The 66614-nt window shown below is 33.1% G+C and overlaps 2 protein-coding genes and 1 pseudogene across 2 annotated transcripts; 1 reads left to right on the top strand and 2 right to left on the bottom strand.

Annotated features, from left to right (window-relative positions):
- The first annotated feature begins 9967 nt into the window (after positions 1-9967).
- LOC141459099 (uncharacterized) lies at positions 9968-17439 on the top strand. Its single transcript, XM_074137690.1, has one exon. The coding sequence runs from the start codon at positions 10979-10981 to the stop codon at positions 11771-11773; it is 795 nt and encodes a 264-aa protein (XP_073993791.1). The 5' UTR covers positions 9968-10978; the 3' UTR covers positions 11774-17439.
- On the bottom strand, positions 14344-65616 carry lobo (coiled-coil domain-containing protein lost boys). Its single transcript, XM_074138421.1, has 12 exons — positions 64474-65616; positions 60340-60527; positions 57999-58653; positions 56979-57081; positions 56402-56541; positions 54372-54544; positions 49679-49902; positions 46263-46653; positions 43448-43666; positions 38829-38973; positions 20083-20208; positions 14344-14379 (listed from the first exon to the last, which is right to left on the bottom strand). The coding sequence occupies exons 1-12, from the start codon at positions 65161-65163 to the stop codon at positions 14344-14346; spliced, it is 3090 nt and encodes a 1029-aa protein (XP_073994522.1). The 5' UTR covers positions 65164-65616.
- Positions 55090-55253, bottom strand: LOC141459599 (U2 spliceosomal RNA; annotated as a pseudogene).
- Positions 65617-66614: the final 998 nt, after the last annotated feature.

The following is a 66614-nucleotide window of genomic DNA, read 5'->3' as shown; positions in this document are numbered from 1 at the left end:
TTATATCTCCTTCAAAAATACAGATAGAAAGCGGGAATTGTGCACAATCGAAGATGTAAATGAGTACTATAATTGCCTGTATTTGCGCATAATTTACACCAATAGGATAGGAGATACAGCAATTCGAAATATGAAGGAGATGTAAAACTCACAAACATTATCACCTTATATCTCCTTCTAAAATAAAGATAGAAAGCTGGAATTGTGCACAATTGTAGAGGTAGATGAGTTCTATATTTGCCTGTATTTGCGCATAGTTTACACCAATAGGATAGGAGATACAGCAATTCGAAATATGAAGGAGATGTAAAACTCACAAACATTATCACCTTATATCTCCTTCAAAAATACAGATAGAAAGCTGAAATTGTGCACAATTGTAGAGGTAGATGAGTACTATAATTGCCTGTATTTGCGCATAGTTTACACCAATGGGATAGGAGATACAGCAATTCGAAATATGAAGGAGATATAAAACTCACAAACATTATCACCTTATATCTCCTTCTAAAATACAGATAGAAAGCGGGAATTGTGCACAATTGTAGAGATAGATGAGTACTATAATCGCCCATATTTGCGCATAGTTGACTCCAATACGATAGGAGATACAGCAATTCGAAATATGAAGGAGATGTAAAACTCACAAACATTATCACCTTATATCTCCTTCTAAAATACAGATAGAAAGCGGGAATTGTGCACAATTGTAGAGATAGATGAGTACTATAATTGCCCATATTTGCGCATAGTTGACTCCAATAGGATAGGAGATACAGCAATTCGAAATATGGAGGAAATGTAGAACTCCCAAACTTTATCACCTTATATCGCCTTCTAAAATACAGATAGAAAGCTGGAATTGTGCACAATTGTAGAGGTAGATAAGTACTATAACTGCCCATGTTTTCGTAGAGATTACATCAATAGGACAGGAGATACAGCAATTAGAAATATGGGGGAAATGTAAAACTCCCAAACTTTATCACCTTATATCTCCTTCTAAAATACAGATAGAAAGCGGGAATTGTGCACAATTGTAGAGATAAACTAGTACTATAATTGGCTATATTTTTGCAAAGATATATGACGTTGGTATTATTGTAAGAATCTATTATTGATTCTGATGTTTCAAAAAATTTGTTTTTAGTTCATTATTACATCGTAAGTCAATCAGAACCATTTAGGAGATAATAAACAAATTTTGTAAAATTAAGATGAATATCACAGGCTATAAAATTATACTAGACGGCAGGTTGCGGCTTGGCCACCCTTGTATTTAGACCTTTATAAAAGAAAAATCGCAATTTAATCAAGACAATGCCGTTTACGTTATTAATGACATAGGGTTTTTGTGATTTTACTGAAGTGTTCTATTATAGAAAACTGTAAGCTATCTATTTTTCCTAAGATTCCTTTTAATAGGATTGATTTGGAATAATCAATTCAAATGTAAAGTTGTAGGTTGGGATTAAGAATAGATAGTTTAATTGAAATGAAGCTATTTTTAAGAAAACCTCAAAGAAGTAATTAATCTTTCTAATAAATTGGTTATTTCTTGTGAGATTCTCATCAATTTCGGATTTTGGCAACATAAATTTAATCCTACATTAAACCTTAGAAAGAAAGCCTACCCATTTCTCTAGCCTAGAACTTGCCTTAATCGAATTTTTTGTTTAAATAAAATTTGTGGGCCAGTATAATAATTGTGTTTACATAATGTATAGAAAATCGTTGCAAAGAATTGTGATGATTAGGTTGCAGTCAAGACTTTTTGTACAGTGACATCTTTTAGCGTGTTTAAAAACATGATTATTTTTTTCCAAATGCAAGTGACCTCAAAATGTCTATTTTTTTGGGGTAAAAACTTGAAATTCAAAAAAGAAAAACGAATAGATTAAGCACGTTCTACTTTAATTACTTATATACTTGGGGAATGGTGTAGCCCCTCCAAAACATTTCAAAGCCACAATAGCCTCGTATAGCTTTAGTTTGTTACAGTGTATATGTGTTAGGGTATGTTTTTAGGGTGCATATATGTTACTGTGAAATAAGGGTGAGATGATGATGTAGCTCATCTGTGGGTTTGCTAAATTCAAATAGTTGAACTGTCAACTATCGCTGCTGGCTCTTTTATACTGGGTAGTATGTCAGTAATGGAAGTTTGTTAGTAGGTGTTGTTTTATGTTATTAGACGGAGATGCCCGTAGGGACCCAGTTCTTTGATGAAGAGGCTAGTTCACTGCCCTTTACTTGAGAAGGTAAAAGAAAGTACAAAATGGTAAATATATATCACGGTTCGCCTAGAACGATTTTAATTGAAAAGTTCACCAACATGAAAAAGTTTTCTTTCTCCTTATTATTTGGGTCAAAACTAACCAAAATCCACTGAAAACCAAATCGGTTTACGTTGCGGATTTTTTTTTTTTTTAATTTTTCAGGTCAACAACGGCTTTTTTTGCATTGTTAGGCCTAATAAATGGAAAAACAATACAGTTTTTTTGCAAAACCAATGCATGCATTTTGAAGCTAAAGGAATTTCCGACAGATTGATGTATTTTATAAATGATAAAAATGAAATTTCGACATTCAAAATCAATAAAAAAGACATTTTTGAGCAAAATAAGGCAAAAACAAGGGTTTCTCGCATTTCAAAGCTTACTTAACAATCATAGTTTTTTTTGTGGAAGGGAATGAGACTTTTCCAAGTCAAATTCATTTAATGAAACTTTTTGGATTACTAAGCCCTGTAATGCGATAAAAAATTATTTGGGCTCTTAAAAAGTTTTATTTATTTGTTAAGTAAGCTTTGAAATGAGAGAAACCCTTGTTTTTGCCTTATTTTGCTCAAAAATGTCTTTTTTATTGATTTTGAATGTAAAAATTTCATTTTTATCATTTATAAAATACATCAATCTGTCGGAAATTCCTTCCAACAGAATCTTTATTTTTGTACAGGGTGTTTCAGTGTCCTAACTGAAAATATGAATATTAGGACCTCAAAATAAGAAAAAAAATTCCTATGAAGGTATGCCCGTTAACGCTTTGTTTATGAGATATTCACGTCTAAGATGAATTATTATTAGTTAGGTTATAATAAAAAAAAATTAATAGTGCCTTCCAACTACTTTATTAATAGAAAATAATGACAATTAAATGTAAATAAATAAATAATAAAGAAAATGAGGAATCGGTATCTCTCTTCCACAGCAGCAATAGCCGAACGGCACTGGATTGCTGTTATTGATTCAATTACACTCATCTTCTTAAAGAATGAAGATCATTGACCGGCATTTCATAGACTTTGCCTTTAATGGCACCCCAAGCAAAAAAAAAAAAAAAATCCGTTGGGGTCAGATCTGGAGAGCGTGCAGGCGATGCCGCACGGCCAATCCATCGATTGGGATAATGTTGATTTAGCCACTGTGGAGGGACCTCTGCCGTAATGTGCTGGACAACCATCTAATTGAAACCATAAGTTTCTTCTCAGTTGTAGCGGAATATCTTCAATCAAAATGTAATAATCATTACTAAGGAACTGCAGAAATGTGTCCACATTGAGCCTAGGTGGTAAGAAATGCGGACCAAATTAAAATATTGTCTAATGTCACCGAAACTCACGCTGAAAATGGTGCTCACGAAAAGTGCACGAGGATTTTCGAGCATCCAGAGATGATAATTTTTTTTGGTTGAACATTTCTTGTGAGTAGGTATAGCTTCATCCCTTCAGAGAATATGACGCGAAAATTGAGGCTTAAGATCAACTTGATTTAAATACTAATCGGAAAAAATTCTTCTTTGACAAAAATCTTGAGGCAATAAATGTCGTACCCGATATGATAATGCTATGGTTGAGTGTCCATCTGCAGAGAAAGTTCTCCTTACTCTTCTTAGAGAGTTGCCGTAATATGTAATTCAGCTGCAGCTTTTCGTACACTGGCAGACGGATTTTCATCAAAATATTGTAATATTGTCGCACTCCTTTCATTTCATTAAGAGACTAGAGCTCCATCAGCACATGGCATTTAAGCAAATATGCCAGTTACTCTAAGACGTTAAAATGTGGACCTAAAGATAGTCTTGTATGGTAATCATTTATTCGGAAATCGCACGGAATATTCACGACGGGCAGCATTGCAAAAACCATACACAAATACCATATATTCACTATTAGAATAAATGCGATGCATAAATGATGTAAAAGTGTCAAACTGATAAATGTTATTTAGAAAGAGTTATTATTATTTAGAAAGTCCACAGTGCAAATTCCAGATGGTATTATTCCGTAAAATTGGTATGTGCAGTTAGAGACACAAGGTGAATTTTAGCTGTTATACGTACAATCAATTTATCATTCGTTCTAAAATCTTTAGACGTAAATATCTCACAAACAAAGCGTTAATGGGCATACCTTCAAAGGAAATTTTTTCTTGTTTTGAGGTCCTAATATTCATATTTTCAGTTAGGACGCTTAACCCTGAAACACCCTGTACTTATGTATTTATTTATTTTGTAATCAGGTAAGCACTGTTTTTTTTTTTTTTGAAAAAATTAGCAACAAACTTGCTCTGAAGTTAAAATAGAGAAAGGTTTTTGGGGGGAGGCTAATTCTAAAGTGAACAAGAGAGAGGCGCCGAATAAAATTAGTATTACAATGCCTCACACCCTGCCACAGACAATGAACTAACTTGAGATAAGGTGGCCCATTTTATTTAGCCTATCTCGACGCTTTTATTAAAAATCATTTTAACTCATTATCTAGCTTTTACTGTTTAATTATTACCATTATTGCGATTAATTATTTTTATTGCTGTTTTAATTTCTTTAGTTGTTGTTTGTTCACAGCGCGTGTTGCGTATTCTCAGGTTACTTGATTAGAAGTAAGAGAGGTACCGCTGTAATAATTTATTAGATACTTTTGCAACACTAAGTTTTGTACTATACGAGGGTCGTTAGAAAAGTCCGTGCAAAAATAAAAACTACTTAATTTTTTGGGGTAAACCTTTTTTATTTTTCAACATAGTCTCCTTTTAGGCTTATACACTTCGTCCAACGCTGCTCTAGTTTGTTGATCCCTTCCGAATAATAGGATTTGTCCAAGTCTGAAAAATAGCCATTCGTTTCTGCAATCACCTCCTCGTTTGAATAAAATCTTTTTCCCGCCAGCCATTTCTTCATATTGGGGAACAAATAGTAGTCCGAGGGAGCCAAGTCTGGAGAATAGGGGGGATGTGAAACGAGTTGGAACCCTATTTCCATTAATTTTGCGACCACAACTGCTGAAGTGTGAGCTGGTGCGTTGTCGTGATGGAAAAGGACTTTTTTATGGGCCAATCGTGGGCGTTTTTCTTGCAGCTCGGTTTTTAAACGGTCCAATAACGATGAATAATATGCACCTGTAATAGTTTTACCATTTTCCAGATAGTCGATGAGGATTATTCCTTGCGAATCCCAAAAGACAGTCGCCATAATCTTTCCGGCCGAAGGAACGGTCTTCGCCTTTTTTTTTGGCGCAGATTCCCCCCTTGGTAACCCATTGTTTAGATTGTTCTTTGGTCTCAGGAGTGTAGTGATGTATCCATGTTTCATCCACAATGACGAAACGACGCTTAAAGTCCTGCGGATTCTTCTGGAACAGCTGCAAACCGTCCTTGCAACACTTCACACGATTTCGTTTTTGGTCAAGCGTGAGCAATCGCGGCACCCATCTTGCGTATAGCTTTGTCATGTCCAAATGTTGATGCAAAATTTTAATGTACCCGTTCATTCGAGATGCCCTCAGCACTAGCAATCTCACGCACCTTCACTCTTCTGTCATCCATCACCATATCATGGATTTTATCAATGATTTCTGGAGTAGTAACCTCAATAGGGCGTCCAGAACATTCAGCGTCACTTGTGCCCATATGGCCACTCCGAAAATTTTGAAACCACTTATAAACTGTTCTAATCGAAGGTGCAGAGTCACCATAATGTTTATCAAGCTTCTCTTTAGTCTCCTGAGGCGTTTTGCCTTTCATAAAGTAGTGTTTAATCAACACACGAAATTCTTTTTCGTCCATTTTTTTGAAAATCACTCGACTTCCTCGATTCAAACGAATGCCAAACACAAAGAAATAGACCGATCTGGCTGAAACTTGGTGTGTGTTCTTCCAAGAGATGCTACTAACTAAACATAACCTCGATACGCGCCAGTAGTGCTATCTCTCTGACTTTGCACGGACTTTTCAAACGACCCTCGTAATAACAGAATTTGTAAAAATGTATCTCATTTTTTGTTGCTGCAACTAGCTGGGGGGGTGCAGTTTGTTAATCACTTTCCCAATTACTTTCGTTTTTGTACGAAATTGATTATGAATATTTACTTACTTTGGTGGTGATTCTTATCGATTCTCTACATGGAGGAATAGTATTTCTCTTACATTGTACTCTATCAGGACCAATCTTCAAACCATACTTTAAGTAGTTTACCCTCAGAAGTCCGTAGCACTTCAGTAATTATATTGCCAACAAATTTTGCTTCTTCATTGATATCGTTGGAAGTAATTTCTTTAATTCATCCGCAAGATCTAAAATAGCGTAGTTTATTACCTAATAATGGAAGCAACAAATTTTATATTTTTGTTGACCATCTAAGAAGAGTCTACAGTCTTTAAAAACAAAGACGGTACTGATCTGTTCCAAACCTAGGTCTTATATTTTCATATTCAGTTCATTGATCATCTCCCGATACAGTTTTTTTTTTTTTCTGACAAAAACTTAGGGAGATGAAAGATGATCAGCATCTTTAGAAGTGACTTGATGCTCAAATAAGGGTTCATTTTTTTTCCCTCTCAAAACTTTGAATAAGTTCTTACTTGCCCAAAATACCCACCAAGTGCTCGTCTTCTTCCTAATTCTTTTTTTTTTTTGTTTTTTACCCCAAATTTGTTTTTACGAGTGTCTAGCTTTATGGGTGGCCTCTTTGGGGTACTTAAAGGCAAACTATAGGCGTTTCTTGAATTGTTTCTCTACAATTTTCCATCATACTTAGCGTTAAACTGGTTATATCCAGAATCCCATTGTTTAATACTTATCTTTCGAATTTCTTATTCCATGCTTACACCATTACGAAGATCTTCTATATTATTCATTTTATTCATGATCTCCTTTCTCAGTTTCAAAACACGCCTCTATTATCTCTTTTAACTCCAGCTTGCCATTTTTATATCCGTTGGAATTATTTTTGAAATAATGTTATATTTCACGGTTTTTTGAATTTAAATTACAATTATTCACCTTTGTATTATTCTTTGTTTTATTTATTGCAATTTTGTATCTGTTTAATGAATAAGTAATTAGCTTTTAAGTACTTAATTTTTGTTAAGCAGAATAGGCTATTATTTTTTAACTTGGGTATTATTCATATGTGACATTACTTACAGAATGGAGTGATTTTTTTGAATGAAGTGAATTGAATAGTGTAAATTTCGATGAGACCGATTTTTGTAATTGTTAAGTTTGCTGGTAGCACACCTAAACGAAAATAAATTATGCATTTTCTGTTATTTTTGAGTTACGGCGGATATTTAAACACCATGCGCATAAAAAAAAAAAAAATTATTGGTAATTTTTGGGCCCAATAAATGAGAACTACCGCTAAATCTTAAAAATTCGAGAAGTTATGATTGTAGTAAGTCATTTTATGTGAATTGTAATAAGAACGAGAAAAGTTAATGCTAAGTTTCTTCGAACGAAAAGTGAAAGGTCCTCGGTTTAAACTTTGAAATACAGGAAACATTTTCAGTTACCCATAAGGAAGCTAATGGCGTACAGAAATTGATTTTTGGGAGCACTTACTTATGGGTGGGGCGAAAGTGTGGTCCCAGAGCGGAATATCTTTTTCCAACCATTAGAACGTTTTTGTGCCGAAGTTGAAATCTTTTCTCTTGATAAAGGTGCACACGTTTAAAAGTCTCGACCAATCACTAATATTCTAACAAACCAATAGGACAGTTTTAGGTTGATCGACTGCGCCTAAGAGTGTAATTCTTGAAAAACATTCCACTTTGACAATTTTTTTTTTCTCTTTTCCTATAAAAAATACAACCCCCAAATTTTCTGTAAAATAGAGAGTATATCCTATTTTATTAGTGCAATTTCTTGCAATAACGCTGAGTTACTAGTTTTCGAGAAAAACGCTTTATTGTTGCTCATCTACTTCTTCTTATTTTGAGAAATTATTAATTTATAATACAAATAATAAAAATAATAAAATGAATTAATAATAATGATTTTGAAGAAACTCCTCTTCTAGAAGACTGTACAAGGAACTGAGCTATGATTTAGGAGAAAATAAGTCGTATGAACAATGAATACTCTCTAGATCAGATCTCCTGGATTATGAAAGCGAGAGGCAAACTTATGTACCTTAATTATAGATTTCGTGACCGTAAATTGTTAAACTTAGGATGGAAGATTTGCGAGGAATCGGTCAAATAAAACAACTCGTCTCTTTGCCAACGTTTCGACTAATAAATTGTCCTCTTCAGGGCCTGGATATTACAAATACAAAACAATTTACAGAATCAGTAACATAGAAAATCAGTAATACAAAATTTTACTGTTTATTTTTGTATTACTGATTTTCTATGTTACTGACTCTGTAAATTGTTTTGTATTTGTAATATCCAGGCCCTGAAGAGGACAATTTATTTGTCGAAACGTTGGCAAAAAGACGTGTTTGTTTTTTATTTGACCGATTTCTCGCCAATCTTCAATCCTAAGCTTAATTATAGAGTTTTTTTTAGAGATGATGAAGGTTCCCGCTGTTCTTTGTGCGATATGTCCTTGCCCAGAGAATACTTATCATTTTCTCGCTGAGTGTTCGGCTCTTAAAGAGTTTCCGCATTTGATTTTTTTTTGAAAAAGTAGAGTCTCACAAAAGAGCAGCTAATAAACATATCTAAATGGTTACCGTAAATGGAAACCAATTATAAATTTTTTGTAAATTTGCTCGGAATTTCCGTCATAATTATCTAATTCAAACAAAATTCTAATAAATAATGGTATAATACAATATATTCTGTAATATTCTTGTGATTTTTAAATTATAATTAAAGTTAAAAGTAATTTTTGCGATGTTTTAAGTATATTATTGTCGTCAACAATTCCACGGATGGTCTTTTGGACTCAGAGTATGTCTTTTATTTATTATGTTCAAGAATGAAATTACTTTTGTATTTATTGTTTTTTTTTAAAATAAAAGGCTTTATTTTGAGAAAATTATTAATATGAAATAATATTGTTTAAACGGTGGTCAATAATTCTTATTTTTCTCTTAATTTGAGATTCACTAAGAGCTAAAAATATAAAAAATTTATTGCTTTGTATTATTCTCTCTCTTAAATTGGGTCTTTTTTTCCAAGCTGAGGATTTTAATTTGCTGCAACTATCTGAAACAACTTTTAAGTAATACGGTTCACTTGTTTTACTTTTTTTTTTATAACAGTAAGAATTTATTTTTTTGAAGCCGTTAGTAGGCGAAAATATTCATTCAATAATGCTTCTATTTCTAGTTTATTATTATTTTTTTTTGGACCATATGGTTTAATGTGGTTTAAAATACATGTTTTGTGATTCCCTAAATTGAGTAAGTGTTTTTGTAGAGCGTAGAGGGTTGATTGGTTTAGGTATCATTACAGTGGGCACATAAAATTTAGCGATTGATGAAATTGTAAATTTTGTTTGAACTTTGCTGGTGATTGATTTTTAGTTTTGATTGGTATTAAGAGGGTAAATTTTGTGTTTCTTTCGTACTTACTTTTTGAACTTTTTTTTTTGTTTTTGCTTTTTTTCGTTAAAATTTTTGTGAAAAGTGAATGTGGAAGATGTTAAGGTGAAGGAGGAATTTCTTTTTTGGAAAGTTGAGGAAAAGGCGAATACTGAAGTCTAGGAGTATTGAAGAGATGGTTGGTTGATTCCGTAGGCGGTGTGTGGCAGTGGTAGCGCATAACGGTCTCCGGCGGGAGTGGACCCTTGTCAAACGTGGACTGTCCACCCTTGCCTCAGAGGTAGCTCACATACACACAGCCATGGTCAGGGCCAGGGGAGGGGGGTGTATTGATCGACACAAAAGGACAAGACCGTGCGTCCCTTCCTCTTCGTCAACCGCTTCCACAGGCCCCTCTCGCTTTGCTTGCACGCCCTTCTGTGTTGGCGGGGTTCCCCCGTCTACGCTCTTCTAGTTGGCCCTCTCATTCTGGCTTTATGTTCGCTCCCTTCACTCGCTGAGAGAGAGCGTTCCGCCGGCCAGACCAGGGTTGCGAGTAATTCTCTCGCGCTCTAGGCCGCCGTTTGGAAACACACGCGCTCTAACACTAACACACTCACATATATATACCTCTAGAACCCCTCTTGTGTTGCGCTTGGCCTGTAGAAAAGGCGGACAGACGCGCGCGCCTCCCTCTGGAAACTCGCGCGCGCTTATACACACACATACACACACACATATATATATACATACACACTACGCTAACATTTCCTCTGGGCTGGTTGCTTGGGTCCCTTCTCACCCATGGCCGAGTTGTTGGTCCTGTACACCCCTTGGCAAGGAGAGAGAGTAATCTGCCCCTCCTTGTTCATCCTGCCGCGAGACGCCGTCACTGTCTCGCTCTTGGCCGCGCGCTATACGGACGGGGCGCGCTTTTGCTCTCCCCTCCTCGACAACCCCTCGTCCCCCACTCCTTTGCAGGACAAAATACGAACTAGAACACAACAGGCAGAGTGTAAGGCTTCAGCACAGTCAGGCCAGCAGACTCACTTGCGTCAGCTTCTCTCTAGTCTACTTTCGCAGTGTACTCATAAAAAAAAGAAAAAAAAAGTTAATCATACTTTCAAAGTTTTACTTTAAAAAAGAAAGTGCAGTGATATTTCATAATTAGTTTTCGTAAATGACACAAAGTTTAACAGTGTAAAAAAAAACAAATATACATAAACAATGTCTAAGGTCGGTACGAAACGTCAAGTTCGCCAGCTGTCCGTACACGAAAAACTGGAAGCAATTCAAAGAGTCCATGAAGGTGAATCAAAAGCCAGTGTAGCACGTGTCATGGGCGTACCAGAATCAACTCTTCGCGGATGGTGCAAAAACGAGGACAAACTACACGCAATGGCTATTAAAACTAGCCTTGACAATACACCAGAAACAACAATGTTATCCACAACAACTAGTTCAACGGATGGCGGTCCATCAGATTCTAAAAGGCTAAAAGAGGATTATCAATACCATTGGAATCAATCTATGCTATCAACACCATTAGCGGCTGCAACGACAACACTAACAACCACAACAATCCAACCGCAACAGCAACAACAACAACAAACCACAACAAATAATACAACATTAACGACAAATACATCCACAGAATCATGGTTTTGGCGTTGGTATAAACATTATGGATTTCATAATCCATTAGAACCATTACCATTGGTGAAATCTAAATCCACATTGGATACTGTACTGCTCAATTTGAACAACAATAATGTACAAGAAGAGATTAAAGAGAATAACCATGCAAATACTATCTCATCGGATGAAGATGATCCACCAGAAACAGCGCAAGAAGCCTTAAAACATGGTGAGAAATTTTTAAGATGGTTAGAATGTTGTTCAGATCCGTCGGTTACTGCTGTCCAATTATTACAATTTCGCTATCTATTAAATAATGTAAGATCATGCGCAGAACGTAGAGCGAACAAAATGAAAACGGTTCCTCGTTCAAGAAGAAAATAAGTGTGGTACAAAGGATCATCAACAAGATTGGCTATTTTCCGCAGAGTAAGGACGATACTGGAAATTCATTATTTGACTGTATTCAAATGGTGGGCAGAAAAATGAATTAAGTTCGGCTTTTGAAGAAAGAAGTTTTACAGTAAATCTTCGTTTCAAGATACACCTCCATACGAGCTTACAGGTATTAGTGTAAATTATTTAAGCAAATTTACAGGGTTAATAAAACTCTTTTTTTTCCTGTGTTTTCTAGTGTTAACTATAAAAGTTTAAGTTCCTGTTTAATTTTAAACTACATTCTAATTTTTATTTTTTAGTTTTAAACCCTTTTAAACTTTAAAATGTTCCCCTTTATATAAATTACTAATGAAACTAATCAGGTACAGAACTATATTGTTTCATAAAAGAGTTCTGTAGTCTCGTGTGATACCATTAGTATTTAAAAACAAAAAAAATTAAAAATAATGTAAATACTGACGTTAAAAAATTAAAATGAATAAATCAAAACCTAATAGCTATTCTTCACTTAGTTTCTTGTTTTATTATTAAAAGTTTTTAAATAAAAGATAAAATAATTAAGAATTCAGCGTGGAAAAATTTTGTGGTAATACTAGAAAAGATTTTGGAGAACCACAATTTTAAATCGCACAAAATTGTAAGTATTTTAAAATGTAGGATTCTTTTTCTATTCCTTTTGATTTTGTTTTTTGATTTTTAGTTTTTGTGAAGAAAAGCTATATTTTAATTATTATTATTATTATTATTTTGAATATTACTAAATTTTTCAATCAAATTTAACTTATTTTTAATAAATCCTTTTTACTTTAACAAATTGTGTACAATAAAAATTCGGTATAAAATTCAAAGATGTGTTTATTTCCGGTCGCAACGGCTCTTTAAATCTTAAAAAAAAGAGAGAAGTGACGTAATTTCTCGAAACACGAAAGTTTTTTAAAGGCATAACTAGTAAATATTGCATTTTCAGCGGATGTTTTGTATGTGCATGGGATGAATTTTATGAGTTCTAAGTTCAATTTTTAATAGAAAAAAATCTGTTAAATTCAAATATGGAATTAAACGATTCTTTTAATTTATTTTTCTGGTGCACAAATTAAATTCAATGTAAAAGGAGTTTTATACGTAAAATTTTTATTGGGAAATCTGAATTTTAAGATAAATTTTGGAGGAAGTGCTTATATTTTAATCAAAAGTATCTTCGTAAGTTCATTAAACCGTTTTGATTGAGAGAAATAGAATTTTTTTTTTTTTATTAAAATCTTTTGACCTTTTTAAAAGTGCTATTTAGGTTTATCTTTTTCACGAAACAATTTTGAATGCTATAAATGGTAACTTAAAGCTCAAAATTTCCGTGCGCTTTGTTTTATAACTTAATGTAGCCTTCAAATTTTATAGTTTTGGCCAAAATATTCTACTAGAAGTGTGACTTTATAGTTTCCTTTTTCTGTCAAATTTTGTCGAAAATTATTCTAATTATTCCCATCTGGAATTTCGAAGTAATTTACTTGCTTAAAAAGTTGGGACGTTCAAAAAAAATAAAAAACATTTATTTTTTCATTGGTTCTCAGGATGTTGTAATTTTCTGAAGATAATCCCTCTGCAGTGTTAAATGAAAACTATTTCTTTCTGTTAATATTGCTCCCTTATTTAGTTTTTCTCGAATTTAATATTAGGTTTCGTATTACAGGAAAAAAAAGTGGTAATATTCGATTGTGGTTAGCATTACTGAACCCTAGATAATTCAGATTTGATCATTTCGTTTTGATAGACCTAACAGAAGGATGTTAAATTAAGGAATTGGGTCGAACTCTATGTGAATCAAAAAAGTTAATTGTCAAGATTTTTTTTTTAAATTTTAGAGAAAATTATTAGAAATAGTTCCAACAAGATTTATTAATTTTCATATTCAAACAAAAACTTGATCACTTTTGATATTAATTCTAAATACTTCGTAAAACAAAAACAACGAGACAGTCGTCAAAAGACTTTAACCCTCAAGAGAATGAGAAACTTTAAAATCATATTTTTAACAAATCAAAAACTTTGTACTTTGTTCTCGGTTAGTACGAAAAGATTGTACTTTACTACGCCGACAATTCTGGTTTGTTCTTTAAAAATAATCTTCAGAAGTTTAAACGTGAACACATTTTTACAGAAATAACATCAAATTATACGTTTCACTGTTCATAAAGCACAAATAAAGAGTTTATTTTAATTTTCCAACTGTAATTACTATTGGAAATATTTTCATGTTGGTAGCTCTGCAGAGATTTAAAAAATATATATAAAAAATCCTTAACCATCGGCCATATCCCTTTTTTGATAAAAATAAAGTTCAGATAGAAAAACAATAATAATAACTAAATAATCGAACTTTGGCAAAAAAAACCTATTTTTCTCATTGCCTTCAATTATTTTGGACTAGATTATACCCAGCATAAAGAGGACATTCCACTTTTTTTTTTGTTTTAACGAAAAAGGTTTTTGCTTTTTCATTTTTTTTTTCGGAGATGGTTTTTTTGAGGGGAAACAGTACGATATTATCTTTAGAACTGTTATAGGTTGGTCACAAGGGAAGGTTCCTCCTCCACCTGTGTAATAGAGTTCTGTTATTATAGATCAATGAACGTGTATTTTATACCTTGACCTATTTTCATTCTTTTTATTAGGGCAGTGTTACTTAGTTTACTTAAATTACAATTTGCTTTTTTTTGTAATACTTATCAATGTTCATGACATAACAGAGAATTACAAAAAAAAAATTAAGGTTTTGTTGCCCTGTAAACCACAAACAAAATAGTCGTATTAATGAAGATTTGTTCTTAATAGAGTTGAGCATCAATATTTCATTATTATATATAAAAAAAGATGAAGAAATAATTCATTTATTTTGTTTATAGCGTTTTAATGAAAAGGCGTTTTTAATCGTTTTAGCGTTTTAATTGAATGAAACATATTCAATCTAAGCGATATCTTTTAAGCTCATCGCCCTTTAGAAATACCCTCTAGTGGTAATTTGATGATAGGTCTACGTATTTTAGTGTGCTTAAATGCAGAGAAATATTTTCTTTTGTGTGCATGTTTTATCTTGTAAATCGCTAAAATGGAAAACCTTTTTTTGAAAAATTTTACTTCCAAATTTGGATTTTTCTTTTTTTTAGGCTCTGTTGCTTTCCAAAGATATTTTTCCAAATCTGTTGATATAAGGCCACCATCTGAGCATTGCAATTTAGGCCTAACCGTTGGTCTTTTTTGTTTCTACGCTGTGCATTAAAAAGCCTTTTTTGGGGGGGGGAGGGGACCCTAGAATCTCAATTAAATTTTTGAAAAATTTCCCAAACCATATATAGGTTTACTTGATTTGAGAGTTGTCTTAAATATCTGGTTAAATGAGGAACATTTTGAGGTGTGTTTGTTAATTTGTTTTTTTTGTTTTTGGCGGGAGGGGGGCAACAGCTTCCACAATATCCAACCTTTTTTTTTTTTTTAAGAAAAGACGCTAAAGTTGGATCGAAACGTTGAAAACAATTTAAATTTTCATTTATCCTAATAGAACTCACTATTTCCATTGCAACTATATCATTTTTAAGAAATCTATTTAACAACAGCCAAATTTGGGAAAAAACCAAAAACTTCCGTACACTCCTAAGAGAGCCTAACAACAAAACAAAAGCACTAGACAATTATTATCACCACTAAATGTAATCGTTAAAATGGTAGCAACAGTTAATTTTGATTGAAAAACTAGTATTAAAACTTAAAAAACTAATAATATTTGTTGCTTATTGAAGGTTATTATTTGCTTTTTCATTTTATTTCACAAAATTATTTTGAGGTATACACACGTTACTTTAATTGATTACTTTTAAAACATTATAATTCCATTTTAAATAGCCATATATTTGTAAAGATGGTTAGTCTTTAAGCTAGCATGTTTTAGATTTCTAAATTATTATTTGTTTTTAATATTTATTATAAAATCAAATTCCACATATCGCGGGGAAGTATACACAATAGATTTATTCTTAATTTCTGTTTAAATAGAAAGCACAAAAATAACAGATAAATGTGGTTTTTATACTGTATAAATCTCGAAAATTATGTTAGCTGCTTTCAACATTCTGATCTTACGATATAGAAACAAAATGGATGTTTATTTTATGCCTAAATTAAATCTGGTGCGGAGAAAATATATAATTATTTGAGAATTTACCATTTAACGCAAAAGATTCTTAGAAGGGGAAATTATACTTGGATATGGGGCGGAATACTCCTGATCCATTCTTTTGTAACTGTGCAGGGTTTTGGTGAAAAACTTTTACTTTGCTTTAGTAGTCTACAAACAACTTAGGGTGCGATCCACTAAGCGACCACAACGATCAAAACATACCTTCAGGCGTTCCACTTGGCGACCGCGGCCGTTGTGGTCGTGGCGAAAACGTCACTATTTTCGCTCACGCGAAGCCCACAACGCCCCATCTATAGAGCTGGGTCGAAGTGGGCGTTCAAAAATATGGCGTAATTTTTAAAACAAAATATGGCGACCGAAAAAATTATCTCATGTAAATGAAAGTATTATTTCATGTAAATAATTGAATGTGTTTCTCGAAAGTCTACAAAAAAATAAATAAATAAATAATTACTTATCCATTTACATACTAAATCACTGAATAACACAAAATCATTTACCTGAGATAACTTTTAAATTCTTCATCTGAATAAAGTTTAATTACACTGATAGCTAATAATAGGTGGCCTAAGTTTTCGCTTTTTATCATTGCGATTTTGTAAAATTGCATTCCACTCTTCATCGGAACTAGATAAAGAACTTTCTAAAGCATTATTAATAAATATCCAACTGTTGCCACAAAAGACATTTTAATTTTATTTAAACGTAAATTTTATAAATACTCCACTAAAATATAATATAAAAAATTGAATTATATATATTCTTTTAATGTCAACTTTACCAATAATTAATAAAGTTTATTATAACTGCTTATAAACGGGGTTAAAATTAAAAAATAACCTCTTCATACTTCTAACTTATTTTCGAGGCCGCCATATGTAATGTTTACATGAACGGTTAAAACGCCCACAGTCCATTCCACTTGGGTTTTCGATCGCAACGCTCGCAAGCAAGTGGAACGGGCAAAATCGCGGTCGTGAGCGTGGTCATCGTGGTCGCTTAGTGGAACGCACCCTTAGTAGTCTTACGCGAATTCAATCTTAAATCGTTTTCGTTTAATTTTGTATTTTATTTTTTACAAAACGACTAATTTTTTTACTTAATGGCCAATAAAAACATTAAAGCTTAAGGGGTAAAATCACTTTTGTTGAATGTTTGTTCTAAGTGGTTCTTAGATAAGTTAAAACCCTATTTTTTTCAAAAAATAAAATTTTTTATAACCTCATTTCTCTACCTTGACAGTACCCAAAACCAAATTAAAATATAATCACACCTAATATTAAATGACAAAATTCGGCAATGATAGAAAAAGAAAATTACTCAAGAGATCACAGTCAAATCAAGATGTCGTATTATTTAAACGCAAAACAATTTTCCTAATTTTAAAAAATAATGGCGTATGATGAAAAAAAAATAATACACAGATAGGGGAACAGATTATCTATGTGGTTAGCATACTGGATTCCCACGCGTTCAAATCCCGGGTACGAATCCAGCTGTTGGCCACTTAGATTTTTCACTTTTCCTAGGAGCTTCATACAGCTCGTACAGTGTTGTCTGTAACCAGAGAACACTGTCAGAAGGCCGGCAGTTCAATGAATAAAGCTTACACAGTTGACGTATCTTAAAATTATTTAAAAAATTAATTATCAAGTTAAATATTTTGTTTTATAAAACTATTAGCGAATTAAACATCTCTTAATCGCTTTGTCTTTATTAAACAAATCGTTTAAATTAAACCTATTGTTTTTAGTTTAGGCAGAAATTAAGAATATTTTTTTTGACCGATCAATTGATTTTTGATTTGTAGCTTTATTTAGAAGAAGGGAAAGTTTCCTATATTTTTAATTGAATTTTCCTTTATTAAAGTTTTTTTTTTTTTTTGGATTATTTTAATGCCAAAAACTATAAGCTGGGACCAGCATTATTCTCAAGAAAATTTACTTTTAATATTTATAAAATTTGGTGGAAATAAAAAAAAAAGAAAGAGGCCCCCAAGAGATCTCAAACAAAAATTTTAAGATTATAGGGGGATTTTGTTTTATTATTTTATTTATTAAATATAAATCTACTCATATTTTGTGTCAAAAAAAGAGTTTTTACCAGACAAAAAACATGTCAAATAAAAAGAAAAGTAGAACTGTTCAAAATCTCCTACAATTATTATTTTTTAACTTAAAACAAGGAAAACGCATTGTTCTTTACGAAAATATACCATATTCTTTTAAGAATTTGATTGGAGAATAGTACGAGTATTTATACTAAAGCAAACTGTTTAGGTTTAAAAATAAGGTTACAAAATTGTCCATTTTTCACCAAACAACATCTTAGCTTCTTCTTTTTATTATTATTTCTGTTTTTATCATGTAAGGCATAACTTTTCTCTTTTTATTTCACAGTTATGCGGCTTTTAAAAAAAATTTTTTGGATTTTATTTAAAACACAAATGTACTGTGGGATTCATAGATTACCTGTTAACGCGACTCACCTAGATACCAATTATTTAGTACAAAAAGTTTTCAGTCCTACAACAGTTTAATTAGGCTTTGCCCTAAGACTGGAGAGAGGGTTTACTAAGGGTACGTTTACAACGGAGCTGTGAGTATAGATGATAGCAGAGATGATAACTGATAGAGTAAAATATAATCGCTGATTAGTGTGCACAACAGAGCTGTGATACATGCAACATGTCCGAGAAGTGAAGAAGAGTTTTTATGTTCAGCAGCAACAAAAAGGTATATTTTAAAGAAAAAACGCTTTAGAAAATATCATGTACATACCATAAATAAAAAACGAAGTACTTTGGGCGAATTTCACCATTTATATAAGGAACTTAGAAATTATCCGGATCGTTTTTTTGAATATGTGAGGATGGGTCCACCCACATTCGACTATATTTTAGAAAAAATAAGGTCAAAATTAAGAAAACTTTGGAAAAATTGTCATGGAAATCCTATAACCATAGAAGAAAAACTAGTGATTACTCTTAGGTTAGTAATGATTTTATTGAAAAAAAAAAACAAATAAATACACATGAAAATAAATGTAAGCACGATTTAAAAAACAAAATATTGTTGAAAAGTAAATAATAAAAAATAATGAGTAAAGACAGCACTAAATAATTTTTCGACGTCCATTTTGAAGCTCCGATACTGGAGTTCAGCTAGCAGAAAAATGAAAAATTCAATTCTATCATCTATGCTCGTTTATAGCAGCGAGTATGAGTCACTAGTCGAAGCTTCGTTGTGCACGCTCTCTTAAGAATGTACTAGGTTATTCTATAAGCGCTGATGCATCACTGCTATCATCTCCGCTATCATCTATGCTCACAGCTCCGTTGTGAACGTACCCAGACTTTCGCTCAATACGAGCAATGCTTAAAACGATTGTTGAATAATAAAAGAATGGCAATACAGTTCTGTTTTAGGCGGTTATAGATATATTTCATTAAGGTTATATTAAGTGTCGCAACAAACCAAGAACTCTATTTATTTAATATTTTTCAATACATGATGCCCTTCACGTAGAACTGTTAGAAGTTTAAGGTGTTGACTTTTTTTTCTCGTATCTGAAACGTTGTATAGTTTTGGTTTAGAGTAAAATTCTTTATATTAGCAATGACCAGATTTCAGCTCTACGTACACGTAAAAACGTTCATTAAGCTTTACCTCTCTCTCTCAACCACAGTCTAATAAAAAATAAAAAAAAAACTGTTCTGAAAAACGTAGCTTATAAATAAATACTGTGGGTGCCACATTATAGATTCTTTTAAAGGTCCACCATTAGCTGTATTTATATTTATAACAGAAAAAAAAATATTCCATTAAAAAATTATGTAAATCACATCCACATTTTTTAGAAATCTCCAAGAAATAGCAAAAACAAAAATACGATCCAAAGGTGTAAAGGAAAGGTTATTTTAACAATATTGAGCATTTAAAAAAAATATACATTTAATATAAACATGAGTACAATAAGAATTTGGCATGAAAAAGAGAATAAACAAACCAACTTGTTTAAACTTATATTAAACTGAAAAGACTTAGTTTTATAATTTAGTATTATTTTTAATTAAGCTAAATATAAAAAAAATAATATACTTTACCAAAGAAATAGAATTTAAAAATGGAACACACTTAATGTAATCAGATATGAATAGACCAATGTATTCCCAACATATTAGTCGATGGTAAATTAGTTGTATGGGCTTTACCATCGAACAAATGCATCTCTGTAACAAAATTAAAATAAAATCAATTATTAAATTGAATCTTTACTATCATTTTCTAAAGATTCTTTTTAAAATACTTCGACTTTAAAAATTAATGTAATGTGGTTTACATTATTACGTCGTTTTTAGTTTTTCTTTTAAAAATGTGCCAAAAAAAAAAAAAAAATTGTATTTAACTTAAAGGGGGATGCTTTAATGTATTTAATGTATGCTTCTTTTTTGGAACAGATTAGCCAAATAGGTTCCCATAAATGTAATTTGTATATTTGTGCATTTGGTTTTCAAGACTTGTTTAAGTTATATCCATTTCTTTTAAAGTTTTGTGAGGTTTCAGGTCAAGGTACGGAAAATAAATAAAATGTTCGCTAATTTTATTTTTTGAATATTTATTGCATAAATATTTTGGATTATATGTACCATTTGATTTCACAATTAATTGAAAATTATCCCTATAGAACAAGTTTAGGTTACGAAATTTAGTTAATTATTGTTAAAAGTTGTATTCTTCTCTTTTGCGAATAGCCAGGAAAAGATAATTTGTTACAAAACTTAATAGAAAATTACAAGTTTTCTTGACAACCAATTATTTAAATGAAAATTAGTTAAGCGAGGAGGATAGGGTCAAAAAGAACAGGAAAGAAAAACTAGCCTTCACGACGTTTCAACAGTTTCCCTATGTCTATTTCAATAATATTTATTTCTATAACACATTATTATATAATAATAGATGAAAATTTCATTTTTATTACTCATAAACATACTTATAAACAGGCGCACATTTATTTAATAAGTTCACAAAAAAAGCGAATGCACATTATAGTGTGTTTATTTTGCAATGAAAGTGTAAATTAAATCATTATTTTTGGCCTTAGAAAAATGGATGATTCTCCCTAAAATAACTCAAGAAAAAAAAAAATGAAAGCAATTTGGCTGTTTACTTTTCTCCTCGCTTCATCTGACTATCGGCACTATTGGATGTTGTGGCGGTTCGTATTGCCCATGGTCTAACTGCTTGGTTTGTACCAGGTCACCGACAGTTTTTTAAAACCTGGTCCATTCCAGCAAGTTTCTTAGCCTAAAGACAATTTGCTTTCTTTTCAATTTCTCATTAGATGTCCCTTAAAAATAAGCGGTTTCCCCAATTTCTTTACGCTAATAAAGAATAATATTTCTCTGTTCTATCCAAATTTGTCTTAAAGATTTCCTCATTTTGTTATTCTGTTGGTCCATGGTACTCTCAGCATCCTTTGGTTAAGTCCCACATTTTGAATCTTTCAATAATATTTATGGGATGATGCTTTTCATTAGCTTGTTTCCCTACAACCGTAATGATTGCACATAACACTTAAAAAGAATCATTACTAACAACCAGAAATTGCCTATAAATTAACTTAGGAATAAATTGAGGTAGTTTTCTGTTAGCCGGGCGCAAATGTCGCCAATTGTTGTAAACCAAACGCGAGCCAAGTAAACGGAATGGAAAGTCAAAAACGTTCAACTATAAACTGTTTTACCCAAAACTGTTTTTTCACTTGCGCCCGGCTAACGGAAAAGTACCACAATGGTTTTTTAGATAAAGACAAAAGGGGAAATTCTGTCGAAACAGTTGCATAGATATTCATTTTCTACTTTTTTTTTTGACCTCAATTCACCAGAAAACTATTCTTAATTTAAGACTATCTATTGTGGTGTCTACCGTTATGGGGAAAATTCAACTTGTTTGGGTTGCTATTTGAAATGAATTCTCTCTCACTATTGGGAAAAACCCAAACTTTATAAATATAGCTTAAAATTTTTAGGTTTCAAACATTGTGGGCCTCTGTTTTTCAACAATTTTATAGCTTCAGTTATAGTTTTAATATTACACAATAAGGTCGAAGTTTTTAAAAACAAATCATCAGAAATTTAAAAAAATGTATATATATTGAAAAATATTTAAAACCAAATACACTGTCAGCAAAAACCATCACACGTAATCAATGTTTGTTTTTTAAGTAAATAAAAAACACAAAGACGTACCTAATTTGGTAAGCACTTCGCGAAAAATAAAAATAAATGTGAAATAATATTTAAAAAATTAAAAGTATTTTACGTTAATCAGAAAAAAAAAAAAAAATTGACAATATAATTCCTATTTTTCATTACAATATGCTATTATATTTTTCTATGTATGTCTTTTATGCAATACTGTACAAATATGCCTTTTGTATTTTCTTAAAAGTATTTTTTAAACAAATTCTACCACTTTGTATGTTAGTCTTTTAAGGAGATTAAATATATAATTGATATATACGATAATTTTTATAATAAAATCAAAACCAAAAAAAAATACAAGCTAAAACTGCAGTGTTTTTTTCTTATACCGAATGATACCCTAATTGACTAAAAGATAAAAAGCCTTATGCTAAAATAGCGAGCAGGTAAGTAAAATATCTTGTATGGAACATAGAATCTAAGAAATTACTAAAATTGAATTTACTTTCGCTATCCCTCAAAAGTATTTCCTTTATTTACAATCATAAAACTGATTGTATATTATAACTAATGCTTACATAAAAGTAGACATGATTATTATTTGAAACAGTAATGACAGAGTTAAACCGTATTTTCAAAACATTAGGAAATACGTTATCAAATAATAGCATTTCATAAAATAGAAAAAAAGCAATCAAAAAATTTCAAGTTAATTGAGCATTTCAAAAAGAACCTTTTTAAAATTGATTAAAAGATTATAAAGAAGATCGATTATAACGTAAACAAATTTATAGCCAATGGATCTGTCTCAAACAAACAACGAAAGACATCTCTAGTACAGGATCGAAGATTACATATAGATTATTTACAGCCTCTGAAATCAGAGCCATCATTAACAGAACTCGATCTGAAGATATTTTGGTCGCTGCCAGAAAACACATTATCGAGGCATATTAAAATTAGAACACTACGAAGAGAGATATGAAGGTTTGAAATTTGAACAGTCTGCAAAAACACAAAAATTTAACCTTCTATATCTCAATAACTATCATCACTAAAACATTGCTATTTATGTCAGCTATAGGGTCCACTTTTCTCTATAATTCGGTAAAGAAATCAATCAAATTGGAACAATACGAAGAGAGATATGAAGGTTTAAAATTGGAACGGTTTGCAATACCTCAAAAATTTAACCTTCCATATCTCAATAACTATCTTCACTAAAACATTGCTATTTATGTCAGCTATAGGGTCCACTTTTCTCTATAATTCGGTAAAGAAATCAATCAAATTGGAACAATACGAAGAGAGATATGAAGGTTTAAAATTGGAACGGTTTGCAATACCTCAAAAATTTAACCTTCCATATCTCAATAACTATCTTCACTAAAACATTGCTATTTATGTCAGCTATAGGGTCCACTTTTCTCTATAATTCGGTAAAGAAATCAATCAAATTGGAACAATACGAAGAGAGATATGAAGGTTTAAAATTGGAACGGTTTGCAATACCTCAAAAATTTAACCTTCCATATCTCAATAACTATCTTCACTAAAACATTGCTATTTATGTCAGCTATAGGGGCCACTTTTCTCTATAATTCGGTAAAGAAATCAATCAAATTGGAACAATACGAAGAGAGATATGAAGGTTTGAAATTTGAACGGTTTGGAATACCTCAAAAATTTAACCTTCCATATCTTAATAACTATCATCACTAAAACATTGCTATTTATGTCAGCTATAGGGTCCACTTTTCTCTATAATTCGGTAAAGAAATCAATCAAATTGGAACAATACGAAGAGAGATATGAAGGTTTAAAATTGGAACGGTTTGCAATACCTCAAAAATTTAACCTTCCATATCTCAATAACTATCTTCACTAAAACATTGCTATTTATGTCAGCTATAGGGTCCACTTTTCTCCAAAATTCAGTAAAAAAATCAATCAAATTGGAACAATACGAAGAGAGATATGAAGGTTTAAAATTGGAACGGTTTGCAATACCTCAAAAATTTAACCTTCTATATCACAATAACTATCATCACTAAAACATTGCTATTTATGTCAGCTATAGGGTCCACTTTTCTCCAAAATTCAGTAAAGAAATCATTAAAATTGGAACAATATGAAGAGAGATATGAAGGTTTAAAATTTGAACGATTTGCTAAACCTCAAAAATTTAACCTTCCATATCTCAATAACTATCATCACTAAAACATTGCTATTTATGTCAGCTATAGGGTCCACTTTTCTCCAAAATTCAGTAAAGAAATCATTAAAATTGGAACAATACGAAGAGAGATATGAAGGTTTGAAATTTGAACGGTTCGGAATACCTCAAAAATTTAACTTTCCATATCTCAATAACTATCATCACTAAAACATTGCTATTTATGTCAGCTATAGGGTCCACTTTTCTCCAAAATTCAGTAAAGAAATCATTAAAATTGGAACAATATGAAGAGAGATATGAAGGTTTAAAATTGGAACGGTTTGCAATACCTCAAAAATTTAACCTTCCATATCTCAATAACTATCATCACTAAAACATTGCTATTTATGTCAGCTATAGGGTCCACTTTTCTCCAAAATTCAGTAAAGAAATCAATCAAATTGGAACAATACGAAGAGAGATATGAAGGTTTGAAATTTGAACGGTTTGGAATACCTCAAAAATTTAACCTTCCATATCTTAATAACTATCATCACTAAAACATTGCTATTTATGTCAGCTATAGGGTCCACTTTTCTCTATAATTCGGTAAAGAAATCAATCAAATTGGAACAATACGAAGAGAGATATGAAGGTTTAAAATTGGAACGGTTTGCAATACCTCAAAAATTTAACCTTCCATATCTCAATAACTATCTTCACTAAAACATTGCTATTTATGTCAGCTATAGGGTCCACTTTTCTCCAAAATTCAGTAAAAAAATCATTAAAATTGGAACAATATGAAGAGAGATATGAAGGTTTAAAATTTGAACGATTGGCTAAACCTCAAAAATTTAACCTTCTATATCACAATAACTATCATCACTAAAACATTGCTATTTATGTCAGCTATAGGGTCCACTTTTCTCCAAAATTCAGTAAAAAAATCATTAAAATTGGAACAATATGAAGAGAGATATGAAGGTTTAAAATTTGAACGATTTGCTAAACCTCAAAAATTTAACCTTCCATATCTCAATAACTATCATCACTAAAACATTGCTATTTATGTCAGCTATAGGGTCCACTTTTCTCCAAAATTCAGTAAAGAAATCAATCAAATTGGAACAATACGAAGAGAGATATGAAGGTTTAAAATTGGAACGGTTTGCAATACCTCAAAAATTTAACCTTCCATATCTGAATAACTATCATCACTAAAACATTGCTATTTATGTCAGCTATAGGGTCCACTTTTCTTCAAAATTCAGTAAAGAAATCATTCAAATTGGAACAATACGAAGAGAGATATGAAGGTTTGAAATTTGAACGGTTCGGAATACCTCAAAAATTTAACCTTCCATATCTCAACAACTATCATCACTAAAACATTGCTATTTATGTCAGCTATAGGGTCCACTTTTCTCCAAAATCCATTAAAGAAATCATTAAAATTGGAACAATACGAAGTGAGATATAAAGGTTTGAAATTTGAACGGTTTGGAATACCTCAAAAATTTAACCTTCCATATCTCAATAACTATCATCACTAAAACATTGCTATTTATGTCAGCTATAGGGTCCACTTTTCTCTATAATTCGGTAAAGAAATCAATCAAATTGGAACAATACGAAGAGAGATATGAAGGTTTAAAATTGGAACGGTTTGCAATACCTCAAAAATTTAACCTTCCATATCTCAATAACTATCTTCACTAAAACATTGCTATTTATGTCAGCTATAGGGTCCACTTTTCTCCAAAATTCAGTAAAAAAATCATTAAAATTGGAACAATATGAAGAGAGATATGAAGGTTTAAAATTTGAACGATTTGCTAAACCTCAAAAATTTAACCTTCTATATCATAATAACTATCATCACTAAAACATTGCTATTTATGTCAGCTATAGGGTCCACTTTTCTCCAAAATTCAGTAAAAAAATCATTAAAATTGGAACAATATGAAGAGAGATATGAAGGTTTAAAATTTGAACGATTTGCTAAACCTCAAAAATTTAACCTTCCATATCTCAATAACTATCATCACTAAAACATTGCTATTTATGTCAGCTATAGGGTCCACTTTTCTCCAAAATTCAGTAAAGAAATCAATCAAATTGGAACAATACGAAGAGAGATATGAAGGTTTAAAATTGGAACGGTTTGCAATACCTCAAAAATTTAACCTTCCATATCTCAATAACTATTTTCACTAAAACATTGCTATTTATGTCAGCTATAGGGTCCACTTTTCTCCAAAATTCAGTAAAGAAATCATTAAAATTGGAACAATACGAAGAGAGATATGAAGGTTTGAAATTTGAACGGTTCGGAATACCTCAAAAATTTAACCTTCCATATCTCAATAACTATCATCACTAAAACATTGCTATTTATGTCAGCTATAGGGTCCACTTTTCTCCAAAATTCAGTAAAGAAATCATTAAAATTGGAACAATATGAAGAGAGATATGAAGGTTTAAAATTTGAACGATTTGCTAAACCTCAAAAATTTAACCTTCTATATCACAATAACTATCATCACTAAAACATTGCTATTTATGTCAGCTATAGGGTCCACTTTTCTCCAAAATTCAGTAAAGAAATCAATCAAATTGGAACAATACGAAGAGAGATATGAAGGTTTAAAATTGGAACGGTTTGCAATACCTCAAAAATTTAACCTTCCATATCTGAATAACTATCATCACTAAAACATTGCTATTTATGTCAGCTATAGGGTCCACTTTTCTCCAAAATTCAGTAAAGAAATCATTCAAATTGGAACAATACGAAGAGAGATATGAAGGTTTGAAATTTGAACGGTTCGGAATACCTCAAAAATTTAACCTTCCATATCTCAATAACTATCATCACTAAAACATTGCTATTTATGTCAGCTATAGGGTCCACTTTTCTCCAAAATCCATTAAAGAAATCATTAAAATTGGAACAATACGAAGTGAGATATAAAGGTTTGAAATTTGAACGGTTTGGAATACCTCAAAAATTTAACCTTCCATATCTCAATAACTATCATCACTAAAACATTGCTATTTATGTCAGCTATAGGGTCCACTTTTCTCTATAATTCGGTAAAGAAATCAATCAAATTGGAACAATACGAAGAGAGATATGAAGGTTTAAAATTGGAACGGTTTGCAATAGCTCAAAAATTTAACCTTCCATATCTCAATAACTATCTTCACTAAAACATTGCTATTTATGTCAGCTATAGGGGCCCCTTTTCTCTATAATTCGGTAAAGAAATCAATCAAATTGGAACAATACGAAGAGAGATATGAAGGTTTAAAATTGGAACGGTTTGCAATACCTCAAAAATTTAACCTTTCATATCTCAATAACTATCACTTGCAAAGCCACGGCCATAGCTACTAAACCAACACCCAAATTCTAATTGAAATTATAATAATTGAATAATATTTAATTCTTAGTTTTATTGTTAAAAAAAGAAACAAAACAAAACGCAATACCAACTGTTGCTCTGCTTAGATTTAGAGAATATAAACAATTTATTTATATTTAATAATGTGTTTATTATATAGTCACCCTGATTATTATTATTATTATTTTTAGTATTAAAGGCGTTTATTGGCAAAATTCCATGATGGAATTTGTTTACATGTCCAGTCATTATTTGCGATAGGTACAATACAATCTAATCTAATCTAGGTTTGATGTCGTATTATTTTTCGACAAATGTTTTGTTAGAGAATTTCGGTGGAATTATTGTTCTCTTGCTTTTGTCAATATGGTGGTATTTCAATAGTTATTAGCAAAAAGCAAATATTTTTTCTTAGTTTAATAAAATGCATAAGTTAGAACTTCGGCTATTATTATATTAGGCCATTTTATTTATTTATTAAAAATGATTTAAGTGGCAGTGAATATTTAGTTTCAAAATTTTTAACGTAAAACATCTTACAAAGAATAAGAGAAGGGGAGGAAAAAAAAGGGAATCTACTTTAGCGCTGTCCGGTGGCATATTACACAACACGCACTAGGTTTGTTGTACAGTCTGCTTGAGTCATCATCAGCGAGCAGTGCGTGGGAGCGCTCTTGTCGTTCTCCCCTTAACTCTACATCAATAACCTCCTCTCGCTTACGCAAATAGTCTCAGGCTTCCACACGCAGTTCGGCCCACATTGCAAATCTTACAGGAAGATTTTGGTACCCTAATTATTCGACTGTTTCCTGAACCCTCCATTTACGCATTTTTTTGTAAACTATTGCCCTGTAGTGGAAGCATCGCGATTGTTTACAATTTTCAAAAATGGAGTTTGTTCTAGAACAAATAATATCTTGAGATACACGTGGCATCCCCCATCTGCAGTTAACGTGATTATATTTTCTTGAATCCGGAATTTGGCTAAAAATATAGTTTGGACCAAATGTCAAAATTGTTCGCTATAATAAAATACAGAATACAGTCCAAGGAAGCATTACAGCTCCCTCTGGTCCATGTTTGCCTTAAAGTCAATCCCCTGGAGAAGATGTCGATAATTTTTATTTTTAATTTATTTATTTTGGCGCATCTAGGTTATTATCTGGCTAATTACAGACAAATTAGGAAAAGCTATCTAGAGAGTGGGACAGTCGCACATCTTCCAATTCAGCATTTTTACAATATTTAATAAAAGTGCAAAAAAAAAAGTGATCGTATATTTTTTCAGACGGGGCTTAACATCCAATTATCGATTAGGTGTCGTGAACAGGGACAGAAGCACATACTTTACTTATGGACGTATTTCACCGGGGATCTTCCACGTTCGTGACCACTATGCTAACTTAAAAAAAAGAAAAATTTAAAACTATTAAATATTATACAGATGTTAGATCCGTACATTGTGCTGAAATGGCACAATAAAAGTGTCTTTAACTTTGCCTATCTCTAAGAAAGTCTTCTCTTAAATGAAAGTGCTTTGATGTAGTAAAAAACCTATTTTAAGAGTATTCGACAGAAATCCTTAGAGGGTCATTTAAAAAAACATTTTTTTAATCGTCCTCGATCCGAAGAATGCGTATTAAGTCGCTTTTCGATTGTATAGAAAAAAAGACTCTACTGCAATTTTATACTCCGTTCAGAAATGCTAAAAAACATGGTTTATTCTCTTATACACTTTTTATTTAATATGAAACAAGTGTGATAAACGTAATATTATGCAATCCTACTAGAAAACGAAATTTGTCCAAAATTTCCCTCCCATCTGAACATAAACATGAAGAAGATGAACGATATTTCTCTCAGCGGTCTTTAGTTTTACTATTGGTGTCTTTCATTTTCAAATTTGGAACTTGATTTATAATATTTATAATGAAGTACATCGTATCAAATTAGGTGATGTGGACGAAGGTGACTAGCAAACACACTATAAATTCATTTATATAACTATTAAATAAAAACTAAGCAGTCTAGACTGGGAATCGAACCTAGTGCTACAATACAACTTAGCTTTGCGGGCTGCGCCTTTAACCGCTCGGCTATCGTGGCGCCTTGCTTATCTAACTATTTAATACATTTTAGTGGGAGCCCTAACCATACCTTTCCCTAAGAAAGTGATTTTAATAGAAAAATCCCAGATTAGAAGTAAATTTGACTGCACAAATTACGGCAACAGAATGTTTTTACAAGTTTTTTTTACCCAAATATCTCCAAACTTCGGTAAGTGTCCTCTTGTTTGTTATAATGAGTGTTTCAAAGTTGCACGCAGCTAAGATTGGAACCCCAAATGAAAGGCCGAACGTGCTACCTGCACAGACCGGACCCTTCTAAGAAATGGCTAACTTAACACAATTGTAACAGACCGTGTTTACATCTTTACTATTTCTACTCAAGTAATTATTGTCTTTTCATAAACTTTCACAGAAGTTTTACTAAATGTTTTATTTTTATTTATTTATAGAACAAGTAGAAAGGTATTAAACCAGTTACATGTTGGAATTCGTTATATATTATCTACAAAACATAGCACAATAAGCAATTGTTATTTACTTTTTTAAATTACAAGTATCAAAGAAAGAGTAAGAAAATATATTAATCTATTGTAGATAAATAAAAATGTATATGTTGGTTCGTTCAAAATCTTAAATCTCCGAAATTTCTTTAAATTTCGATTGCTTTGAAATTTTAGCATATCGTTGCATTCGAATACGCTTGTATTTTTGTATAGCCTATTATATAAATGTCGCCCCTTTGACAGGTGAAAACATGTTTTAAAAAAACCAGTGCAACATCTGTTGGACGTTTTTTACGTTTAAATTGACGCAATTAAGGACGAAAATGACTGGAATTAAACAAACAATGCATCTAAAAATCTTAGAGAGTTATAAAATGCAATATGCAGAAGTCTTAAGTAGCCATTGGGCATACATTAAATATAAGAAGTAAAGCTAGTAATAGTAGTAAAGTAATGCCTATTTTTTCAGGCGGGTTTTACGTCTTAAGTAGCCATTGGGCATACATTAAATATAAGAAGTAAAGCTAGTAATAGTAGTAAAGTAATGCCTATTTTTTCAGGCGGGTTTTACGTCAAAATACCAATTTAGGTATCGTGGTCGGAGGCGACTAGCAAACATACTTTACTGTAAATTTTTTTTATTAACCATTAAATAAAATCCAAGGCCTCTAGACCGGGGAATCGAACCCAGTACCACAGTACATATTAGCTTTAGAAGTCTCGCCTCTAACCGCTCGGCTACTGTGGCACCTACACAGTACGTACTTTCAAACTTTAAAAAGAGCTAATTTTATTTGTGTGTGTTTGGATTAAATTCTATTTTGTAAGGCAGAAATAAACTGCCTTACAAAATTGCCAAAATCTTAACTGCATACACACTTGTTAATATCCATCACTATTCGTCCACAGGATGTCATTACCAACTCTGGTGACTGGTAGGAGGTAGGTTACTCAATGCTGAGGGTTGTTACAGCCTTATTTCATATAGCAAAGTTGGTATCGAAGCTTAGAATTTAAAATTAGGTTTCTAGTCTTGGTTGTTCACAATTTCACAGCTTCAACGGACTGAAATCGAGTTCCTTTTAATGCAGATTTGACTTTGGGGAACAGATAAAAGCCACATGGGGCCAAGTAAGGCGAATAAGGCGGATGGCCTAAAACTGGGATGTTTGTACTTGGCTATAAACGTCTTGACAGACAATGCAGTGTGAGCCGGCGCGTTGTCTTGATGGAGAACCCATGACTTGTTCTTCCACAAATCGGGCTATTTTTTCCTTACTCTTTCACGGAGTTGAGCAAGCACCTCTCGGTAGTAATGTTGATTAATTATAATAGATATTTTCATCCGTTTTGGACGTGGAAGGGCAACCCGGACGGTCATTATCTCTGACGTCTTCTCGACCATCTTGGAAACGCTTGAACCACCCAAAAACTTGCGCACATGATAAACATTCATCGCCATAAACTTCTTTTAATAAAAGATAAGTTTCATTAGCGGTTTTACCCAGTTTTGATGTGAAATTTCACGACAATACGTTGCTCTACTACATGTGTAGTATCTTGTTTTCGGCAAAACGAAACTAACACCTCTTACACAAACGACGGTTCCGGTCAGACAGATTTCTCTACAAACACGTGAGACGCTGCACAGCTGTCGGTCGTTAGGATTTGGCGCATGCATAGTTCTTCTGTAGTAGCATCAGTCTCGTCATTTAATAGCCCACACGTCGTACTTTAGGACACGATAGATAGGTTGAGAAAAATCTCCATAGGCAGGTAAGGTTAGCGTGGTTATTTCATCTGTATCAGCTATAGCTGGGGCGAATCTTTAATTTTTAATCAGTAATCTTCTTAAAATACAGATCATGACAACATATTGGGATATATCTCACTGGGGATGAACACTCTGTAAAACTGTTAGTTAGGTTAGAGATCTATATTTTTTGTTTTATTTTATATTCTCTGCCACATAACATACTTTTACAATTAATTAACAGTCATGATCTTTTTATGAGTGAATCTTGTTTAACCAACTTGGCTATGTTTTCATGTAAAAATTTAGCCAAATATACATTTGTAAGCACTCTTTTAAAGAATGAACTTCTGCAAAACAAACTTAACAGCATTAAAGGGAGACTATAACCTTAAACGTCTTTCTAATATGGCGAAAATTTACAGATTTTACCACCTACCAATCTGAAGTAACCCTTAAATTTGCCTCAGTCAGCAAAATGCACAGCTGATCTTACCATGCTGATCTATCTAAACGTGGTACTTAAAGGGAATTGCAAATTTAAGTATTCCTGTAAAGTGCCAGATAGGCGCCACAGTAGCCGAGCGGGTTAGAGGAGACCTGTGAAGCTAATATGTATTGTGGTTACTGGGTTCGATTCCCGGTCTATAGGCCTTGGATTTTATTTAATAATGGTTAATAAAAGAAATGTACAGTCAAGTATGTTTGCTAGTCGCCTCCGTCCATGACACCTAATTTGGTAAGTTGGAAGTAAAGCTCGCCTGAAAAAAATTGGCAATTACTTTACTTTTCTTTTAAAGTGCCACATAAAAACAGTGTATAGAGCTGCCAGTTATTAAAAATGTGTCCGGTAGGACAGTTGTATAAGGGTTGATCGTCAAAAACTGCAAGAAAAAGCAGTAACGTTGAAAAACACAACTTTGACCATTTTTTTTCTCTTTTTCTATTAATAGATAAAATTCCCAAATTTTCTTTAAAATATAGGGCAAATCCTCCTTAATAACTGTAATTTTGTTGCAACATCATAGATTAAATAGATTTCGAGAAATATGTTGCTGAAAATGGGCAAAAACGACATTTTTAGAAAATGTTCTTGATACCTTTTTTGTAAACAACGTAGCGCCTAAACGCGTGAACCGATTTTCATGAATGCGGTGTATAATATTAAGTTCCATTAAGCGCTCACAACGATCAAAATGTACCTTCAGGCATTCCACTTGACGACCGCGGTCGTTGTGGTCGTGGCAAAAACGTCACAAAATAACGTCATTATTTTCGCTCAAGCGAAGCTCACAACGCCCCACCTTAAGAGCTGGGTCAAAGTGGGCGTTCAGAAATTTGGCGCAATTTTTAAAAGCAAAGATGGTGACCGAAAAAATTATATAAGGTAAAATGAAAGTATTATTTCATGTAAATGATAGAATGTGTTTCTCGAAATTCTAAAAAAAAATAATAAAATGAAAAATTACTTATCCCTTAACATACTAAATCACTGAATAACGATCAATTACACTTTGATAGTTAATAATACGTGGCTTAAGTTTCGCTTTTCACTATTGCGATTTTGTAAAATTGCATTCCACTTTTCATCGGAACTAGATGAAGCACTTTCTAAAGCATTATTACGTTGCATTAATAAATATCCTACTGTTGCCACAAAAGACATTTTAATTTTATTTAAACGTAAATTTTATAAATAATCCATGAAAATGTAGTATAAAAATTGAATTTTATATGTATATTTAATATAAGTCAACTTTACCAATAATTAATAAAGTTTATTATAACTACTTATAAACGGGGTTAAAATTAAAGAACAACCTCTTCAAGCTTATGACTTATTTTCGAGGTTGCCATTTGTAATGTTCCCCATAGTCCATTCCACTTGAGTTTTCGATTGTAACACTCGCAAGCAAGTGGAACGGGCAAAACCAAGGACGTGAGCGTGATCATTTTTGGAATACGAAATTTGAAAAAAAGAAGAAATAATTAAACTGGAAATTTCGATTATATTGCACGTAATCAATAAATTTTTAAAAATTATACATAGTAGTTCAAAGAAAAAGTAATGCTGAATATAAGTAATTATAAAAAAAAAAAAGTACAGAAAATTAGTCTTATTTTTAGAAGACTTGTTATTAAATATTGCAGGACAGGGCAACACAAAAGCAATAGCGCACGAGTAGAGGGCAAATAGACAAACCTAAAAAGGGGAATCCATTTAGAAGCTAAAGGACAGGGTTGGGCGAATGGCTGGTGTACGCGAGGCGACGGTCGGCTGTTGGGTGGTAAAAGAGAGAGTTCTGGACAGCTGAAGAGAAGAGAAATAGATTAGAAAGGAAGTTCGCTGTTGGTAAACGTCATCGCTGGGTTCCGCTACCTGCTACAAGGGTCCTAGCAGCCAAAACTGCACATTCCATACACTTTAAATACTATCTTCATAACCAAAACTATTCCAAAATATTATTAGGCTAAGTTCTCTAGTTAGTTACCACTTAACTGCTATGCGGTCAAATCTAGCGTCGTTCCTCTCACAAAAATACTAAAGCTCCAAAAACTTGGAATTGTTATTAAATATAAGACGCCTTTAAAAACAAACTCAATTACCAAAATAATTATTGGCGCACATCCAAAATTTAGTTACGTTAAATTTTAGTAACTTTTTCTTTAATTTAAAAAACATTGAATATAATTTTAAACTCTAAAGATGAAATAATTATTAGTAATCAAAAATTTATAATACAGTCGAGCCTCCCATAAAGGACACTCTCACTAGCGACCACCTCCATTTACGGACAGTTTTTGGATTTCCCCGTGTACCCTTATACACTTTCTATATAAAAGAACCTCCGTCAAAGGCCACTCTACATAGCGACCGCGGGACATTGATTTTGGGGAACGGATTATTATGTTTCACCTCCCACCAACGACCACCTTATTATTAAAAGTTCCTTTATCGCGGTGATCAAAAGAATTATCCCCTCTCAAGTTTTTCTTTTTTTCTGGTTTTTCCTAAAGTTTCCTATGTAAGCTCCATACATCTTGTACCATTTTAATCATTTTTCAATATAACTTTGGACGAACAATATAATTTTTTCCGATATGTCTCTCAAACGAAAGTGGTTAACTCTAGAAGAGAAAATAAATGTGTTGGAAGATTTTGCAAAAACCAAATCGAGCCATCGTCAACTATTTTTCTAATAAGAGATGATGGTATGATGATAATTTTACCATAAATTATTATTGTAATGAATAAATGTGATGATTATTATAAAAATTATTAAATAAGTCAATAATATGTAGTTTTTTGATAAATTTTTTGGATAAACCTTCCAGCGGGCGCGCCCAAAAAGTTACAAAAACGGGCGCGCGTATCTTACAGATAAACTTTGGTATTTTTAATATTTTCTATCAATAGAAGAAATGAAATTAATTAAATAACATCTATAATTATTAATAATGAAATAACAAATAAAAAAAGACTCAGAAAACGACAGGACTTTTTATTTTTTACAAGCCAATAAGTGTAATAATTACAATCAGCATGTTCAGTCACTAGACTGTCTAAAAGTGTTCGCAGTTATTTCCTCCTCGTATCTGAGATATACAATGTCTTTTTCTGTCAGTAGAAAACAATATTCTTATAAACAATGTTGAAAATAGTTCAATTTGATGAACACGTATAAAAGAAAAAATATAAATAACTGATAAGTCAGGAAACTTACTCGAATGGTCTCGAGTATATGCCAGGCACGGATAGGCAATTGCAAAGAAATGTACAACCCCAAACAAGATAAGATTTTTACTGAAGGAAACTAGTCATGAGAGTGTAGCATTGCTTAAAGGACAGCATCCTCCGCCGCTCCGTCTCTAAACTGCGATTATTTTAATCTAAGCTTGTATCTGCGCGCCCGCTGGAAGGTAAAGAAAAATTTGACACATATCATATAGCTAAATAATTATGCAATTATGTACGTTTTTAAATCTATTAATAATAAACAATTTTTAAATAGATGTTTGGAACAAAAAAAACCCATATTTTTTCATTATGAAACTTGCCTACCTCCTTGTAACGGCCACCTCCAATCCAAACAGCAGCCACTTTGCTTTCCCCCGCCAGTGTCCGTTATTGAGAGGTTCGACTGTAATATGTCATACACAGAATTGGAAAATAAAGGTTATTCACTTTGGGAAGTAGGTAAAAGAAAATTGTGGGTCGTTTCATTGTTCGCCGCCATTTTGTATGTTTATTTGCTTTGGGTTTTTATTTGACGATTTTTAAAGATTTAATAACTAATATATTTTGAGATCTATTACAATAGGTTAAATGGTTTGCCATTCTCTTGACTGAACAAAATATTTTGTAAATGAAAATGGCCAGCATAAGTGTCGTGTAACATCTAATATTAGTTCTAAACAATGTTAATGAAAATTTAATACAAATTTATTTATTTATTTATTTATAATGCTTTATAGAAATTACATTCTGTAGCAAAGAGCAAGAGAGTTGGCCTCTGCTAAACAAAAAAGGTACATTGGAAACAAAAATAAAATAAAATACAAAAAATAATGAAATTTACATAAGAAACAAAAATATAAATATTACAAGAGCAAAAAACAAAAATTCAAATGACAATATTAATTAGTGTTGGTGCTAATCCCTTCATATAATTAAGTGGTTACTGAAAATTCAAATTTATTTCTAGAAAGAGATATCCTTATAGCTACCAAAAATACAGTTAACAAATTTTAATCTCTCATCCAACGCGCCTGCCAAATAATAAAAAATACTTTTCAATTTTAAATTGTCAACAATATCAAATAGTGAGAGGAAGGGATCAGAACTGGCAATTAAATACTTGTGAAGCCATTTCTCCCTTAACTTTCCATAATAAGAACAGCTTAGGACAAAATGTGAAACATCATCTTTTTGATTACTAAAACAAGTAAAACAGGTTCTATTAGGATAGAAATGGTGTTTCACACCATTGTACAGAACGGTTGGATACTTATTGCTAATTAGTCTAAACTGAACAATTACTCTGGTCATAACAAAATTACAATTAAGATTAATAAGCGCATTATTCTGCTCTAGAGGACATAATAATCGGTAATTTGGATTGTATGTTGAGTTGATTACCACATCGATATCCCTACTGAAACTATTATTAGAAAATTTTAAATTAAGGTCTATTAGATGACAACTATCCGCGTATTGCATCTGCCATACGTCCTGAGCTCCAATGGAGAACAGTAGGTCCCTCAGGGAACCAGCCCAATTAAAGGGAACATCAGAGTTAGGCAAAAGTTCCACAAGTCTGGAATAACACTTTCTCAGCAATGAATCGTTATCCGCGGATAACAATTTAACCCAGAATTTCAAAACTCTACTAAAGATTCTGACCTTAATGTGGAGACACTCAGATTCGAGGCGGACATAACTATCAGGTGTGTGAAGTGGAAGATTCAGGAGCAACTTCAAAAATTTTAACTGAACGCGTTCAACTTGAGCAAAATAATTTAGCGCCCAGATTTCTGAGGAGTATAAGAGCACGGAAGAGATCATACTGTTATAAAGAAGCATTTTAGATTTCCAACTGTCAGATTTGTAATATGATAGAACGTTTAAAACTCTCGGTATCGCAACAGAGCTCTTGGAAACAAAAAACTCGCATGCTAATCTGAATTTGCCAGAGGAAGCAAGAGGTACACCTAGGTATGTGAAGTTACTTTTAACTTTTATTGGGATACCATTATATGTAAAAGAGGAGTGCTTCCTGATGCGGCCAGCTCTGTTAAATGGTACTATAACTGTTTTTGAGGTATTCACTACAAGCTCATTTCTTTCGCAGTACTTAGCCAGTAACGAAAGTTTAAATTGAGCATCATGCCACGAATATGCAAAGATAGCCAGATCATCGGCGTACAGCAACATCAGCAGGTCTGACTCGTTATTGATGCTAATACCAGTAGCCCCATTAGAACGGAAAAAGTCCACAATGTCACTAATAAAGAGTGAGAATAGCAGAGGACTCAGCTTTTCCCCCTGAAGAACCCCTCTATCGACCTTTATTTTCCTAGATTGAGTGGCTTGTTGATCAATGAAAACAACAGCATTATCATAAATTTTTTTAATCAATCTTATACATTTCGAACTAATTCCTAGATCAAATAGCTTAAGCCAAAGAAGGTCATGGGACACAGAGTCAAAGGCTTTCATAAAATCTACAAAGATGACCCAGACTTGACTGTTTTTCAACCTTAACTGAATATTAATAGCGGAGTTCAGAACAAAAATTGCATCAACGCAACTCTTGCCGGCTCTAAAGCCGTATTGTTCTATAGGTAGCACCTCATTCGATTCAACCCAACTACTAAGTTTTAAAATTTAATACTGTATAAACATAAATCCCGTAAGAATAAAATAAGTAAAATAGATAAATAAATGACCTCAAGTGGCTAGCAAGAAAAATATCATAAATAACTTACTTCTAAAAAAACAAAATGCAAAAAAAATTAAGAAATGCGTAATGTTGGTAAGAACCATTTTAAAGATATGTAAGCCTGGATAGTGGCCCCCTCATATAAACCAAACCCCAAAAAGTCAAAATTGTCCTCATTTTATAGAAAATCGTGAACAAAAATAAATGTAATAATTATTTAGAATCACCAGCAAAAAAGCTTCTAAAATTCTAAAAAGAAGAAGTACTCTCTGTTTAATAGTTGCATTAGAGAATGCATTAAAATTTTTACCTGTACTCCATACTCATTATGCACCAAGATCATTGGAGTTTTGCGATTTGGGTATTTTTTTCGAAAATGGAGTGCAAAAATATGGCATTTCTTTAGGAGTAGCTTCTCTTTCTTTGTATAATTGACAGCGTAAGCGGGAATCCCTCTGCAAATATCAACCATAAGAATAATTACCATCTTGCTAGTATTTCTTCTGAATGCAAGACATGCGTTGCAAGGCTATATACGAGGGTCGTTTGAAAAGTCCGTGCAAAAATAAAAACTACTTAATTTTTTGGGGTAAACCTTTTTTATTTTTCAACATAGTCTCCTTTTAGGCTTATACACTTCGTCCAACGCTGCTCTAGTTTGTTGATCCCTTCCGAATAATAGGATTTGTCCAAGTCTGAAAAATAGCCATTCGTTTCTGCAATCACCTCCTCGTTTGAATAAAATCTTTTTCCCGCCAGCCATTTCTTCATATTGGGGAACAAATAGTAGTCCGAGGGAGCCAAGTCTGGAGAATAGGGGGGATGTGAAACGAGTTGGAAGGAGTGAGCTGATGCGTTGCCGTGATGGAAAAGGACTTTTTTGTGGGCCAATCGTGGGCGTTTTTCTTGCAGCTCGGATAAAATCATGGATTTTATCAATGATTTCTGGAGTAGTAACCTCAACAGGGCGTCCAGAACGTTCAGCATCACTTGTGCCCATATGGCCACTCCGAAAATTTTGAAACCACTTATAAACTGTTCTAATCGAAGGTGCAGAGTCACCATAATGTTTATCAAGCTTCTCTTTAGTCTCCTGAGGCGTTTTGCCTTTCATAAAGTAGTGTTTAATCAACACACGAAATTCTTTTTCGTCCATTTTTTGAAAATCACTCGACTTTCTCGATTAAAACGAATGCCAAACACAAAGAAATAGACCGATCTGGCTGAAACTTGGTGTGTGTTCTTCCAAGAGATGCTACTAACTAAACATAACCTCGATACGCGCCAGTAGTGCTATCTCTCTGACTTTGCACGGACTTTTCAAACGACCCTCGTATTCTTAATCAAATATATGATGTGTGTTGCTGCAAGAGATGCTCTAAAAAAATTTTAATTGTAGGACAGGATCTAGTCTCATCCATAGATAAGCGGAACTTTTTAGTGGTTCTGCCGAATAGGGTTAACTCAAGTCATTTATAGTTCAGCATCACTGTCTGCTGGCGTCTTCGTTCAAAATTTCTGTTTTATAATAACAATAAGAAATTAGGAAAATTACCCAGAAACTAGGATATAATTGAAATATCCTTGTATGAAAAAAATTAATATATTTTGTGCTGTATGAACTTAAAACATTGCTGAAACTACCCCCTCCTAATAAAATATCTCAGATTCTTGCTTTAAAATCAACTTGCTAAATGATAAAAATTAATTGGAGAACTCTAGCGTCAGTTTGTGAATTCCAGTACCAACTGCATTGGTAAATTGTGCCACTGATGACGCATCGATTGATTGGAAAGATGATCAAATTTACACATTACTGTAAATTATAAATTATTGCAGTGTATATACTGTAATGGTTACGCCTTCCAAATTCCTTAATGATTCCAAAGATAAGGTAAAATCATTAAAATTCAACTTGAAATAACATTTAAAAAGCTACATGATTTTTTTTTAATTTTATTTCTTTCAGTTACCAGGATAGGAACTGGCCTAAACTATTTTTCAATTTTGAATTTCATAATATTTTTCTAAAAGATTATAAAGGTATGAATATATAGGTTTCGTGAACGTAAATTGATAAACTAAGGATTCAAGATTGGCGAGGAATCGGTCAAATAAAAAACAAACTCGTCTTCTTGCCAACGACAAATATATTGCCTTGTTCAGGGTGTGCCTATAGAGCAGGGGTGGCCAACAAGTCGATTGCGATCGACCGGTCGATCGCGAGGCCAGTTTTGGTCAATCGTTCGATCGTCAATTGCTCGCAATGTCTGGGGTGGAATTCCGTCTCCCATGGACTTTGAAGCGATTGTAGAAGATACTGTTAGAAGACATATTGTTAATAATTATCCATGTTCTTTTAATGCCCCTGGATGTGAGTTTTTTGGTCCTTTGAATAATTTTTGTTGTTGTTTATTACGTAGGTAGATAAGCCGTATATCTATATTTCAAATACGAGGTGTACTCAGCGAGCTATTGATAGATTAGCTAAAAGTAAGTCATATTATTCTTTCATGATGAATTTTCATGGCCCCCCCAAAAAAACGCGAAAGTGAAATATTGAAATCAAATTATCAGCCATATTGTGCATTTTTATAACAACTTTTTCATATTTACGAACAAATAGTACAACCTATACATTGCAGTTGATAAAAAAATTAAATTGCATTTTAGGTTAGTAAAAATCTATCTTGAAAAAGTGTCGGAAAATAGAATATTTTAGGTACCGCATGTACCGGAACGCTGCTATCAAAAGTTGGGTCTGGAAATTTATTTTCTTCATGAGCCTATATCTCGAAAACTTAATAAGTGATTTAAAAAATAATATATTTTACTTATACTGAAACACAGTGTATAAACATAGTGTGCATTTCACACCCCTTCTTCCCACTTAGACAACGCCTATGACAACAAGTCGATCGCGACACACTTTTAACATAAAAAGTAGATCTTATATACAGAAAAGTTGGCCACCCCTGCTATAGAGTTTTCTGTAACTCAACCCCGCATAGCCACGCCCTGAAGAAGACAATATATTTGACGAAACGTTGGCAAGAAGACGAGTTTGTTTTTTATTTGACCGATTCCTCGCCAATCTTGAATCCTTAGATTATATAGGTATTTATTTAGTTTATTCTTGGAATATATGGGTAACCATAAGTTTAGGTTACAAATGATATACACCGTTTTGTTTTGAATTTAAAAAGATATTTGTATTAAATATTACAGACTTGGACTGGGTATCAAATTTAGATTGCAAATTCTATTTTTGCTGAATTTTAAGGCTAATGGTTTTGGCAATACTTTGTACAGAAAGAGACCATATCTTGAACAAGAAAGGCGTACGGATATACGTAAATCGAATATATTTTCAAATGTCGGTTCAATAATATTGCCTTAATGTTTAGAAATAATAACGTAGAACCTTATTTCTATTTTATAGGCTGCGACCACACATTATTTAGGTACCAGCTACCAGTTAAGCTATGTTGCTGTTGAATGTAATTAACACGTTTATTCTTGATTCGACTGCAAACCAGTAATAAAAGGAAAATTTGCTGCAAGTTGGTGAAAACCTTTTTTTCTTAACATCAATAGGCACTGATGACTATCCGCAAGCAAGGAAACTTTAGTAAAACTAAGGATGATTTTTCAATTTTGTTCTTTTTAGAGAACTTCTACATCTAAAACGAGCCGACCTATTTTGTACAATGTAAGCCTGATTTAATACTATAAGAAACAAATAAAATAAGGAAATTTTGGTAAAACTAACGGAGATTATGCTAATTAGATATGTTCTGAACCTCTATTTCCAAACTTTTAGTACTATGGGGTACAATGTACACTTGGTTTAATAATACAAAGTTAGAATACTGGATACAATGAAATTCCAGTAAATGAAACCAAGGTTTTTCCTATTTCTTATTTTTGGTTAACTTTTCAATCCATAACTGGCAGATCAATGGTTTACAATGTATACCTATCTTAAAGATAAACTATTAGAAATAGGAATTAAGGAAATTACAGTGAATCTATGAAGTTTTATGCATTTAAAATTAAATCTAAATCCAAAAACAGTCTACCCAAAGTGTACATTGCACGCCTAATATACGCCTGGCTTAATAATGCATTTTTAATAACCCCAAACAAGGAAACTGTAGTAAAACTAAAGATTTTTCTCATTTCTGAGAACGTTTACATCTAAAACGAGCCGACCTAACGTATACAATGTAGGCCTGGCTTGAAAATATAGTGTTACAAACAGAAAACAAGGAAATCCCAGTAAAACTAAGGAAGATTCCTCAGTTTTTCACTTTATTAAAACCTCTACTTCCAAAACAAGGCGACCTAAAGTGTACAATGTAGGCCTGGCTTGAAAATATAATATTACAAACAGAAAACAAGGAAATCCCAGTAAAACTAAGGAAGATTCCTCAGTTTTTCACTTTATTAAAACCTCTACTTCCAAAACAAGGCGACCTAAAGTGTACAATGTAGGCCTGGCTTGAAAATATAATGTTACAAACAGAAAACAAGGAAATCCCAGTAAAACTAAGGAAGATTCCTCAGTTTTTCACTTTATTAAAACCTCTACTTCCAAAACAAGGCGACCTAAAGTGTACAATGTAGGCCTGGCTTGAAAATATAATGTTACAAACAGAAAACAAGGAAATCCCAGTAAAACTAAGGAAGATTCCTCAGTTTTTCACTTTATTAAAACCTCTACTTCCAAAACAAGGCGACCTAAAGTGTACAATGTAGGCCTGGCTCGAAAATATAATGTTACAAACAGAAAACAAGGAAATCCCAGTAAATCTAAAGATGATTCCTCAGTTAAAACCTTTACTTCCAATACAAGCCGATCTAAACGTGTACTGTTGATGTAAGTCAATGTCAAAGTTAATGTATGCCTTTAGCTAGCCTCATTACCTTTTTACTCCTTTATAAACATTATCCAACGTATATAGACGTCTATTGTGATGTGAAGCTTCGGCTATAATATTTGAAGATAAATATTTCTTGTGAGTGAAATCTTTTCCTTCAGGACAGCTTGCACATGCCAAAGTATTGTCAAACTTTCTCCCTTGTACAAAGAGCTTTATCTCATCGCAGATATCTCTTCTCAAAAAGTCTAACTTCTTGTACAGTCTGTAAAAAAAATGCAGAAATGAATAAATTTCTTCTTATAAAACAAAAATGAACTATTGCGGAAATTCTTTTTTATTTTACTTACTTTTTGAATCATTAATTGCGACTGTAAATTAAATAAATTAACAAATATGTGTATACGAGGTACGTATATAGATTTACGTTGTAAGATCGAGCTAGCTCAGCGCCACAAACAGGAGGACGACGTGATAAGAGAAACCAGCCAGCCATGACATTCTCTAGGTTGAAGGAAGAGATTGGAAAGCAAGAAGACGGCGGAACCAACGATCTGGAGGACTATCAGGATGGGAGTTTGTGGTTAAAGATTGGACGAGAGGGTTTGGGTTCGATCTGCTAAATTGAATTGGAAATTTAGGAACCGTGTGTGGATTACTTCATTGACATTGTGGACTACAAGATCATGACCGGAGCATTCGATTGGAGACATAGTAAAGGTGCTTCTACAATTCTGCGAAGAACTAAGAATTGTATAAGTTGAATGCTAGAAGCTTTAGCGGTGACACAAACTTCTACTACATAAGTCCATAATGGTCGAAGTAATGTTTAGTAAAGTAAGAGTTTGTTGTGTAATCGTCAGAGTAGATTTAGGTCCAAGAAGTCTCCTGAATAGTCTGTTAAGTTCCTATCTTTTAAGGCTTGTGTGAAGGGTACCACGTCAGACGACTGTCTAAGTAGAGTTCTAAATACCGAACTTATGTAGAAATGGGTACGTTATGTTTAGATAGATGTTTAAGGGCTGGCAGGTCTGTCTTCGTAAAGAGTACGCATTTAGCAGTGTTAAGTTGAATTCTCCATTTTTGACACCAAGCTACAATGAGGTCACAAGATGTTCTTGAACAATTTGGAGATTATAAGTATGATCACGGTGGGAAGATGGAAATGGAGGTATCATCGGCGTAGGTTGTGATTAGAATTATTAAAAAGCTTGGAAATTATTAAATTATTAAGCATGTTAAGTATTAATGAGCATGACAATCATTGATAAGCATGACAATCATTGATAGGAATGACAATCATTGATAAACATGACAATTATGAATAAGCATGGCAATTATTGATAAGCATGACAATTATGAATAAGCATGGCAATTATTGATAAGCATGACAATTATGAATAAGCATGGCAATTATTGATAAGCATGACAATTATGAATAAGCATGGCAATTATTGATAAGCATGACAATTATGAATAAGCATGGCAATTATTGATAAGCATGACAATTATGAATAAGCATGGCAATTATTGATAAGCATGGAAATTATTAATAAGCGTGGCAACAATTAAATTAAAAGTATTGGATGAAGTGTTTATTGATTCAATAGTTTTAAAAAGTTCAGTGTAAACATTCATGAGTTTTTCTTTTGCTACAGATTTTACCACGTAAATAATAAAGAAACAATAATAAAGAGTACGTACGAGGTGTGGCTATTAAATAACGAGACTGATGCTGCTACAGAAGAACTATGCAAGTGCCAAATCCTAACGACCGACAGCTGTGCAGCGTAAAGCCTTCTCTTTCGATTGCAGCGCCTCACCTGTTTGTAGAGAAATCTGTCTCTGACCGGAACCGTCGTTTGGCTAAGAGGTGTTAGTTTCATTTTACCGAAAACATGATACATGTAGTAGAGCAACGAATGGTCGTGAAATTTCTCATGATACTTGGTAAAACAGCTACTGAAAATTATCTTTTATTAAAAGAAGTTTATGGCGATGAATGTTAATCACGTGCGCGAATTTTTGAGTGGTTCAAGCGTTTCCAAGATGGCCGAGAAGACGTCGGAGATGATGACCGCCCGGGGGTCGCCCTTCCACATCCAAAACGGATGAAAATATCGATTATAATTAATCAACATTACTACCGGTGAGGTGCTTGCTCAACTCCGTGAAAGAGTAAGGAAAAAAAACGACCCGATTTGTGGAAGAACAAGTCACGGGGTTCTCCATCAAGACAACGCGCCGGCTCACACTGCATTGTCTGTCAAGACGACGTTTCTAGCCAAGTACAACATCCCAGTTTTAGGCCACATCCGCCTTATTCGCCTGACCTGGACCCCCATGTGACTTTTATCTGTTCCCCCAAAGTCAAATCTGCATTAAAAGAAACACGATTTCTGTCCGTTGAAGCTGTGAAAGAAAAAGCGACACGCGTCATGCAGGAGCTCACAGAAAAAGACTTCCAGCACTGTTTCGAACAATGGTAAATTCGCATGGAGCGTTGTAGTGATAGGGGAGGGGTGTATATTGAAGGTGATAATAACTAAATATGTATAACTTTATAATAAAATGTTTTACAGTAACAGCCACATTTATCGTAAGTGCGAAGATTAAAGCTAATAATGGATTAGCAAGAACGATTCCCTTTATGTCTGTAGCATGATAAGTAACTCTTGAGGTTTAGAAGATGTAAAGAGAACGACTACGTTAAAGAGTTTTTACAAAAAAGAATTGATTTGACCCAGTTCCTGTAAGATTGTCTTATCCGAAGTATTCAATTTTTGAGATCGCCCACTTAGGCATGCTCAAAATCATTAAATTATTAATTTTGAAAACAAAATAATAATAATAGTACTAACTTGGCATTTATAGCGTACAAGTCACCAGTAACATCTGTAAACAGTTTAGCGAAATCTTTACACGCTCGATGGATCAATTTGTATTTGAGATACTGTTTATGTTCTTCAATGATGCTTTCAAATCTTATCTGAGATGTCGCTTCGCTGATGGTATCATTCATAGCTTCCGCAAATATTTCTTTGAACTGATTGAACAATTCTTTATTTGCTTTAACACATGACTTGTAATCATATTCAATTGGAAGTAATTCAGAATGTCTTAGCATTCGCAATCTACGATAGATAATTTTTCTGTAGTAAAACTGCGTTCGCATGTGGTATTGTTCAAACATGTGCACTAAAGCGTTATCAGACACTTCCAAATCGTCAAGAGGGACAGCCCGCACTAGATCTGTAAAGAAATACATAAAAATAAATGAATTTATATTCATTACTGTGCATTACTGTTCTGTAACAGAAATGTTAGCTCAGAAGACAACCACGCCACCATTGCACTAAGAAGAAACGTCATAAATTCCCTCCAACGCATTTTAAGCGGCCTACCTGGAGGGTATGGGGCGTGAGAAGATTGATATAGGTGACCTAGGACAGGAGAACAGAAGAGGCAAGATGGTTGGTTGCGGAGGCCAAGGCTCTTAAAAGACCGCTCTAATTTGGACTTTGTTACTCCTATTTTATTAATTTTATTCTGTTCTATAAGTTTATTTATTCGTAATGAATACATAAAGCTAATATTTACATTAAAACAAGATATAAACATATTTTGATTTTACACATTCCGTTAAACCATATATGAAAAACATATTTGCAACAACAACTTATTTATTTAACAAAATGAGGAGAAGAATAGAGCACTTTGTGAGGCATAAAGTCGTGAATTTGATGTTCTTATAATTAGAAACGAATACGAATGTATTTCGACACAACCATTTGATATGCGAACAACCAATTTTATTTCAAATTGAAAAGCTTTTGTTTAATTTAAGAAAAATCGTTAACACCAAATACTGTGAAATACTATGCAACGCTTTTTCTAATTGCAATTACCAAATACATTATAGTTACACTTGACAAGGTTTGGTGATTTTAACAAGGTCGAGGAGTGCGGACATCAAGAGTTTAGTAAATAGCCAGGCAGAGCGATCTGTCTTCTGATTTTAAAAGTACGAGGAGTGCTATGGGCCCGGCAGAGCACTCTGTCTTCTGTTTTTACAAGTGCGAGGAGTGCTGAGGTCCAGAGTTAAGTAAATAGCCTGGCAGAGCGCTCTGTATTCTGATTTTTTTTCAAGTACGAGGACTGCTGAGGTCCTTAGTTAAGTAAATAGCCCGGCAACTCATCACAGAAAACACCTAAAAACAATTTTATGCGGATGATTTTATATACAGGGTGTTTATTTTAAGACGGCTCAACTACATTTCATGCTTAAACGGTTAATCTGAGCAATAAATGGTAGAGGAAAAATTTGTTGCCCGTCACCTCTAGTTTCAGAATATGTGACTTGATTTTAGATTACTGCCCGCATACGCGGCTGACACGCGACCAAATGAAAGGGTTTGAGGTTGACCAAAGGTGGCTCCTCAGATACAGAGAGCAGCTGATAACTTCCTGGCTAACCTAGCTTGCGAGCTAGAGGGGGCACCTTTGAAGGCACAGTACATGCTTCACAAGTTGAGTAAAGTGCATTATTTGATAAATTAAGGAATAAGTTTGATCCTTTAAATGAAAGATATTGGATCACTTAAATATGTGGCAGGAGGTTTCCAAGTTTATTTTGGTAATTAAACGCAACTCTCCCAAAATTACCAAATAATTATTAACTTTCTTGTTTGTGACAGATGTAAAATTAATTTTTAGCCATATTCTGTATGCTTGAGAACATCTAAAGCTCTTAACATTTGATTTTTCTTAGAAAAATCACTCGGAAAACGACTTATTTCCCGATATTAAGAAAAATACTAGCTTTACTGCCTTGGCAATATTTTTAGTAGAAAGGGGATGAAAAAATACATAAAAATGACCTATCGCGTGCACTTCTTTCTCTTTGATAACAAGTTAAAAAATTGAAATATGTTTAATAAATACCAGATTTTGAAATGGCCTAACACCTTTAATTTTGAAGATATCGAATTGCGGTTTCCTGTTTCTTTCATAACTCCTTAAAACTGTGTATATGAAAAAGGGGGTCAACTGCAAACCCTCAATTTTGGTTACGCGTCAGCCACGTATGCGGGCAGGAATCTAAAATCAAGTCACATATTCTGAAACTAGAGGTGACGGGCGACAAATTTTCCTCTACCATTTTTTGGCTCAGATTAACCGTTTAAGCATGAAATGCATTTGAGCCGTATTAAAATGAACACCCTGTATATAAATGAGCGTTAGGATCTGTTCCACAGACCGCATGGTGGTGCTCTTGATTTAAAATTTTTGCACTTATGATAACTATACCATCTATACACTAGTAAAGATGAGCAAAGAGAACGAGATTTCTCAGGGAATATATAAATGACCAGGGAAAGATTAGATTCGAGGGAGGGCATTTGGCCGCTGAAGTAATATTTCATGTAAAATCGTCATGGTATATCCTCAGGGAATTGTAAACGCAATTAACGTGTTAAAAAAACATGCGATTGTTCGAAATACGGATGGATCGAGAATACCGGAGAGAGCTGAGGCTGGATTGTTTGAGCCAAGAACAAGACTCTTGTGTTCCTGGCGTAAATCTCACGCAATCGAAAGATGCGTCCAGTTTAACTTCGTTAGGGATTGTCAAAATCCAGAAATTGTCATCCTCTCCAATAGCCAGGCTGCCATTAGAGGGCTGAACTGCTGTGTTGTCAGCTCAAAGTTAGTCCAGGAATGTCTCAGCAAACTCAATGAACTGGGTAGAGATAACGCATACTCTATTTATGGGTGGCTGGGACATGGGAATGGAATGAGATGGCCGACGGCGAGAAAAGTCTTCAAAACCCTTTTCATTATTGCCTGAACCCTTTTTTTTTAATGGGTAGGCGATGGTTCCCTTTTTTGTGTGGATTTGAAGAAGGAAGAAAGAAATCTGTAGAGGTTCACTCTGGAATAGCCTTCCTGGTCTAAGACAAGCTGCCTGGTAATTACTGGGTGATTACGTAACTGATCTGAGGATGAAAGATAAATTACGTAAACTGGCCAGTTTCCTCAAAGGGTATTATCGACTAAGAGGGCACCTGAAGAAGCTGTTATGGTACTTTCAGATTTTGAGGATATATGGTAGAAACTACATCTTGTAAATTATGGCAATGGTATAAATTAAAGGTATTATTTTTTGTAATAGGTAAGCCATTTTGTTACTTCTTGCTTTCAAACTTTAAAAGAGATGTTTTTAAAGTTGTGTTCTTCAAAATCAATAAACAAACGCCTCATTATTATAGTTTACCTTTATGAAAAAACAAGGGACAGTGAACAAACAGTTCATATCTATCCAACAATCTGTGGCTTCGTTTCTTTGTTTTCAATGATGAAACGATCTGATTCAATTTGTCAAGTACTGATAAATCTATGGATTGAGCAATCTTCCCAGCAGCGTTGATTTGAGTATTCACGTTCTTTATAGGAGCTTTCAGCCGGTAGTACTGCGGTTGGTAACCAAAGAATACCCCTCTGCAACAAAATGATTTAATAGCAAAATACTAGATAGTTATAAAAAAACTATCTTAACATAATGTGGAATAGAATATAGTGTAAGAAGAAATGAGCCAAACGGTGCTCACTCACGGAGAATTAAACGGGTTTTTACTGTGATGTTGCTCGGATAACTATGTAAAAAACTGGTTGCTCAGTACCAATGGTCTCATAAACAGGACCCAAAGCTCTGAGAGTTGCGAATAACTCGATGGCAGTTATTTTCAGTAATACTGAAACGTTTTGAGTTTTGTATTGGGCTTCGAGTTTGTCTTTAGACATAACTTGAGATTTTTCTCTGATGGTCATAAGTTATAAGACGACCTAGGTACACTTGGACATATCGAACCCTTTTTCAGTACCAAACAGGAGAAATTTCGCTCTTCCAAAGCCACTGAAATGAAATTTTTTGCCTCTTTCTGGGTTAAGTAAAACCATGATGACACTATCAATCAGTTGCGGCAGGCTCATTTGTCTTCAAATCTGCAGAGCTCAGACTTTGAGACTCACTATAACTCTAATAGAGATCCATCACTGGCTCAGTTCCAGATTGGGACAAAAATCACGATTATGCAGGCCAGATTGGGGGCATTAGGTCGAAACAAAAAAATAAAGACTAGCCGATAATTGAACGATTATTTATCGACTATTAAGAACCATAAATTATCATTTTACAAAACAGACTAAAAAATAGTCTATTACATTTAACGCACTAAAGTTACAAAAAAATGTTCGGCCTTACATAAATAATTTAGAATTGACAGAATTCCTGAAGTTTAGTAGAAATAATTACAATATGAAAAGTTAACGGAGAGGTCGAAACTTCGGGAGGTTGATTCAGCAGCTCAAATGCAACAAAAAATATTCTATTCACTCTGGCCCGATTCTCAATAGTGTCCAAGATATTTGCATTTTTAACTTTTCTGTCGATATTCGCGTTTTTTTACTAAAAAAAACGGACGTAACTTTTCTATCCTTTATCCTACAACAAATCTGCTTATTCCAAACGAAAGAGCATTAAAGTTCCTATAAATCTGCTTAATACAGAGCCTCAAAACGTTTCTTATAACAATGAAATGTATACTTTAATGTCTAAAAAATTCGTTCTCGATGATTTCTGTTAAAATTTTCAACTGCATTTTCTCAATGATTAATGGAATCAAGGAGTAACATAATTTCAGAAAAAGTTGCGCGTTTATTGAGCTTCAAGACTATATGGATTTTTTTTGGTTTTTAATAAAACCCTACCCCGAACAGAGGGGTGTAAATGCAGAAAACTGGGATTTTGCGTAACCGACTTTTCACTGATATCAAATTATTAATTTCCTCGTATGTCAATTTTCGGAGAAGGAACAAAAAGAAAAGTAACCATCTTAAAAGTTGATGCTCTGGGTTAAGCAGATTTATAGGAAATTTAATGTTCTTTCGTTTGGAATGAGCAGATTTGTTGTAGGATAAAGGATAGAAAAGTTACGACCGTTTTTATGATGAAAAACGCGCAATATCGACGGAAAAGTTAAAAATGCAAATATCTTGGACACCATTGAGAATCGGGCCAAAATGAATAGAACATTTTTTGTTGCATTTGAGCTGCTGAATCACCTCCCGAAGTTTCGACCTCTCCTCCGTGTACACCCTGTATAATCCAACGCTTGCCGAGTTTCTAGCATTGAGCTTAGATATTTTGTTTTGTTTTGTCGTATGCTTATTGTGCGGTTCCAAATTTACCGTAGAATCTTCTCTTCATCACTTTGTCCTTCTTCTTAATTTTTTTTAAAAATATCTAACACTTTATAAACTTCATCAAAATGAAATTTCATTCTAGTGTAATATGGACTACCGGATCCAGTACTATTGCAGCATAGCGACCTCTTTTTACGTTGGTAAGTGGGAGATAACCCAGTTCGAATCCTGCGTGTTGTTACTTTTAATTTTTTTAAGAAAACATATTAATAATAAAGTATATCCTTCCGTCCCCGTTCACGGCACGTATTCAACCTTCTCGTCCACAAATAGAGCTGCAACTAACAAGCCCTGTTGAAAGAGTCAACAAACCAGACACCGGAGATATATGTCGCAGAAAACGACAAGGTACTCAACATCTTTTTACATGTATTTAATGTATGAATGTTTCAAATACTTAAAACCTACTGTATATTATTACAAGTATATGAGTTACATGTGATTTAGCCCAAAAAATATGATATGAGCTGTTATTTTTGAAAGCGGTAGAAGTCCATTTTTCTATGTATCGAGATATTTAAGGTTTTGCGTTTGAATTAATTTAAAAATATTCGTAAACCGTAATCTATTGAAGTGATGTTATTAACACTATTCACCTTTTAAATGTTATTATGAAATCATTACAATTCTTAAAAAAATAAACGATTTCTTTAGCTCCAAATGGACTTACGAGGGGGTACCCAAAAATAACCGGAATTGCGTTGCCGCGCATGGAGCTTATTGTAGTACGCATTTCTGCCGCTAGACGTGTATAGCGCAATTCCTTGCCAGTTCAGTCCTGCCTGTGTTGTCTGCCTGGCTTGTTCTGTTCATCTGCAGTGATTGTTTTTACCAGCGCTGTTTTGTTCTTTTTTCGTTTTTTATGACGGCAAGTTTAAGTGAACAACGTGCAGCTCTGAAATTTTGTTTTCTACTCGGCAAAAATGCTGCTGAAAGTGTTTTAATGTTGAAAACAGCTTACAAAGATGACGCTATGGGAAAAACTCAAGTATACGAGTGGTTTACTCGGTTTAAAAATGGCGACATGTCGATTGATGACAAACCTCGTTCTGGACGTCCATCAACTGCCCGAATCGACGAAAATGTTAAAAAATTCGAGAGCTGGTGTTCACAGACCGTCGACAGACAATTGATCAACTGTCAGAGAGTAGTGGGTTATCTTGGAGCTCGGTTCAGCGAATTTTAACGGAAGATTTGGGGATGAAAAGGGTTGCTGCCAAGTTTGTTCCTCGAGTTCTGACTGACAATCAAAAAGAACATCGAGTTGAAACATGTCGTGCTTTGAAACAACAGCTTGAAACTGATCCAGACTTTCTGTCAAAGGTCATTACTGGTGATGAGTCATGGTGCTATGGTTATGACCCAGAAACAAAGCAACAGTCGAGCCAATGGAAGACGTCATCTTCACCCCGACCAAAAAAATGTCGTCAAGTCAAGTCAAACATCAAAACAATGCTGATTTGCTTTTTTGATGCCAAAGGCGTAGTCCATTCAGAGTTTGTCCCCCCAGGTCAGACCGTCAATCAAACCTTGTATTTGGAAGTTTTGAAAAGATTGCGCAATAGTGTTCGCCAAAAAAGACCAGATTTGTGGCAAACAGGAGACTGGTTCTTCCACCACGACAATGTACCTGCACACACAGCCATCTCTGTTACCCAGTTTTTGGCTAAAAATGGCATGGTTCCGCTGCCCCACGCACCTTACTCGCCTGACCTGGCTCCGTGCGACTTTTTCTTATTTCCACGCATGAAAAAGGGCATGAAAGGTCACCGATTTGACAACATTGAAGAGGTCAAGAAAAAAACGAAGAAGGAGCTGTCAGCCATTTCTAAAGATGACTAAAAAAAATGTTTCGAACAGTGGAAGCACCGGTGGGACAAATGTATTAGTTGTAATGGAGAGTATTTTGAAGGGGATAAGGTTGTTCTGTAAAAAATTTGTAAATAAATAGCTTTTAAAAAATAATTCCGTTTTTTTTTGGTACCCCCTCGTATACCACTTTCAAAAATAACATATTACAAGAAATGAAAACAGGAGTAAATTCAAGTCCATATTTTTATAGACATTATAGCTTTACTGAAATGGGTTTTTATGTAAAAAGTAATAATTAAAATGAAGACATTTAACTACACGAATAACAAAGTTTATTTTTTTTTTAATTTCAGTTATATTAAAAATATAAAAATGAAAATTACTTCGTTAAGATCTTTAAAGCAAAAAAAGATATTTTAAACTTATTTTCTTTTAAAGTTAGCATAATATCTGCTAACGAGCAGCGTACACTGAAGTAGCAATAATCAAAAATAATTGCAATAAGAAAGTTGTTTTAATTATAATTATTAGAAGTGGACTTAGTCCACTTTCAAAAAAAATATTTTTGTGATAACATTTTATAGTCGAAATTCTTTTGTTGACTTTATAAAAGAATTCGTACTCCATTGAACGTATGATTATAAATATGGAAAGAATGTGTCTACATCTTACTGAAATTACCATTAACTCTTTTCTTTAAAAATTGGACTTATACCACTTTCAAAAAGTAACAGCTCATATCTACAGATCAGGCTTGGATGCAGCTGATTAGGGTAATAATGTGCAACGAAAAACTGATTCAATTGAATATTAAAATGAACTAAATAGGCGTTTTGTGAGCCACCCTAAGTTGGTCTGCCCATGCTAGAATTATTTGTATATGAAATTTATACTTGAAACTTCGGAAAAATTTCTGTCCAACCACAGACGGCCTTGGGTCGATTTTCTTTTTGAACGGTTGAAATTCTCTAATTTTCAAGCCAGAAGAATATAGCAACTTATCCGAGATTGATTGTAAATATTTTAATCGCTTTTTGTGCATTTCTCTAGATGCTTCATATGTACGCTAAAAAAATACAAAAATATGGAATTAATAAGAAACAAGTGAAGAGATGAATGGTGAATCTTAGTAATACGTTTCTATTCAGGAATGTCCCTACTTGATTTTAAGCTGATGTTTATATGGCCAAAAATCGTTACAAAACACGTGCAGCGATATGACAACGTAGAAGAATATGGCTGAAGAAGCCTTTCTGAATGTTCATATTTTTTATAACCCCACACCTGTGCCGCATAACATAATACACTCCGCGAAGTTGCATAAAATAATTTGTATTTACAATCTAGCGGAACTTTGGAATTAGACAGCAATCTAGACCAAGTACTGTTCAGGCCAAATTTAGCTACACCTAATTTTTCTTTTAAATGTGGAACGAAGGAAAGTGAAGGCGTTAACTGAACTCCTATTTATATTTTTTAACGATTTCTATTTCTTGCCCTTCAAAAAACCACCGTTCATTCTTTGCTAATCTTCCGCCTTTCTTTCTGCAAATTAAAATTTTTGATTTTCCCAAATTCACACATAAACCCCAATCTTGGCAGTAACTACTTAATGAATTAATCATTTGCTGTAAAATCTCCGGCTTGTCGGCAATCAGTACAATATCAACCGCATACAGTAGTACACGAATGTTGAGATCTCCTAAAAGCACAAAATTATATTTTGTTAAGAACAGATACTACACTTTGATCTTAGCCAAAGGCCAAGAAGCGATTGTTAGTCGCCCATTTTCTGATTAAATATAAATTCTTCAGTAGTTTCAGAACAAAGTACATTGGTCAGTATATTTTGCCTTATAATTATTGTCTTTTAGACCGGTTAGATCTCCTCTTAAATTGTGTAAGTGAAAAACAATTAATATCTGTTGCTTTGTTCACCAAAAAAATGTATAATAATAAAAGAAGAACTCCAACGTTGGCTATAATTCTGCTCGACAATAGTGTATAGTGTAATATATAGATAATTAATAATTAATTAAAAGAATACTTTTTTGTTTTGTATATTAGAATTAATTTGTTTATTTGTGGTTTCTTTGTATTCTGTATGATGATTGAATATAAAATTTAGGCTAGACTCCAGTTTTTATAAAAATTGTATTTTTTAAAAAAAGCAAATAAGTTTATTTATTTATTAAATTATATTTTGTTATTTATAATAATAATTATAACTTTAAATTACAATTTGTTCAAGTATTAAACAATCATGGATTGAATGAATTAAATAAATATTTATTACTATAAATATATGAAAACGCCGTTTTTGATCATTTTCAGCAACTTTTTTCTCGAAACCTATTAGATCTGGGTTGTTGCAAAAAAATTACAGTCATAAAGGAGGGTTTGCCCTTTATTTTAAAGAAAATTTGGGAATTTTATCTTTTATAGAAAAAGAGAAAAAAATTGTCAAAGTTGGGTGTTTTTCAACGTTACGCTTTTTCGTGCAGTTTTTGACGATCAACCCTTATACAACTGTCCTACCGGACAGTTTTAATACATAAAATAAATACAGAAGTATAAAACTAAACAATCAGGACAGAAGACAAACAAAAGTTTAAAGTCAAAAATCTAAAACAATAAAAATTGTTAATAAATATAAGCTCTGAAGATGGCCTAAACTGAAAGCTTGTCAAAATAATAATAATAATAATAATAAAATTATGAATTGTCTCTAATCTTTCTACCTTTTGATTAATGAATAAGTCTCCAAAAAATATTAAAAATAATAATAAATAAATGTACAAAAGCAAAAATTGAACTATGTTATTGGTAAGCATTAATTCAGTTTGTTTTAAACGTAAAAGTGTTATTTATTCAACGGATTTTTTTCTCATAGATTCTAATTTCACAAACACTTTAAACTTACCATCTTTTTTGTGCGTAACTTGTAAAACTTCAATAGCCGTACTACGCGCATCACTTCTTGAGAATCAGTAAGCTTTTCATAATCAAGTTTTAGTGGATGTCTTGACTCCTTTAAAACAAATGGCTTCAACACCTTTGAAACTGTGGAAGAATATATTGTTTGATTAGAGTAAAATAATAAATCTTTAGTTATTATGTGAGATAGACGTCCGCTGTTTCGGCAGCATTTGGGCTGTGCCTATAGTGTCAGAGTCTATATCAGAGAACTATGTCTATCACCAGGCAATAATGAGAAAAAGCTAAATGCTAAATAAATATGAACCCGGAACTTCAAAGCTAGAACGTCGATTGCGATAATGAACTGAACTACAATATTGTACAAATTACAATATTTTTCTTATAAAAATATTTTTTGACGAGTTTCAATCTTTAAACATATTTTTTACCCACAAATTTATTTTATTGAAGCATAGACAGCCATTAGAGCTGACTTTTTCTTATCTTTTGTAAATGACGATATATTAAGTCTTAAAGTTAGGTTAAACTTTACAAACAAATTATAATAATTTATACATTACATTTAAAACATTTTATATGGCCACAAATGTGAATGTTTATTTCTTTAAATTCATGTTTATTAATTTCTTTTCTATCTTTTTCACAAATTGCACACAAAACACCCTGAAAAATTATTTTATTACATTAGTATTGTTATAAATAGTAGTACAGGGTGTTCATTTTAAGACGGCTCAACTGCATTTCATGCTTAAACGGTTAATCTGAGCGAAAAAATGGTAGAGGAAAACTTTTGTTGCCCGTCACCACTAGTTTCAGAATATGTGACTTGATTTTAGGATTCCTGCCCGCATACGTGGCTGACGCGTAACCAAAATTGAGGGTTTGCAGTTGACCCCCTTTTTCATATACACAGTTTTAAGGAGTTATGAAAGAAACCGGAAACCGCAATTCGATATCTTCAAAATTAAAGGTGCTAGGCCATTTCAAAATCTGGTATTTATTTAACATATTTCAATTTTTTAACTTGTTATCAAAGAGAAAGAAGAGCACGCGGTAGGTCATTTTTATGTATTTTTTCATCCCCTTTCTACTAAAAATATTGCCAAGGCAGTAAAGCTAGTATTTTTCTTAATATCGGGAAATAAGTCGTTTTCCGAGTGATTTTTCTAAGCGATAATCAAATGTTAAGAGCTTTAGATGTTTTCAAGCATACACAAAATGGCTAAAAATTAATTTTACATCTGTTACAAACAAGAAGGTTTAATAATTATTTGATAATTTTGGGAGAGTTGCGTTTACTTGCCAAAAAAAAGTGGAAACCTCCTGCCACTGTGCCTTCATAGGTGTCTCCTCAGATACAGAGAGCAGTTGATATCCTACTGGCTAACCTGGCTTGCGAGCCAGAGGAGGCACCTTTGAAGGCACAGTACATGCTGCACAAGTTGCAAAATAACCTATTCGGATAGTTTTTTCTAGTGTTGTTAAAAGGCGTGATGTTAAAAGAAAGTTTAACGTAGCAAACTTCAAGCTTCAGATTATACTTGAGGCCCCAATGATTGTGGTAATAAAATCTAATTTACCTTCAGCTGACATAGAGTTGGATCATGCGCTGGAGTGCCTTTCATTTGCCATCTTCTTCTTTTTCCTTTTTTAAATCTGCTAGATCCGCTGTATCTGTTAGATTTGCTATATCTGTTAGTTACGCTAAATCTGTTAGTTTTGCTGTATCTGTTAGTTCCGCTAAATTTGCTATTTTTGCTAACTCCGCTATGTCTCATAAATCTGCTGTATATGTTAAAACTGCTCTTCTTGTGAACGCGCTCGATGATGACTGGGGAAGGGAAGTCATCGACGACAGCATGATGTTTCTCGGGTGTTTCCATTTCTTCATTCTCATGTAGGCTTTCTCTAATGTCCATTGCTGATCCTGTGATCTCTATGAATGTTTCATTTTTTAATTTAATTGGTCGAACACTTCTTTCAGTTTTAGACTGTCTTGGTATTTTCACAACAGTACTTGGTAATGGTAGCTGTAATGGTTTACGCAGTTCATCTTCAGAAACATGTTTATTCAATATATTTAACTTTTTAATCAATTTCTTAAAGATTTTTGGCTGGCCTTCAAATTTCGGCCTACATTTGTATTTTAATTTTTCGGCATATAAATATTTAACTTCGCACAATGTACAATGACATCTTGTTAGCTTTTGACCTTCAACTGCTTGAGGAATACACCTGTAAACAGCAAAATTTGTGTGAACAGTCAAATAATTTTTGTCCTGCTGCTCTTAATTTCAAATCAATTATCAAATTAACAATTAACTAAAACTAAAAGATGCTACTCCAAAATTGTTATGTTCAGATGTAATTTATAAAATCAATTGCAAAAATTGTGATGCCACATACGTTGGACAAACATCACCAATATCTGAACAAGAGACTCGCACCAACACCAACACGACTGCAAAACTAAAAAAACCTAACGATACCTTATCTGCTCTCACTAAACACCATCTAAACATGAATTTGACTTTAACAACACTTCTCATACTTGCAACTAACACCAACAGCAACAAACGGAACATATTAGAAATGATACACATTAAAAAACAACAAAAATCCATCAACTTTAGGACAGACACGAACAACCTTTCGAATTTCTACAATAACATTCTTCAAACAGTAACTTAACAAATTACTCACCACATATCTTAGGTTTTTCCAGCCCTATTGTTTTCACGCCTCCCTTACCTCTATATAAACCCGCTTTTCCGTCAATCCTTAACAGTTATGATGATATACTCGTAGCTCTACATTAAACTTCACAAACTTTTTTATAATGTAAGTCTTTCCAAATTGTATTTATCTATCTATTTAATTTCATGTTTTAAAAATACTTTCATTATTTATTTTATTTTTTTTTGGTCTTCAAGTTAAGTCTGTATTAGTGTAATATTCCTTTTGTACAGACCCTGAAGAAGGTAGTAAAAATTACCGAAACGTTGGTATAAAGCAAAAAAGTTGTTTTTATTGATGACCGCACCTCAATATTCCCAAAAATCATCTATTAACAACGGTCGAAAAAAACCAAAACCATCATTAACAATTAAAATATTTTTGCTAAATAAAAGTTGCTATCACTGTGATATTCTTCAAATTGGCTGGTAGTTTTGCGGCATTGTAAATTGACTTGTCATTACGGTCATCAGAGACTGGACGCATAAGAAGTCGCAGGAGTGGTTGGTGGAAAACCTCAGATAAGAGCCAGGCAAAATAGTTCATTAGCAGATACTCACCTAAACTTTCTGCGGCACTATTCCAGCAACTCCATTAGGGATGTTCGTAGGGGCTTTTTACTTACTGGCCATTGTAGATTCAATAAGGAGGGCCGTCTGTGAAAGTTCTGTCAGAAAGAACATGAAATAGGGAAGCAGCAAAATCCATACTGATACAACAAGTTTAGGGAGCCTAATATGAGTGTAGAAAATAGGCTTGATCTAGTGCGTCCTCAAGCCTATCGTTGAACTTTGCTCAAGCACTTCTGGTCTCTGATTCAATAAGTTTAGGGAACGTACAACACAGGGAAAAATATTACAACACAGACAAAATAGTACCATTTGAAACAAGTTATATTTCCGTAATAATATAAAAAGTTTAAGATGAACGAATATAAGTGACAACAAAGCGCAACACAACATGCCAGAAAATTATAGGGAAAAACATGTTCACACTTAAAGCCATATATATTTGCAGTCATCAATCTAAGTTTATAGATTAAAATTGATTGATGGATTCTAATTGATGAAATTAAAAAAAAAAAAAATCTGAAACATTTGAAGCAAAAATGCACTATCTTCAAAACTGGAAATTAAACAAAAAACTTTAGCAAGCCTTAATTTATAGTTACATTTTATGCCTTACATGCAATGAAGTCTCCAGACTTCTAAATATGATAGATTTCTCGGTCTATCAAAGACACATTCCTCCAAATACATATATTTTACAAAATCAGGGTGTCTGAAATTTGGGTATCGTACATTTTTTAGTAAGTCTTGAGTCATGTTCCCTTTAAAAAAGTAAGCGTCAACCTTATATTGATGTTCAGGCGGCTGAAACAGAAAAAAACAATTAGCTATCAAAATAATTAAGCTATTAAAAATAATGATAGATAATTATTAACTTATTAAAAATAATAATATAATCAAATAAACCTGAACATAAATACAAGTAAGTAAGTAAACATGAAAATTTATAATGACAATAAAATACGTAATGATTATAATGCATATATTATATTAATTTATGAGGCAAATAATATAATATCAATTTATACAGGGTGATCCATTTAAAACGCACCAATCGCTAATAACTTTTTAGGAAAGCGGAATTCCAAAAAAAACCCACGAAGTAAACTATATGTTTTTTTTGGTCTAGTTTTCAAATTTTCCACCCACGATGCTGTATCATCATTTTTAACGGAGTTACGGCCAAAAAACTGATCGGAATTTCATAAGGACCACTGGTTTTGACCATGATTATGAAAACTACATAAAAAATTGTGAAAAATGGCGTTAATTTCGTTTCGATATCCCTCATATTTGTCGAGATAATTAAGATCAAAATTATAATTTTACCTATTCGTGAACGGTTTTCGCTATTAATTTTCCACCAGAAATACACGTTTTGGGGAGGTCCTCTGACTGCAAAGAATGTTATTGGTGACGCAAAGAACAAATAAGAATGTAGTGTAATGTAATGGTTGTGGATGAATCAGGATAAATGTGTTTTATCATTTATTCTGACTCACCCACAACCATTACATTACACTACACTTTTTAAAATCTTCAATTATTATTATTTTTGTTCTTTGAGTCTCAAATAATATTTTTTGCAGTCAGAGGACCTCCCCAAAACGTGTATTTCTGGTGGAAAATTAATATCGAAAACCGTTCACGAATAGGTGAAATTATAATTTTGATCTTAAATATCTCGACAAATATTAGGGATATCAAAACGGGATTAACGCTATTTTTCACAGTTTTTTATGTAGTTTTCATAATCATTGTCAAAACCAGTGGTCCTTATGAAACCCCAATCGGGTTTTTGGCCGTAACTCCGGCAAAAATAAAGATACAGCATCGGGGGTGGTAAATTTGCAAACTAGACATATAACAAAAAAACATAGAGTTTACTTCGTGGCTTTTTTCAAAATTCCGCTTTCCTAAAAAGTTATTAGCGATTGGTGCGTTTTAAATGGATCACCCGTATAATTTTATGAATATATAAAATATAAATATATGTAAAAAAAAGTGAAACAATCCGTTCCTCGTAAAAGTGATCCGTTACTTCTACTTTAAGTGAAAATGATATTACAATCTTTTAGATAATATGTGACATTAAGTAGTCAGTATGAATCTTCTAAAAATCTAATAAAATCATTCAAACAGTGCACATGATCTCAATTTTAATCAATTAATGACCAAATAGGGCAGCTGTCTTACATGAATCTCATCGTATATCATTAAAAAAATAGGCATTTGGTGTAGAGTAAGAGGATTTGATGGAAGGTACGTAGTAGTTGTGGAAAGAAGAACAAATGAAGATTATTGAAGTTAAATGAAGATTATTGAAATGAAGATCGTATTTTGTTGGGATTATGTTTGTAAGAAATCCAAATTTGATGAATGGTTGGCAACCTTAATTGAAATAGAAGTTTGAAAATGCAAAAGGGAAGATTAAGATGAAGGTTTAATTGTGAAGAAGGATTAGTAATATATTGGTTATATATTTCAGTATTTTATAGAAATTGCTGTGTGACAAGGAGTATTATCGTGATGCAACACCCACTTGTTCTTGATGAATTTCAATAAACGAGTTTTTGGCCAGTAAAAACATTTTTTGTGGCTCCTCAGCCTCCTTATTCGCCTTGACTTGATTCCTTGTAACTTTTTTCTCTTCCCAAAGTTGAAAAATCACCTCAAGGGAACTCATTTTGGGACAGTCGAAAACATCCAAACGGCTGTAACCGACCAGCTGAAGGCTATTCCAGTATCGGAGTTCGAGCACTGCTATGAGGAGTGGAAGAAACGTCTCCAGCGCTTGTGGCTTCAGAAGGAAGTTATTTTGAAAGTGACAATATAGAATTGTAATTCTTTTTGAATAAAAAAAATTAAAAAAATCAGTCTCATTAATTTACAGACCCGTAAGTTAAGTAAGGCCTATTTTTCAGGCGGGCTTTACGTCTAACTACCGATTAGGTGTAGTGGACGGAGGCGATTAGCAAACATACGAGGGTCGTTTGAAAAGTCCGTGCAAAAATAAAAACTACTTAATTTTTTGGGGTAAACCTTTTTTATTTTTCAACATAGTCTCCTTTTAGGCTTATACACTTCGTCCAACGCTGCTCTAGTTTGTTGATCCCTACCGAATAATAGGATTTGTCCAAGTCTGAAAAATAGCCATTCGTTTCTGCAATCACCTCCTCGTTTGAATAAAATCTTTTACCCGACAGCCATTTCTTCATATTGGGGAACAAATAGTAGTCCGAGGGAGCCAAGTCTGGAGAATAGGGGGGATGTGAAACGAGTTGGAACCCTATTTCCATTAATTTTGCGACCACAACTGCTGAGGTGTGAGCTGGTGCGTTGTCGTGATGGAAAAGGACTTTTTTGTGGGCCAATCGTGGGCGTTTTTCTTGCAGCTCGGTTTTCAAACGGTCCAATAACGATGAATAATATGCACCTGTAATAGTTTTACCCTTTTCTAGATAGTCGATGAGGATTATTCCTTGCGAATCCCAAAAGACAGTCGCCATAATCTTTCCGGCCGAAGGAACGGTCTTCGCCTTTTTTGGCGCAGATTCGACAGTTTAGATTGTTCTTTGGTCTCAGGAGTGTAGTGATGTATCCATGTTTCATCCACAGTGACGAAACGACGCTTAAAGTCCTGCGGATTCTTCTGAAACCGTCCTTGCAACACTTCACACGATTTCGTTTTTGGTCAAGCGTGAGCAATCGCGGCACCCATCTTGCGGATAGCTTTGTCATGTCCAAATGTTGATGCAAAATATTTTGTACCCGTTCATTCGAGATGCCCACAGCACTAGCAATCTCACGCACCTTCACTCCTTCTGTCATCCATCACCATATCATGGATTTTATCAATGATTTCTGGAGTAGTAACCTCAACAGGGCGTCCAGAACGTTCAGCGTCACTTGTGCCCATATGGCCACTCCGAAAATTTTGAAACCACTTATAAACTGTTCTAATCGAAGGTGCAGAGTCACCATAATGTTTATCAAGCTTCTCTTTAGTCTCCTGAGGCGTTTTGCCTTTCATAAAGTAGTGTTTAATCAACACACGAAATTCTTTTTCGTCCATTTTTTGAAAATCACTCGACTTCCTCGATTCAAACGAATGCCAAACACAAAGAAATAGACCGATCTGGCTGAAACTTGGTGTGTGTTCTTCCAAGAGATGCTACTAACTAAACATAACCTCGATACGCGCCAGTAGTGCTATCTCTCTGACTTTGCACGGACTTTTCAAACGACCCTCGTATTTTACTACAAAGTTCTCATATTAAACACATTAAATCCAAGGCCTAGAAGTCTGGAATCGAACCGAGTATCACAATATATATTCGTAATACATACTGGCTTTTCACGTCCCACATCTAACCGCTCGGCTACTGTGGCGCCTATATTTCTTTATATAGAAAACTAACTATATCGTGTTTGGTTAATGGAGTTAATATTCAATAATTTTAGATTTTCAGTATAAGTATTTATTAAAAGTATTATGGAAGTTCAGATGGGTTTGCAGACATCATAATAAAGCAGAAATCATAATTATTTTGTCAATTAGGTTAATTAGTTGTGTGAATGTAGAACTAGTTATGTTTCAAAGAAGATTGTTTAGAGTGCATTACATTTAAGGGTGAATTAATACTTTAGTGACACTCTAGAATTAACCTTACAAAAACTAAAAAAAAGTTTAGACTAGTTATTATGAAGAATAAAAGAAAGTGAATAAGATTAATTTAGTAACACTTACAAAAATTATCGTTTCCTTTCGGGGAATAAGCAAACTCCAAACAGTCTTCTTTACAGGAACCATAGGGGTTTCGTCACAACAAAGTGCTCCACTAAACATAGGTTCAAAAACATAGTCAGGTAATTCAACCACATTTCGAAATTTAACTAACTCATTCATTATCCAATAATATTTTTCTGACAATGATCCTTTAGTGGTTAGTTTCTCCAATGCAAGCATTTCGATTATTGATATCCATGCAATACAGTTCATACCAATATATTTGCCAGCAACTTCGTCTAACATGTCGAACATTTCAAATATATTATCACTGTAGTAGTTTGTTGATAAATACCATCTGTCTTCTAATTTCTCCATACTTTCATAGGCTACAGTTACAGCTTTTTTAATTCTACGCATTAAAGCTATTCTGTATACTTGTTCTTGTTTTCTTTTCAAATCTTTAGATGGTAGTTTTACTTTTTTCAACTTTATATCTTGTTCAGATAATTCAATTCCAAAAACTGTCTTTGATTTCTGTTTTTCTTTCTTTCTAATTAACTTCCTCAATTTTTTACTTATTGGTAAATGTTTTTTTCTTACAGTATACGATTTTATTTTTGGATTCAACATACAAACTGTTAACTTTTCAGCAGATGGTGAACGTTGTATGGATAGTACTTCAGTATCTTGACTTAATTCTTTATTCATATAGCTAGCACACACATCTACATCTCCATTAGTTTTGAATCTATAATCTAGATTCTTTTTAAAAATAGATTTTGAAGAATCTGTTTCAGAAAGATTTTTAGCAAAAAACTTTTCTGATTCTGTTGTTTCTTCTTCATCTTTACCACCTTTATCGGATTCATATCTAAGATATTCAATTTTTAACAAAGAATGACTAGATAATGAAGATGTGGACGTTGAACATATAGTAGTAGCTGTACTTGAAAAATCCTCGAAGTATGAAGCTTGTGAGGCCGTTTCGATACTACTAGTTACCCTTGTGGAAGTCACTGAGAATTCTGAAGAGAACTCATCAAAGCTTGCCAACTTCTGCAATTTTTTCGATACCTATATAGCAATAAAACAAAAAAACCCATAAATAAATATGATATCTTACTTTTTCAGATATAACTTAACTGGAATGATAATAAACAATAAATGAGGTAGGAAGAACCCTGTTCCAGGGCAAAAAAAAAGAAAATGAAATAACAGACCTACATTTATGCAACGAATAAATCAAGTTTAAATAAACTCATTGAAGGCATTTTAAGAAAACGCAAAAATAAACAAAATATTCGAGGCGATAGCACTTCTGATTCTAGTTAACAGGTTTTCTTCAAATTTGTCATTTTCATTAGAAATTTAGTTCTATTAATTTTAAACAGGGCTCATAACCGTAGGGTATTCTATACAGGGTGTTCCATTTTAAGACGGTTCAAATGCATTTCATGCTTAAACGGTTAATCTGAGCAAAAAAATGGTAGAGGAAAAATTTGTTGCCCGTCACCTCAGTCACAAGTTGAGTAAAGTGCATTATTTGATAAATTAAGGAATAATTTTGAACCTTTACATGAAAGATATTGGATCACTTAAATATGTGGCAGGAGGTTTCCATTTTTTTTTTTTGGCAATTAAACGCAACTCTCCCAAAATTATCAAATAATTATTAAACCTTCTTGTTTGTAACAGGTGTAAAATTAATTTTTAGCCATTTTGTGTATGCTTGAGAACATACACATTTGATTATTGCTTAGAAAAATCACTCGGAAAACGACTTATTTCCCGATATTAAGAAAAATACTAGCTTTACTGCCTTGGCAATATTTTTAGTAGAAAGGGGATGAAAAAATACATAAAAATGACCTATCGCGTGCTCTTCTTTCTCTTTGACAACAAGTTAAAAAAATTGAAATATGATTAATAAATACCGGATTTTGAAATGGCCTAGCACCTTTAATTTTGAAGATATCGAATTGCGGTTTCCGGTTTCTTTCATAACCTTTTATACTCTTTAAAACTGTGTATATGAAAATGGGGGTCAACTGCGAATTCTTATTTTTGGTCGCGCGTCAGCCGCGTATGCGGGCAGGAATCTAAAATCAAGTCACACATTCTGAAACTAGAGGTGATGGGCCACAAATTTTTCCTCTACC

This window comes from Rhodnius prolixus, unplaced genomic scaffold, assembly GCF_049639745.1.
Source record: "Rhodnius prolixus isolate KJV_2025 unplaced genomic scaffold, Rpr scaffold_11, whole genome shotgun sequence".
Lineage (NCBI taxonomy): Eukaryota > Metazoa > Arthropoda > Insecta > Hemiptera > Reduviidae > Rhodnius > Rhodnius prolixus.
Note: the sequence above shows the minus strand (reverse complement) of the source record. Positions and strands in the feature narration are given on the sequence as shown.

Coding starts and splice junctions, on each gene's coding strand:
- LOC141459099 (XM_074137690.1), top strand. CDS start 10,979: ATGTCTAAGGTCGGTACGAAACGTCAAGTTCGCCAGCTGTCCGTACAC.
- lobo (XM_074138421.1), bottom strand. CDS start 65,163: ATGAATAAAGAATTAAGTCAAGATACTGAAGTACTATCCATACAACGT. Junction 46,654..49,678: donor TCCCTTGTTTTTTCATAAAG/GTAAACTATAAT, acceptor ATTTCTTTACAG/ATCTAGTGCGGGCTGTCCCT. Junction 38,974..43,447: donor GTTTATAAAGGAGTAAAAAG/GTAATGAGGCTA, acceptor TGATATTTGCAG/AGGGATTCCCGCTTACGCTG.